Consider the following 70,323-nt stretch of genomic DNA (forward strand, 5'->3'; position numbering starts at 1 on the left):
TCTTTATATCTTATCCAGACATTAAACAATGCTTTCCTGACAATATGGTTTTTAAACGCTTTGTGTGCTTTAACCTTGTCATACCACAAATATGCATGCCAACCAAATACATTGTTAAAACCTTCCAAATCCAACACATCCGTGTTTTCAAGAAGCATCCATTCTCTCAGCCAAAAAAATGTGGCTGATTCATAATAAAGTTTAAGGTCTGGCAGGGCAAATCCACCTCTTTCTTTAGCATCAGTTAATATTTTAAGTTTTATACGAGGCTTCTTGCCCTGCCAGACAAATCTAGAGATATCTCTCTGCCACTTCTTGAAGCAGTCCATTTTGTCCAAAATTTGCAATGTTTGAAACAGAAACAACATTCTTGGCAATACATTCATTTTTATCACAGCAATTCGGCCTAACAGCGATAACTTCAAATTTGACCATATTTCTAAATCCTTTTTCACTTCAGTCCAACATTTTTCATAGTTATCCTTAAATAAATTCACATTCTTAGCAGTCATGTTAACCCCTAAATATTTCACTTTCTTGACCAGTGTTAATCCTGTCTCCTTCTGAAACTTGTCACTCTCAATCTCAGTTAAATTTTTCTCTATAGTATTTCACCATTTATCAATTGAGGGCCCTTGGAATGTAGGACAGGACTCTGCCCCAGGGAGCTCACATTCAGGTTTGACAGCGTGGGGAGAGAACAGCAGAGGGAAACTTGGAAGCGGCAGGGGTAGGAAGACAGGGAGGTTCAACAAGGGCAGGGATTGGGAGCCCACTGCCTGCCAATGGGAAGCAGAGTCAGACCACATTCCGGAAGACCTCAGGTTCCCCATCCCCGAACAAGAGCTTCGCTCAGAATATGGGCTTTGAAGCAGAACAGGTGTACAAAAGGGGGCAGGAGCGAAGAAGGATATGTTGACTATTGAAGTGACCCAAAGTCCTACAACCAGAAAAGTTGAGGCCACAGGCAGACGTTTCTCAGGAGAAAGATGATTCTGCGCCCCTTGAAATGTCCCCTGAATCAGTCTGGGCAAATACACACAACCAAGTTTCATAGGCTTGAGAATAGTTTAACAAACCATTGCAGAATTCTGGGGACTTGAAGGTCTATAATGTCTGCTGAAAGTTCTGTTGGAAATTCCTAGTGCTCCCTCACAGAACTCCATTTCCCAAGGTTCCTTAAGACTGGGAATGACAAAAGTCAGAGCCTTCTGGGTTTGGCCATCGAGTCCAGGATCCTCTTCTCCCAATGGCCAACTATGTACCCCAATGGGCAAGCAGGATTGGAGCCCCAGAGCCTCTCCCTTGACGCCGTTTCCTGCAAGAGAGATTCAGAAGCATCACTGCCTCTGATGGTGGAGGGAGAGCAGAGCCAGCCGGACTAGGAGCCATTAGAGCTTCTCCTCCATGAATCTGTCTAGTCCGTCTTTCAGGCCACCCAGGTTGACATCTGATGTCTTTCCACAGGGAGGGAGCCACTGCCAAGAAGGCCCTTTGCCTGGTACCCTGTAACTGAATCACCGGAGGAGGACCTCAGTGTCTGGGCCAAGCGATGGGGTGGAGATGCTCCTTTGGGGCTTCCCTATCCAGGGCTGCCTTCAGGTGTCTTTTAAAAGTTGTATAGTTGCTTGTCTCTGTGGCAGCAACCAGATGTCCAACAGAAGCCCCCCCAGCCCCCCTCCTGTGCTTTGCTCTCCCCTCCCCCAGTCACAGACGCTCAGTGGCTCAGAGCATATCCCCTCAACAAATAACAAATGTTGGAAATGTAAAGAAAAAGAGGGCGCGTTTTACCACATGTGGTGGGAATGTAAAAAAGTGAAAGACTTCTGGGAAATGATTTACAATGAAATTTTAAAAATGTTGAAATATACATTTCCAAAAAAAAAACCCCAGGCTCTTTTACTTGATATGGTAGGTTTAGAAATACATAAGAATGATATTTAAAAAAACCAAAAAAAATATAATAAACTGTTTTTGCTGGACTTCCGGTTGGCCGCCCATTTATGGCAGTCAAGAGCTCTTTCCACGGAAAGAACCCCTGCGCTTTGAAGTTGGGGAGACAGCGAGAGCGTCGTGGTTCCCTGGAAACAACCTCAAATCAAACCCTGCTCCCCAGTAAGCTCCTTCAAAGCAGCCAAGCTCCGAGACTGGCAATCGTGAGCGGCCAATTCCTTCATAAAAAAGACTGAATAATTCAGAAAAGACTGAATAATTCAGAACTGTAAGTACTTTCAAAACTAATTCGGAAAAGATTGGGAAGAAAAGGGCGACCTAAAAATGAAGGTCAGTCCCCTTTGTTGGAAAAGTTGAAAATTGGTGCACAAAGGCCGAAGCCTTAAAGGAAAGAAAAAAATTTAAAACCCTGTAAGCAATTTTGCCCCCCCCCCACCCCACTTCAGGGGAAGAGGGGATATTTGTGCCTTGGATATAACTTTAGGAAGTCTGTGAATTCGATCGAGACCTCCCCATTTGGCAGCGGACCACCCGGGAGGGAAGACTAGTCTCCATTGTGACGTCACAATGGAAGAGGAAACATTCTTAGCTACAAACTTTCCTGTGCTGCCTGTCTACATTCTGAATTGGATAAAAAGTGTCCCCCTTCCTCAGAATAAGGGGAGAATTGGAAAATTTTCTCTTTGCCAGTTCTGTCTTTGGTATTCAAAGGACCAGGTGCACAGCCTGGGAGTCATTTTGGACTCACAGCTGTCCATGGAGGCGCAGGTTAATTCTGTGTCCAGGGCGGCTGTCTACCAGCTCCATCTGGTACGCAGGATGAGACCCTCCCTGACTGTCTGTCCAGAGTGGTGCATGCTCTGGTTATCTCCCGCTTGGACTACCACAATGCACTCTATGTGGGGCTACCTTTGAAGGTGATAGGGAAACTGCAACTAATCCAGAATGTGGCAGCTAGACTGGTGACTGGCAATGGCTGCTAAGACCACCGAGCACAATTCAAAGTTTTGGTGTTGATCCTGAAAGCCCTAAAAGGCCTCAACCCTGTATACCCAAAGGAGGGTCTCCACCCCCACTGTTTAGCCCAGACCCTGAGGTCCAGATCCTGGGGCCCATATTTTGAAGGAAGCTCTTGCTCAGGGATGGGGAACCTGAGGTCTTCCGGATGTGGTCTGACTCTGCTTCCCAGTGGCAGGCAGTGGGCTCCCAATCCCTGCCCTTGTTTAACCTCCCTGTCTTCCTAACTTTGCCGCTTCCAACTCTCCCTCTGCTGTTCTCTCCCACACTGTCAAACCTGAATGTGAGCTCCCTGGGGCAGAGCCAAGGGCCCTCAATTGATACATGGTGAAATAATAATCATCATCTGTAAGTGCAATTAATTATCCTTAATTGACTCAATTATCCTCAAGAGACAAGCCATTGAAATTCTGGCCCCCATAACCAGCAACTCAGCTTCACTAGCACGGACTGCAGAGGGTGAACATGAAACCCCTAGGGGTTGTTTGGATAAGTATATATAATATACAGCCCCAATGCAAACACTGCCAATCTCCCAGCGCCACCCACCCTTCACATTCCACCAAATTTAATTTTACGTACAACCAGCTCATTAAGAAATATGCGCAATCCATTTCTCTTCTTTTGCGTCTCAGAAGCCGTCAAGATGCTGCACAATGTGGTCCCTCCTCTCCCTTTCGCTGCTCTTATTTCCACCTTCAGGCTCCAAGGAGGTGGGCTGATGTAATCTCCACAAAATCCTGGTCTCCTCTCCTTCCTCCCCCCTGAACTCAGAAATCATCCTGCTTAGCAGACAGTCGATCCAGTTGTCACCCCTCTTTTCTTCTTTACTGCTTTTATTTCTCATGAGGAAGTCCCAAGGGGTGTCAAAATCCCTCAAAAGTCCCTCAAGGTTGTTGCTCTCCATCTTCTTTCAGGCAAAGTCCTGACTTCTAAAACTAATCCATCGCAAAGAGGCAAATTTAAAGTCCGCTCCTCCCGAAATCTTTGCATTCCTTGCTTCAGGGAAAGGGAGATGACGCAGATCCCGAAAAAGCCCCATAACTTAAAAGATTCCCTCCCCTCCTTGCCCCGTTCAAGCAAAGCAGAAATCAGCCTCTTTCCACACAGATGCTTTTCTCCTGCAGCAGAAATCAGGATCTCTTCCACGGGGCGGGAGCCTCTTCGCTTGCCAATTCTGTCTCCATTCAAAGCTGTTCCCCGCCCTCCCCACGGGAGTTGGCCAGGGCTGTTCGGGGACAGTTTGAAATCCTTTGCTGAAGGAGCCAGGCAGCTTTCTGGGCCAGCGAATGGCCGGAGGGCGCAAGGAAGGCGCTTGCTCTGCGCCCGAGGACACCTGGCTGGCAGTCAGAAGGACAAAAGCCACAGGGGGAGGGGCTGCTTCCAAGCCTGGGACTGGGGGAGAACCTCGCCTCTGCTTCTCCTGGGAGACAGGGATGTCCATCCCGGCTCACAAACCCCCCAAAATAAATTAACGGACAAGCGCGGGTCGTGCCCTTTCGGTACCCTCGGAAGGTTAGGGGAGACCTGCCCCTTTCCCCCCATAGACCTCCGCCTGAGACCCCCAAAGGGCGACTTGCCGGGTTCGCTGCCCCTCTGGCATTTTATTTTGGATCGCTTTGTTTGATGTTTCAATGAAGGCGGTAAATTCTTTTAATGTTATTATGGGTGTGAAATATGTAGGCGGGGGTGTTTATTGGGTTGTCTTTGTTTTTATTTGATTATGTGTTTTGTGTTTTTATATCGTAATTCCATCCTGTGAACCCCCAAATTTAATGAACAAATAAATGGATAAATCGAAATGAATGGCCCCCTCTCTCTGCCGATTAAGAGGCAGCTCCGTCCCTGACACCCATCTGGAAAGAGGCAGGGAGGGGCATTGCGGGGGGAGAGTGGCCCTTGGGGGTCTCCCTGGGTGGCCCCTGTTGGTACCCCCACCCCTTATTCAGAGGGATGGAATCCAGAGCAGGGGAAGGGTCCGCAACACCCTCTGAGTCTCTCACCCCCAACTTCTCCAGAGAAGGAATCACAGAGAGGGCAACTGGCCAGAACTGGGTGGGGAGATGACTGGGGGGGGGGCAAGTGGGGCATGGGGGGTCAGTCTGGCAGGAGCTTTGAGGATGAAGGATTTGGGGAAACAGCGGGGGGGGGTCCCTGGCTCCGAAAAGCACTCCAGCTTCGGGGAGGGGGGCAAAGTGCCACAGAGTCCTGAACCCCCCCAGCCCCCACTTTCCCAGCCCCCCAACTAACAGGAGGTGTTTCTACCCCCCACACCCAGGCCAGTCCCCTCCCTCCGTCCCAGAGAAGGAGACACAGGAAGCCAGGTCAGATGCAGAGGGAGGATTTATTATAGGGTCAAGCGTCACATGGGGGCTGGAAGGGGAGACCAGCAGGGGGCGGCCGCTTCTCCCTGGGGGTGTCTCAGTGGGACCGGCAGGCCAGCGCATGAGCCACCACCCCGACCAGCTTGTGGAAGGCGTGGTGGCAAGCAGGGCTGAATTTCTGTCTAAAGGGGGGGGTAGCTGGATGATGATGAGGATGTCGCCCAGGAGCTGGAAGAGAAAAGAGAGGGTGACTCCTTCTGCCAGGGGGCCTATGTGTGGGTCGCCCTCTCCCCACAACAGATCTCACAGCAGATTCAACAGATTGAGGCTGAATCCTGACAAGACAGAAGCACTGTTTAGGGTGGACTGGGGGCAAGCGGGTGGGGGGGGGGACTCCCTGGTCCTGAATGGGGCAACTCTGCCCCTGAAGGACCAGGTGCGCACCCTGGGAGTCATTTTGGACTCACAGCTGTCCATGGAGGCACAGGTCATTTCTGTTTCCAGGGCAGCTGTCTCCCAGCTCCATCTGGTCCACAGGATGAGACCCTACCTGCCTGCGGACTGTCTCGCCAGAGTGGTGCATGCTCTGGTTATCTCCCGCTTGGACTACTGCAATGCCCCCCATGTGGGGCTGCCTTTGAAAGCGACGCGGAAACTGCAACTAATCCAGAATGCGGCAGCTAGACTGGTGACTGGGAGTGGCTGCTAAGATCGCTGAGCACAATTCAAAGTTTTGGTGTTGACCTTGAAAGCCCTAAAAGGCCTCAGCCCTGTATACCCAAAGGAGGGTCTCCACCCCCATTGTTCAGCCCGGACTCTGAGGTCCAGCTCCCTTTTGGCGGTTCCCTCACTGTGAGAGGTGAGGTTACAGAGAACCAGGAAGAGGGCTTTCTCGGTTGTGGCCCCGCCCTCCTACCAGATGCCAAGGAAATAAACAAGTAACTGAAATCTGAAGGCAACCCTGTATCAGGAAATTTTTAATGTCTAATGTTGTATGTCCTGTGAGCCACCCAGAGTGACACCCACACCCACACCCACACACACACCCACACACACACACACACACACACGGCACCCCCAGTCCCCACTGCCAGGCAGCCCCTTGGGGCGGGGGAGCAGCCTCACCCTGAAGTTGAGGGGGTCCACGTGGAGATTGTCGCAGAGCAATTCACGCATCTCGGAAAAAGCCTCCTTGACCTCGTGCAAAGAGGGCTGGAGAGGTTCCTAATGAGAGGGCAGGGCTGGAGAGGTTCCAGAAGTTAGCGAAGAGCATCTGGCACCAGGGGTAGACCACCAGCAGTCTGCAGAGAAGGAACAAAGGAAGGAAGGAAGGAAGGAGAAGGGGAGAGGCATGGATGGTTATTATCCAGGTGGAAAGAGGAGCTCCTGCCCAACCTGCTTAGAGAGGCGACCACCCCTGGACTTACCCACCAAGGGAATCCCCACCCAAGGCTGGCTGTGGGCTGGGAGCTTCTCTCGTCTGCTGGAGAAAACCTTCTGGGCTGAGCTGGAGCTTCTTCCAGGGCTGGAGCCTTTTATACCCTGGGGCAAAGCTCCTCCTCCCAGATTTACAGAAGCCGTCCTGGTTTCTGATTTGATCTAAGAATGTCCTGCTTTTCCTGAAGACATGCCTATTTTCCCCTGAGAAATCCTGGAGGGTATGGAGTAATTCCACGCCTGTGCCAAGGAGACAAGCAAGTATAAAGGCTTTAGAAGACATCTGAAGGCAGACCCAAAGGAGCGTCTCCACCCCCATCGCTCAGCCTGGACACTGAGGTCCTCCTCCGGTGAATCAGTTAGAGTGTATGAGGCAAAGGGCCTTCTTGGCAGTGGCTCCCTCCCTGTGGAAAGACATCAGATGTCAACCTGGGTGGCCTGAAAGACGGACTAAGTAGATTCATGGAGGAGAAGCTCTAATGGCTCCTAGTCTGGCTGGCTCTGCTCTCCCTCCACCATCAGAGGCAGTGATGCTTCTGAATCCCACTTGCAGGATCAAGGGAGAGGCTCTGGGGCTCCAATCCTGTTTGCCCATTGGGGTCCATAGTTGGCCATTGGGAGAAGAGGATCCTGGACTCAATGGGTCTCCTTTGGCCTGACCCAGAAGGCTCTGACTTTTCTCATTCCCAATCTTAAGGAACCTTGGGAAATGGAGTTCTGTGAGGGAGCACTAGGAATTTCCAAGAGAACTTTCAGCAGACATTCTAGACCTTCTAGTCCCCAGAATTCTGCAATTGTTTGTTAAATTTTCTCGAGCCTATAAAACTTGCTTGTGTGTATTAGCCCAGACTGATTCAGGTGACCTTTCAAAGGGCGCAGAATCATCTTTCTCCTGAGAAACGCCTGCCTGTGGCCTCAACTTTTCTGGTTGTATGACTTTGGGTCACTTTAGAAGTCTTCAATTCTTTTGTCATTCCTGCTCCCTTTTGTACACCTGTTCTGCTTCAAAGCCCATATTCTGAGCGAAGCTCTTGCTCACGGATGGGGAACCTGAGGTCTTCCGGAATGTGGTCTGACTCTGCTTCCCATTGGCAGGCAGTGGGCTCCCAATCCTTGCCCTTGTTGAACCTCCCTGTCTTCCTACCCCTGCCGCTTCCAACTCTCCCTCTGCTGTTCTCTCCCCACGCTGTCAAACCTGAATGTGAACTCCCTGGGGCAGAGTCCTGTCCTACATTCCAAGGGCCCTCAATTGATACATGGTGAAGTAATCATCATCATCTGTAAGTGCACTTAATTATCCTCAATGGGCTCAATTATCCTCAAGCGATTGCAACTCTGTTTGCAATGCTTTCTTGGGCCGTGGTACAGATCAGGGCATGTGGCCAGGATTGCCCAGGGCCACCCCTGTCATTGGGAGTGAGGTGGCTGCTTCAGGGGCAGATGCTGGGCTGGAGGACACAGGGGTGAGGCATCGTAGGACAAACACAGCCTGCCACCCCCAAGCTGGCTTGCTGCCTTCAGGTGCAGGAGAGAACATTGTCCCATCTCCAGCACTGAAGAAAGAGATTCAGCTTCCAGCTGAGTCACGGGAGCTGCAGTTTGTTAAGTATTGTGGCTCTTTGAGGGGGTAAACTACACTTCCCAGCAGTCTTTGGGGGAAATCATGTGCTTTCACTGTACGTTGAGTACAGAGCCTTAGAAGATTTGGGTTTCCCCATCCTTGCTGAGGGTGGGGACAAAACCCATCACCCTCATGCCCTGGCTGACCACCATCAGTGACAGAGCACTGGGCTAAATGGATCTTGGTCCAATCTGACAGGGCAGTTTCAAATTTCCCAGTAACTCGCCTTAAAGCCCTGCCAGAGGTATCTATAATTCTGTGTTGGGAGTTACCTGTGAGTAAGACCCATCAAATTCAAGAAGACATCCCTCTAGCTAGACATGCCGAGAACTGCAATCTTACTTGTTGCCCTTAAATCCCATTTGTATTGGCCATGATTAACTTGATTTTGAGGAGTTCTAAGCTCAACAAACTTAGTTTGGATTCCACTGTATGTTCTTATCTGTCAAATGGGAGTAATAGGGACTTCCTTTGAAGGACTGTGCTAGAATATTCATTGCTAACCATCAGGCAGCATTTCTGGGCTTCTCAGAGGTGCCTAATACATTTCCCCGTTATGTTCCTGATGAGCTTTGCAAGTTGCAGCTCCCACTGAAGATTCATCCTTGCTGCCAACCTTGGGGCGTGTAGTCGTGTAAAAGTGTCAGGGGTCTCTTAACAGAAATCTAAACTCAACAAAGCTACGGCACCCGAGGTTATTTACCGTATTTTTCGCACCATAGGACGCACTTTTTCCCTCCTAAAAAGCAAGGGAAAATGTGTGTGCGTCCTATGGAGCGAATGCAGGCTTTCGCTGAAGCCTGGAAAGTGAGAGGGGTGGGTGCGCACCGACCCCTCTCGCTCTCCAGGCTTCAGGAAGCTATCCGCTAGCCGTGGGAGACCCAGCTCTCCCACGGCTAGCGGAGCGCTGCATTAATCCCGAAGCTTGCGGCGTGCGGAGCTCAGCGCGCCCCAAGCTTCTGGGTGCCGGCAAGGTCTCCGCTAGCCGTCTAGACCTTGCCGGCACCCAGAAGCTTGGGGCGCGCTGAGCTCCGCAGCCCCAAGCTTCGGAATTAGCGCTCCGCTAGCTGTGTCTAGGCTGCGGATAGCAGCCTGCCTCCCGGAGCGTCGGGCGCCCTGAAAGCAGAGCGCCCGGCGCTTCGGGAACTCATCCGCAGCCTAGGCAACCCTGCGGGAGATCCCGCAGGGATGTCTAGGCTGCGGATAGCAGCCTGCTTCCCGGAGCGTCGGGCGCCCTGAAAGCAGAGCGCCCAGCGCTTCGGGAACTCATCCGCAGCCTAGGCAACCCTGCGGGAGATCCCGCAGGGATGTCTAGGCTGCGGATAGCAGCCTGCTTCCCGGAGCGTCGGGCGCCCTGAAAGCAGAGCGCCCGGCGCTTCGGGAACACATCCGCAGGGTGGGGAGCCCTGCAGGAGTTCCCTGCAAGGCTCCCCAAGCTGCGGATAGCAGCCTGCCGCCCGGCGGGTGGGGCGCCCTGAATCAGAGTGCCCCTCGCGCCGGGCAGACATCCGCAGGGTGGGGAGCCCTGCAGGAGTTCCCTGCAAGGCTCCCCAAGCTGCGGATAGCAGCCTGCCGCCCGGCGGGCGGGGCGCCCTGAATCAGAGCGCCCCTCGCGCCGGGCAGACATCCGCAGGGTGGGGAGCCCTGCAGGAGTTCCCCGCAAGGCTCTCCAAGCTGCGGATAGCAGCCTGCCGCCCGGCGGGTGGAGCGCCCTGAATCAGAGCGCCCCTCGCGCCGGGCAGACATCCGCAGGGTGGGGAGCCCTGCAGGAGTTCCCTGCAAGGCTCCCCAAGCTGCGGATAGCAGCCTGCCGCCCGGCGGGTGGGGCGCCCTGAATCAGAGCGCCCCTCGCGCCGGGCAGACATCCGCAGGGTGGGGAGCCCTGCAGGAGTTCCCTGCAAGGCTCTCCAAGCTGCGGATAGCAGCCTGCCGCCCGGCGGGTGGGGCGACCTGAAGCAGAGCGCCCGGCGCTTCGGGAACTCATCCGCAGCCTAGGCAACCCTGCGGGAGATCCCGCAGGGATGTCTAGGCTGCGGATAGCAGCCTGCTTCCCGGAGCGTCGGGCGCCCTGAAAGCAGAGCGCCCAGCGCTTCGGGAACTCATCCGCAGCCTAGGCAACCCTGCGGGAGATCCCGCAGGGATGTCTAGGCTGCGGATAGCAGCCTGCTTCCCGGAGCGTCGGGCGCCCTGAAAGCAGAGCGCCCGGCGCTTCGGGAACACATCCGCAGGGTGGGGAGCCCTGCAGGAGTTCCCTGCAAGGCTCCCCAAGCTGCGGATAGCAGCCTGCCGCCCGGCGGGTGGGGCGCCCTGAATCAGAGTGCCCCTCGCGCCGGGCAGACATCCGCAGGGTGGGGAGCCCTGCAGGAGTTCCCTGCAAGGCTCCCCAAGCTGCGGATAGCAGCCTGCCGCCCGGCGGGCGGGGCGCCCTGAATCAGAGCGCCCCTCGCGCCGGGCAGACATCCGCAGGGTGGGGAGCCCTGCAGGAGTTCCCCGCAAGGCTCTCCAAGCTGCGGATAGCAGCCTGCCGCCCGGCGGGTGGAGCGCCCTGAATCAGAGCGCCCCTCGCGCCGGGCAGACATCCGCAGGGTGGGGAGCCCTGCAGGAGTTCCCTGCAAGGCTCCCCAAGCTGCGGATAGCAGCCTGCCGCCCGGCGGGTGGGGCGCCCTGAATCAGAGCGCCCCTCGCGCCGGGCAGACATCCGCAGGGTGGGGAGCCCTGCAGGAGTTCCCTGCAAGGCTCTCCAAGCTGCGGATAGCAGCCTGCCGCCCGGCGGGTGGGGCGACCTGAAGCAGAGCGCCCCTCGCGCCAGGTAGACATCAGCCAGCCCCACAAGCTCGGGGGACAGCAGGGAGGCGCAGCGCCACTATCCCGCTGTTCCTCGACCTGGTTCGGTTTCCCTGACCTGCTTTTGGGGGGGGGGGAAATAAAGGGAATTTTTTTTCCCTTTATTTCCCCCCAAAAAAACTAGGTGCGCCCTATGGTCCGGTGCATCCAATCGTGCGAAAAATACGGTAGTGCAAGGAGCAGAAGTGATTTAAGTTTCTGGTGTTGATATACCCATAATTCCTTAGCAAAAGCAAATTAATACATTAGTGGAATAACTGGTGCATTGCACAGCAGAAAAGACCCTCAACGCTGATATGAAAAGCACTTGTGTTGGGTTTCTATGTCCTGTTGCTGCCTGGTTATTTGACTGACCAGTTCCCAGATGCAGGGCTGGGGAAAGTTCTGAACGAAACAAAACGAGAAACACTTTCATTTCAATCAGCTGTCTTCCTCTTTTGGCAGAGGGAATTGCTAGCCTGATGGACGGCCCTCTTGTCATCAGAGAAATGGTGGAGGGTATGTGATCCTGGCTGCTGAAGATGGCTGGAAGGTCGTTTGTCCCGTCAGCTGGATGAGCTGATCTGCAGAGCCAAGAGGGGCTCTCTGGGCCATCTATAACTGAGGATCTGGGCTTGAGTTCCCCACCTGAAGCGGTAGGTAAGCCGGAGCAGTTGCTCTTTTGCTCAGCCTGTTAGATATGTCAGCAGTTGGTCTACTAGCATTTAGGAAAAGATCCTGCAATTACTGAGACCCAGCATAGGTTTCTCCAAAATAAGTCCGCCAGACCAATCTGATTTCTTTTTTTCTTTTTTCTGGACGGAGGTACAAACTTGGTGGATCAGGGGAATGCTGTGGACATAGTGTATCTTGAATTCAGTGAGGCTTTTGACAAAATCCCCCATGATATTCTAGCGAGGAAGCTGTTAAATGGAGGTTGAACAAGGTAACTATTTGGTGGATTTGTAGCTGGTTGACTGGCCAAACCCAAAGAGGACTCCTTAATGGTTCCTCATCAACCAGGGGAGAAGTGATAAGTGATGTGCGCAGTGTGCTGTCCTGGGTCTGTCGTTGTTTGACGTCTTTATAAACGATTTGGATGAAGGAATTGAGGGCGTGCTCATCCAATTTGCAGTTGACACCAATCTGGGAATGGTAGCTAATGCCGCAGAAGACACTATCAGGATTCAAAATGACCTTAGCAGTCAACCAAAAACTCTTTCAGATCAAAATGCAATTTTGTTTTTTGTTTTTTAAATTATATTTTATTGATTTTCCATACATTCATGCCACATTACAACTTCTATTTTCCATTTTTGACTTCCTTTGGCCTCTCTGCCAATCATCCGAATTCTAACTTCTTTAATTACACATTTCCAAATTTTGCTATTGCCTTTATGCCTACCCCCCACTTCTATTTTGCCTTTTTACAATATTTCTTGTGTTGTTACAGAGCTTCTTTAAATGCCACTAGCGTTATCACTTATACATTCCCAGTACTCAACTAATTTTCCCCAGTCCTCGATGAACTTTTGATCTCGTAGATATCTGATCTTCCCAGTCAATTTATCAAGTTCTGCATAGTCCATCAGCTTCATTCTCCACTCCTCCAACGTTGGTATTTGTTCTTGTTTCCATTTCTGGGCCAGTAATATTCTTGCCGCTGTTACTGCATATTGGAAAAGTTCAAAATGCAATTTTGTGTGAAATTATAGGAATAGACTATTCATTGGAGATTGAATGATAATTTATTAGATGATCAAGAAATATATGAAAAGGCACAAAAATCTTTAAAAGCCTATTTTATGCATGTTTGGAATGAAGAAATAAAAATCAATGAAATATGGGACACAAGCAAAGCTGTAATGATAGGATTCTTTATAAAACAAAATAGTATTCAGGGGAAAACAAAGAGAAGAAAAAAGTAGAATTGTTGAAACAGATAATGAAAAACTAAAAACCCTAACCAAAAACCAGAATATGTTAAGATAAATATTAAGATGTTGCAAAGTCAATTTTCTATGATAATTAATCAAGAGGTGGAGTGGAAAATAACATGGCAAATAAAGAAAAGGAAATCCGAAAATACGATAAATAAAATTAAAATAATAGAAAATCCGAAAGAGATTAAGAAAAGCTTGATTAATTTTTATAGACAATTGTATAAAAAAGCTGGGAAAGAAAAACGTAGTCAAAATAGAGGACTTTTTGAAAAAGCAAAATGTGCAACAGATCCCGAAAGACAAAAAAGACATATTGAATGTACTAATAGATGATGAAATTCAGCAAGTAATAAAGGATTTAAAATTTGGGAAGGCTCCAGGACTGGATGGATTTTCGGCAAAATATTATAAAAAGCTAAATCAAAGCCTGATTGCACCCCTGAAAGAAGTAATGAACAATATTCTAAAGAAGGGAGAAACCCCTGGAACTTGGAAAGAAGCTTATATAACATTGATCCCAAAACCAGATGCAGATCTTTTACAAGTTAAAAACTATAGACCAATCTCATTATTAAACAATGACTTTAAAATGTTTGTGAGTATTTTGGCAAATAGACTGAGAAATGTATTGATGGACACAATTCATGGAGACCAAGCTGGCTTTCTTCCTGGCCGACAAATGAAAGACAATATCAGAAATATAGTTGATTTTATAGAATACCTGAGGGCTAGGTATTCTATAATCCCCTTCATGGATCACTGCCCCTTCATGGATCACTGCCTTGCCATGGCGAAGGGGCTTGAATAACTCAGAGAAGCTATGAACTATGCCGAGCAGGGCACCCAAGATGAACAGGTCATAGTGGAGAGTTTTGACCCACCGTGATCCACCTGGAGGAGGAACCGGCAAGCCACTCCAGTATCCCTGCCAAGAAAACTCCATGGACAAAGACAACAGGCATATAAAAGTTATGACGCTGGAAGATGAGCCCCTCAGGTCAGAAGGCGTCCAACATGCTACTGAGGAAGAGCGGAGGACAAGTACAAGTAGATTCAGAGCTGACGAAGCGGCTGGGCTTAGTTGCGGATATGTCTGGAAGTGAAAGGAAAGTCCAATGCTGTAAAGAAAAATATTGCATAGGAACCTGGAATGTAAGAACCATGAACCTGGGTAAGTTGGATGTGGTCAAAAATGAGATGGCAAGAATAATTATTGACATCCTGGGCATCAGTGAACTAAAATGGACGGGAATGGGCGAATTCATTTCGGATGACCATCATATCTACTACTGTGGGCAAAAAACCCGTAAAAGAAATGGAGTGGCCCTCATAGTCAACAAAAGAGTGGCGAAAGCTGTACTGGGATGCAATCTCAAAAATGATAGAATGATCTCGATATGAATCCAAGGCAGACCTTTTAACATCACAGTAATCTAAGTTTATGCACCAACCACTGGTGTTGAAGAAACTGAAATTGAGCAAATCTATGAAGACTTACAACACCTTATAGAAGTGACACCAAAGAAGGATTTTCTTCTCATTATAGGGGATTGGAATGCTAAAGTAGGGAATCAAGAGATAAAAGGAACAACTGGCAAGTTTGGCCTTGGAGTTCAAAACGAAGCAGGGCAAAGGCTAATAGAGTTCTGCCAAGAGAACAAGCTGGTCATCACAAACACTCTTTTCCCACAACACAAGAGACGACTCTACACATGGACATCACCAGATGGGCAGCATCGAAATCAGATTGATTATATTCTCTGCAGCCAAAGATGGAGAAGCTCTATACAGTCAGCAAAAACAAGACCTGGAGCTGACTGTGGCTCAGATCATCAGCTTCTTACAGCAAAATTCAAGCTTAAACTGAAGAAAGTAGGAAAAACCACTGGGCCAGTAAGATACAATCTAAATCATATCCCTTATGAATACACAGTGGAAGTGAGGAACAGGTTTAAGGATTTAGATTTGGTGGACAGAGTGCCTGAAGAACTATGGATGGAGGCTCGTAACATTGTACAGGAGGCAGCAACGAAAACCATCCCAATGAAAAGGAAATGCAAGAAAGCAAAGTGGCTGTCCAACGAGGCCTTACAAATAGCGGGGGATTTTTGGGGGTCCCCGCTTCGCCGTAGCGGTCGGACCCGAACCCGTGAAGAGCCTCCCTGAGCGGAGCTCAGCGAGAGGCGGCCATTAGCGCTGGCGCCAACCGGCGCAGAAGCCTGAGAGCAAGGAGGCTCGGTGGGCACCTAAAGCGCCCCTTTTTATCGCAAGGGAGCCTTTTTAAAGGCTCCGGAGTGGCAGCGGGGGAGCGCTGGGCTGAGAGCCGCTACCCAGCCCGTGAAGTGAAGCCGCGTCGCCATTGACGGAGAGCGCCGACTTCTTCCTGACATTTGGATTACAAATTGGACTACCGTGAGTAAGATTGAGCAACAAATTTACAAGGAAATAATCGTAAATTGGCTGAAAGCGGAGAAGGTTTAAAATAAGGAAGTCTGCCTTCTCCGGACTGCATGTAAATAAAGCATCGAAATAGGAAGCTGCAATTGTCAGAAAGGCTTTAAAAGTGAAGGACCCAGGCATCGGACCCAGCTCCCCCCTTAGCAAGCAGGGGCAGGGGGGGAAGATTTATGAACTGTTTTGCCTGCACGAGAGAGGCTTGGAAGGGAAAGTTCTGCCGCTTTAAACCCTTGGGGAGGACTGCCTGGGAGTGAGCTACCGGGACTGAGAGCTGTCATTTGAGACTTGCTACAAAGTAGGTGTTCTGCTGGATTACAACTAAAGACTTGATTTGACAGAAGTTTGGAATTTTGGAAAGATACTTTGGAAAGATACAACTTAGCTACTTAGAAGAATATAGGACATTTGGTTGCTACCTTTGTTTGCTTGGGAAGGGAACTTTGTTACTTTGCACTGGAAATTTTGAACTGCTCCATCTAGAGGCTAAAGGGAAATAACTACTACTATTTACTGTAAGAAACAGACTTGTGGAATTTTCCACCTGAAAGTGATTCCCGTGGGAAAGACCTTGGGATATGAGTGGCCCAATAGAGGAGAGAACAACAAGGGCCAAAAGCAAAGCTGAACAAAAAAGAAGAGGTTCAATTGTACCACCTGCAGCTCCTTCCATGGATACAGTAACAATAACCAAAGCATTAGTCAAAATAAATGAAACCCTAGAAGTGCTAACAAAGCAGAGCACTGAAAACTCCAAACAGCTGAATCAATTGTCAACAAAATTGGATTTGAATACAGAGACTATAAATAAATTAGTTCAAGAGAACGAGATAACTAGAAAGATTGCAGAGGAGGCAAAAGTTTCGGCAGAGGAAGCAAAACTTTCTGCAGGAAATACACAGGAACAGATAGTACCAGTCTGTAAAAAGCTGGAAGAACATGAGGCTGCTCTGTCTCTACTGGAACTACAGAGAAAAAATAAAAATTTAAGACTGAGATCGATTCCAGAAAATGAAAAGGATAATTTGATAGAATATTTGACAAAAGAATTTCTGGAATTTTGGCAGGACAGCTTGAAACAGGAGGAATTTAAGATAACAACTGCTTTCAGACTGGGAAGGAGACAGAACAGAAAGAGCCCAAGAGATTGCCTTATAACTCTGAGATCTCAGGAGGAGAGAGATAAGATATTGAATTTGCATTTCCATACAGCCCTTGAAATTGGAGACTCACGTGTGCAGATTTTTAAAGATATTCCTAAAAATATTTTGGAAGCGAGGACCCACTATAAGGACTTGGTCACCCTATTGAGAAAGAACAACATACTATTTAGATGGGAGTTCCCACAAGGTCTGTCTTTTAACTACAAAGGAAAGAAAATTAAGATAAAGACAGTGCAAGATAAAGAACAGTTCCTGACAAGAAACGAGGAGGACCTTCTTAAGGAAACGGCGGAACCTACGGACCTAGAAAACCTACCAGACATTTTGAATTTATCTTTTGGAGCTAGAAAATCAACAGAAGATCTCCTTGGAGCCGTTGGAGGGGCAACTGAATAAATAACAAGATGTCTTTGAAATTCTTAAGTTGGAATTGTAATGGCTTAAACCTTCCTAGGAAGAGACGAGAAGTCTTCCACATTCTGAAAAAAGAACAATTGGACTTGATTTGTTTACAGGAAACCCATGTGACTAGGTTACATCGAAAATTACTTATCAACAAAAGATTAGGACAAGAATTTATCTCATCGGATAAAGTGAAGAAAAGAGGAGTGGTGATTTATGCAAAGGAGAAGTTGGCCCCGAAATTAATATTCAAAGATGAACAAGGAAGGTATATAGCAATTGAAATTCGAGTACAAGGAGAAAAATTATTGATAATAGGAGTCTATGCACCAAACGAAGGGAAGTCGGAATTTTTTAAGAAACTGCATGAGACATTAACAGACTTTCTGGATTACAATGTAATTTTAATGGGAGATATGAATGGAGTGGTCTCTACAAATATGGACAAAGCACAAAAACAGGTGATCTCCAAGGACGGGAGATTACCTAAGACATTTTTTGAAATGACTGACAATATAAATCTGATTGACATTTGGAGAACAAGGAACCCTCTAGAGAGAGAGGGAACCTTCTTCTCTGAAGCAAAAATGACATGGACAAGAATCGACCAAATATGGATAACTAGTGGGATGGCATCAAAGGTCAAGAAAGTGGAAATCTGCCCAAAGACTTGCTCCGACCATAACGCTGTAAAGATGGAAATGAACTCAACAACAGCTGGTTCCTTTAGATGGAGGATGAATGACTCCCTATTTAGAGATGAAGAGGTATATAAAAAGGCCCAGAAGGCAGTTAAAGACTACTTTGAGATAAATCTGAGAACAGAAGTGGAAAAAAGAGTGGTTTGGGACGCAAGTAAAGCTGTCATGAGAGGATTTTTAATACAACAGAATGCCGTAAAAAGGAAGAGACAGAATGAGAGAAAGGACGAGATTATGGATAAGATAAAAGAAGGAGAAAAAAGACTGAGATCTAAACCAAAGTCTCATGAAATCCTGAGGGAAATCAAGTTTTATCAGAGACAATATATGGAATTGATGAATCAAGAGATTGAATGGAAAATAAAACAAATGAGACAAAAGACATTCGAATCGGCAGACAAATGTGGGAAACTTTTGGCATGGCAGCTGAAGAAGAGACAAAAGCAGAATACGGTTACCAACTTAGAAGTTGAGGGAAAAAACATTTATAAACCTAATGAGATTAGAAACTGTTTTCAGAGCTATTTCAGGAGACTTTATGCACAAGGGCCAATGAACGACAAAGAAATTGAAGAATTTCTTAAAAAATATGGATTACAAAAAATTTCGGAACAAGATAAAGTGATTTTGAATCAGAAGATAACTGATCAAGAAATTGAGGGAGCCATTCAAAATATGCAATTGGGAAAATCTCCAGGACCGGATGGACTGACCTCCAGATACTACAAAGCTTTGAAAGAATGGCTTATGCAACCGTTGAAGGAGGTCTGTAACGAAATTTTGGAGGGGAAAAAGGCACCTGATTCGTGGAAAGAAGCATATATTACGCTTATACCAAAGACAGAGACGGAGAAGAACCAGGTCAAGAACTACCGCCCTATATCATTACTCAATGTGGATTACAAAATCTTTGCAGATATTTTGGCAAAAAGACTGAAAAGAGTTTTGGTGGGGGAGATTCATAAAGACCAAGCGGGCTTTCTTCCAGGAAGACATTTGTCAGACAATGTGAGAAATATAATAGACATTATGGAGTTATTGGAAGTTAATATTAATACTAAGGCAGTATTAATATTTGTGGATGCGGAGAAAGCCTTTGACAACATTTCTTGGAGTTTTATGAAAAAGAATCTCCAAGGGATGGGGGTAGGCCAAGGTTTTGAAAATGGTATAAGTGCAATTTATTCTGAGCAAAAAGCAAAACTGATTGTAAATAATGTGGTCACTGAAGAATTTGCTATTGAAAAAGGGACACGACAGGGATGCCCAATATCCCCACTACTTTTCATATCTGTCCTGGAGGTTCTATTAAATATGATTAGAGAGGACCAGCTGGTTAAAGGGATTCAGGTCGGAGCTAAACAGTACAAACTGAGAGCATTTGCAGATGACTTAGTTTTAACCTTACAAGAGCCAGACACTAGTACGAAAAGAGTTTTAGAACTAATACAAATATTTGGTCAAGTAGCAGGTTTTAAGTTGAACAAACAGAAAACGAAAGTACTGGACAAAAATCTAACAGCTGTTGAAAGGGAAAAGTTCCAGAGTGAAACTGGTTTAATGATAGCAAAGAAGGTGAAATACCTGGGGATTAATTTGACATCTAAGAATGTGAATCTTTTTAAAGATAACTATGAGAAATGCTGGACAGAAATTAAGAAAGACCTAGAAGTATGGTCAAATTTGAGACTTTCCTTGTTAGGCCGTATTGCTGTTATTAAGATGAATGTCTTGCCTAGAATGTTGTTTTTGTTTCAAACATTGCAGATTTTAGACAAAATGGATTGTTTCAAGAAGTGGCAAAAAGACATATCTAGATTTGTCTGGCAGGGCAAAAAGCCCAGAATAAAGTTTAAGATATTAACTGATGCAAAAGAAAGAGGGGGGTTTGCCCTGCCGGACTTAAAGCTGTACTATGAATCAGCGGCGTTTTGCTGGCTGAAAAGTTGGCTGCTTCTTGAAGACACAGACATTTTGGATTTGGAAGGGTTTAACAACAGATTTGGTTGGCATGCATACATATGGTATGACAAGGTAAAAATCCATCAAGGTTTTAAGAACCATATTGTTAGGAAAGCATTGTATAAGGTTTGGACTCGATACAAAGATTTGCTGGAAAACAAAACCCCCAGGTGGTTGTCACCAATGGAAGCTAAGGAAGTGAAAAAACTTAATATGGAATCCAAATGGCCAAAGTATTGGGAAATTATAGAACATGAGGAGGGGAAAGTGAGATTACAGAGTTATGAGAAGTTGAAGTCTAAAGTAAGAGACTGGCTACATTACCACCAGATAAATGAAGTTTTTAAACAGGACAGGAAAATTGGCTTCCAGGTGGAGAGGTCAAAATTAGAAACAGAGCTTTTGGAACCCAATACTAAGAATTTGTCAAGAATGTATAACTTGCTGTTGAAATGGAATACACAGGATGAGATGGTTAAATCAGCTATGATTAAATGGGCACAAGACATTGGCCATGACATTATGCTTGCTGACTGGGAACAGTTATGGTCTACCGGTATAAAGTTCACGGCATGTAATGCCTTAAGAGAGAACATCATGAAAATGATCTATAGGTGGTACATGACCCCAGTCAAGCTAGCAAAAATTTATCACATGCCCGATAATAAATGTTGGAAATGTAAGGAAACTGAAGGTACTTTCTATCACCTTTGGTGGACGTGCCCAAGGATCAAGGTTTTCTGGGAAATGATTTATAATGAAATGAAAAAGGTGCTTAAATGCACGTTCGTGAAGAAACCAGAAGCCTTCCTCCTGGGTATGGTAGGCCAATTGGTGTCAAGGAAAGACAGGACGTTTTTTATGTACGCTACAACAGCAGCAAGAGTATTATTAGCAAAGTATTGGAAGACACAAGAACTACCCACACTGGAAGAATGGCAGACTAAGGTAATAGACTATATGGGACTGGCTGAGATGACCGGCAGAATCCGCGACCAAGGGAAAGAGACGGTGGAAGAAGATTGGAAGAAGTTTAAAATCTATCTTAAGAACTGTTGTAAAATTAATGAATGCTAAAATGTTTTGGGTAATGCAAAACAGAATTGCAGCGATTAGCAATTGGATATGAGAAATAAGATTTAAAGAAAGTCTTATATGGAAATTAGGGGATGCTGAAAAGATTGATAACAGGGATGCAGAAAGGGGAGGTATGGGGAAGTCACCGAAAGAAGGTCAAGGAAAAATGTTAAGAAAGTATACGTGTTTATATGTTTGTTTGTTTATGTATTGTCTTGTATTGTCTTTTATTATGTGTTTAAAACCTAATAAAAATTTTATAAAAAAAAAAAAAAATACAAATAGCGGGGGAGAGAAGGCAAGCAAAATGCGAGGGAGATAGTGAAAGATACAGGAAATTGAATGCAGATTTCCAAAGAATAGCAAGGAGAGACAAGAAGGCCTTCTTAAACAAGGAATGGAAAGAAATAGAGGAAAACAACAGAATGGGAAGAACCAGAGATCTGTTCAAGAAAATTGGAGATATGAAAGGAACATTTCGTACAAAGATTGCCATAATAAAGGACAAAAGTGGTAAGCACCTAACAGAAGCAGAAGACATCAAGAAGAGGTGGCAAGAAAACACAGAGGAATTATACCAGAAAGATATGGATGACTCGTACACCCCAGGTAGTGTGGTTGCTGACCTTGAGCCAGACATCCTGGAGAGTGAAGTCAAATGGGCCTTAGAAAGCAGTGCAAATAACAAGGCCAGTGGAAGTGCTGCTATTCCAGCTGAACTATTTAAAATTTTAAAAGATGATGCTGTTAAGGTGCTACACTCAATATGCCAGGAAGTTTGGAAAACTCAGCAGTGGCCAGAGGATTGGAGAAGATCAGTCTACATCCCAATCCCAAAGAAGGGCAGTGCCAAAGAATGCTCCAACTACCTCACAATTGCACTCATTTCACACGCTAGCAAGGTTATGCTTAAAATTCTACAAGGAAGGCTCAAGCAGTATGTGGACCGAGAACTCCCAGAAGTGCAAGCTGGATTTAGAAGAGGCAGAGGAACCAGAGACCAAATTGCAAACATGCGCTGGATTATGGAGAAAGCTAGAGAGTTCCAGAAAGACATCTACTTCTGCTTCATTGACTATGCAAAAGCCTTTGACTGTGTCGACCACAGCAAACTATGGCAAGTTCTTAAAGAAATGGGAGTGCCTGATCACCTCATCTGTCTCCTGAGAAATCTCTATGTGGGACAAGAAGCTACAGTTAGAACTGAATATGGAACAACTGATTGGTTCAAAATTGGGAAAGGAGTACGGCAAGGCTGTATATTGCCTCCCTGCTTATTTAATTAATCTGCAGTATTCATCATGCGAAAGGCTGGGCTGGATGAATCCCTAGCCGGAATTAAGATTGCCGGAAGAAATATCAACAACCTCAGATATGCAGATGACACAACCTTGATGGCAGAAAGCGAGGAGGAATTAAAGAACCTTTTAATGAGGGTGAAAGAGGAGAGCGCAAAATATGGTCTGAAGCTCAATATCAAAAAAATGAAGATCATGGCCACTGGACCCATCACCTCCTGGCAAATAGAAGGGGAAGAAATGGAGGCAGTGAGAGATTTTACTTTCTTGGGCTCCATGATCACTGCAGATGGTGACAGCAGCCACGAAATTAAAAGACTCCTGCTTCTTGGGAGAAAAGCAATGACAAACCTAGACAGCATCTTAAAAAGTAGAGACATCACTTTGCCAACAAAGGTCCGTATAGTAAAAGCTATGGATTTCCCAGTAGTGATGAGATTAGAGAACTGGGCCAAAACAAACAAGATGAATTTTAACAGGGAGAAATGTAAAGTATTGCACTTGGGCAAAAAAAATGAGAGGCACAAATACAAGATGGGTGACACCTGGCTTGAGAGCACTACATGTGAAAAGGATCTAGGAGTCTTGGTTGACCACAAACTTGACATGAGCCAACAGTGTGACGCGGCAGCTAAAAAAGCCAATGCAATTCTGGGCTGCATCAATAGGAGTATAGCATCTAGATCAAGGGAAGTAATAGTGCCACTGTATTCTGCTCTGGTCAGACCTCACCTGGAGTACTGTGTCCAGTTCTGGGCACCACAGTTCAAGAAGGACATTGACAAACTGGAACGTGTCCAGAGGAGGGCAACCAAAATGGTCAAAGGCCTGGAAACGATGCCTTATGAGGAACGGCTAAGGGAGCTGGGCATGTTTAGCCTGGAGAAGAGGAGGTTAAGGGGTGATATGATAGCCATGTTCAAATATATAAAAGGATGTCACATAGAGGAGGGAGAAAGGTTGTTTTCTGCTGCTCCAGAGAAGCGGACACGGAGCAATGGATCCAAACTACAAGAAAGAAGATTCCACCTAAACATTAGGAAGAACTTCCTGACAGTAAGAGCTGTTCGACAATGGAATTTGCTGCCAAGGAGTGTGGTGGAGTCTCCTTCTTTGGAGGTCTTTAAGCAGAGGCTTGACAACCATATGTCAGGAGTGCTCTGATGGTGTTTCCTGCTTGGCAGGGGGTTGGACTCGATGGCCCTTGTGGTCTCTTCCAACTCTATGATTCTATGATTCTATGATTCTATGATTCTATGATGTATGGAAGTAAGAGCTAGACCATAAAGAAAGCTGATCGCCAAAGAATTGATGCTTTTGAATTCTGGTGCTGGAGGAGACTCTTGAGAGTCCCATGGACTGCAGAAAGATCAAACTTTTCTGTTCTTAAGGCAATCAGCCCTGAGTGCTCACTGGAAGGACAGATCGTGAAGCTGAGGCTCCAAGACTTTGGCCACCTCATGAGAAGAGAAGACTCCCTGGAAAAGACCCTGATGTTGGGAAAGATGGAGGGCACAAGGAGAAGGGGACGACAGAGGACGAGATGGTTGGACAGTGTTCTCAAAGCTACCAGCATGAGTTTGACCAAACTGGGGGAGGCAGTGGAAGACAGAAGTGCCTGGCGTGCTCTGGTCCAGGGGGTCACGAAGAGTCGGACACGACTAAATGACTAAACAACAACAACAACGAGGGCCAGGAATGATAAGCAAGCTGCATTAATATTTGTTAATGCAGAAAAGGCCTTCGATAATATTTCTTGGGAATTTATGATAAAAAAATTGGAATGAATGGACATAGGACCACACTTCTTAAAAGGTATAAACACAATATTTTCAGATCAAAAGGCAAAACTGATTGTTAACAATGTAATAACAGAAAATATTGAAATTTCAAAGGGGACAAGACAGGGATGTCCTTTATCTCCATTATTGTTCATCCCGGTTCTGGAGGTACTTCTTAAAAATATGAGAGAGGTGGAAAAAATTAAGGGAATCACAGTCGGTCGAAAAGAATATAAAGTAAAGGCCTTTGCGGATGATTTGGTGATAATAGTGGAAGAACCATTAACTGGTGTTAAAGAAGCACTAGAAAGAATGGAACAATTTGGACAAGTAGCAGCTTTCAACCTAAATAAAAGGAAAACAAAAATATGAACCAAGACTTGACAGATACATTGCAACAACAGAGTGGGATAGAGATAGGAATTTAGTTGACATCAAAGAACATTAACCTGTTCAAAGACAACTATACTCTGTTATGGAATGGTATTAAAAGAGTCTTAGAAATATGGGGAAGAATGAAACTATCCTTGATGTGTAGGATATCAGCTATTTAAATGAGTGTGCTACCGAAAATGTTGTTTTCATTTCAATCAATCCAAATAATCAATGGTATTGGAATATTTGTTGTTGTTGTTGTTTAGTCGTTTAGTCGTGTCCTTCGTGACACCCTGGACCAGAGCACGCCAGGCACTTCTGTCTTCCACTGCCTTCCGCAGTTTGGTCAAACTCATGCTGGTAGTTTCGAGAACACTGTCCCACCATCTCGTCCTCTGTCGTCCCCATCTCCTTGTGCCCTCCATCTTTCCCAACATCAGGGTATATTGGAATATTTAGAGAATGGCAAAAAACAATTGCAAGATATATCTGGCAAGGGAAGAAACCAAGAATAATTCATTTTTATTAAATTTTCCACTTTAACAATCCAATCAAATCACATTAAATATTCCAAATTATACATATACGTATCAAATAATCCGAATATTCTGCCAAATTATAATTTTTTAATAGGACTTCCCATGCTTCAAGTTCAAAGGGTTCTGATCATCTCATACTTCTACTGCTTTTCCTAGTCACTTCCGATGGTTCCTCTAATTCTTTTGTTAATCTTCCTTTTTTCACAGCCTCTGAGTTGTTCCCACAAACGAGTTAAAACAAGCAATGATGTGTTTCTGTGTGGATTTTATGTCTATGATTCCCCTGTATAAGTTCGCAGCATCTCCTCACACGCTGGTGTATCTGCCGAATCAATCCAAATTTCTTTTCGCTGCTGGCAGCCGCCATCTTCCCTCACTTCCGATGAAATCAAGTCTAAGCGTCTGCTCAGTAATTTTCCCAGACGGTTGCATCAAACATTCGCCTTTGCCAAATCAAACTGATTGATTTGTTGCATTATCATCAAGTCAATGAAATGTTTAAAGAAGATTAAAGAAAAAATGGAATTGGATATACTAAATCGAGATTTGAATTGGAATTGTTAAACAATAAGTTTAAAATATGAGCTAAAATGTACAAATTACTATTGGAATGGCATTTAAAAATGAAGAAGTTAAATCAGTAATGATACATTGGGCTAAGATATAGGGCATAATATACCAATAGACGATTGGGGAAGATTATGGAAAGAGGGAATAAACTTTACAGCCTGCAGTGCATTAAAAGAAAATATAATGGAAATGATGTACAGATGGTATAGAACACCGGGAAAATTACCCAAAATGTACTAAACAAATAATAAATGTTGGAAATGTAAAGGAAAAAAGGGCACGTTTTACCACATATGGTGGGAATGTAAAAAAGTGAAAGACTTCTGGGAAATGATTTATAATGAAATTTTAAAAATGTTGAAATATACATTTCCAAAAAAACCAGAAGCTCTTTTATTTGGTATGGTAGGTTTAGAAATACATAAGAATGATTAAAAAAACCCTGTTTTTATATGCAACTAGTGCAGCAAGAATATTGCTAGCCCAAAGATGGAAGCAAGAAGAAATACCAACAAAAGAGGAGTGGCAAATAAAATTGATGGACTATGCTGAGCTGGCAAGACTTACAGGAAAACTTCGAAACCAGCAGGACCATGTTGGCTGTTTGCAGTTTAGTAGCGCAGAGAGCTTGCTGGGGAGACCATGCATAAAAAATAAAGGACTCAAAAATAACTTAAACTAGGTTTTAATAAGAAAAACAAAAACTCCTTTTACACTAAGTACATTAACAACCAAACCAGACCCAACCACCAACCCATCCCCCAGGGTAATGGGAGAGCTAGGTGCTGCTCCTTATATACTACACCCAAATGCTGACACACCTTAATCAAATACAACTCAGCAGCACCTGCTATGCTTCACAGCTGTAAAGCTGGGTCTCGTTATCTTACTCTGGCCCTTGCTCTGGCCCCTTAAAGACATACACATTGGGTGGAACAATGATGAACCTTTACATTTAAATAAACCATTCAACAGACCAGACTTTTGAAAAGGACTGGAAGAAATTTATGTTGTATTTGAAAGATAATTGTAATAATTTAACATCACTTGTAGGGTTGCAAGAAGTTTGTAAGGTGGACTATTCAAATTATTGTGAAAAGGACTAAGATTAGCTGGTATAAGATTGGACTCACAACAATAAGCATAGTAATAAAATGCATAACCAGAAAGGAATTTAGAAAACCATTGGAAGGGTTTGAATGAAGTCCTAGGTTGTGACAACCACAGATTTGTTACGTTGTGTTGGAGATGTTGTGTTGGAAAAATCTGTGTAAAATTTAATAAAAATTATATGAAAACAAATAGACAAAATGACCTTAACAGATTGGAGAACTGGGCGCAAGCTAACCAGATGAATTTCAACAGGAAGCAATGTAATGTAAGGTTGTGGACTTAGGCAGGATGAACCAGATGCACAAATATAGGATGGGAGAGACCTGGCTTACTAGCAGTGCATTTGAAAAAGATCTAGGGGTCTTGGTGGACCACAAGCTCAACATGAGTCCACACTGTGATGCAACAGCAAAAAAAGCAAATTCTATTCTGGGTTGCATCCACAGATGTCTAGTGTCCAGATCAAGGGAAGTCATAGTCCCACTCTATTCTGCCTTAATCAAACAACACCTGGAACACTGCGTCCACTTCTGGGCACCACAATTTAAGAAGAATGTTGACATGCTGGAAGGTGTGCAGAGGAGGGAGACCAGGATGACCAAGGGTCTGGAATCAAGCAATATGAGGAGCGGTTGAAGGAGCTGGGTATGTTCAGCCCGGGAAAGAAGAGACTGAGAGGAGATATGAGAGCCATCTTCAAATATCTCAAGGGCTGTCCCATGGAGGAGGAAACAACCTTGTTTTCTCCTGCTCTGGAGGGGAGGACTCGAACCAATGGCTTCATGTTGCAAGAAAGGAGATTCCGATTAAATGTTCAGAAATGCTTTCTGACAGCAAGAGCTGTTTGGCAGTGGAACGGTCTCCCTTGGGAGAAGGTGGACTCTCCTTCCTTGGAGGTTTTGAAGCAGAGGTTGGATGGCCACCAGTAATGGATGCTTTAGCTGAGATAACTGCATCGCAGAGGGCTGGACTAGATGACCCTTGGAGTCCCTTAAAGCTCTGTAATTCAGTTTCTGGATCTCTTGTGTTATGTACTGAGTTGAATGGGATACAAAATGCAGCAGTCCGATTGGTCCTAGAACAAGAGAATTCAGAATGCAGCAGTCTGATTGGTCCTGGAACAATAGGATCCAGAATGCAGCAGTCTGATTGGTCCGCAGGAGCCACCCAATCCAACTCCAGGTGGAAGTGAATCCGCAACCTGATTGGCCTACAGGAGAATCCTGGAATTAGCCAATCACGTGCAGCCCATTGTGTAAATAATGTATATAAAGCGGACACTTTGGGGAAACTTTCATTCCTCACTATTATGAGCTGAATAAAGAGCATGAAATCCATACTCGACTCCGAGTATATTTCATCTTGGCTCTTGCAAACCCAGCCTGCTCTGCTAGTAACTGGGCACGTGGGCCTCATTGCAAGGACGGCTGTCGTAACTTGTGTGTTGCACGAACACTTTAGGCAGCATGGCGTTGGCACCAGGCTGGGGAGTGGGCTGAAATAGTCGATTGGGCAGCGGTCCCTCTTAATGGATGCCACGTGGCTGTTGCATCAAAGTGCCGGCTGCCCTGACATACCTCCTGTTACGGGAACATCCCCCAGGCTCACTTGGATTTTCAAACAAAGACACCAGTCAAGAGTATTGGAGCAAAACAGCAGCCAGGTGGCCTGATCTTTATTGTTGCAAAAAGACTTCCAACTATCACATGGAAGAAGCAGGAAGAAGCACTGGACAAAGCAAGGCTCCTCTTCTTCCCTGGGGGGTGGCGAGACCAGCAGGACCGGCAGGCCAGCGCATGTGCCACCACCCCAACCAGCTTGTGGAAGGCATGGTGGTAAGCAGGGGTGAATTCCTTCCCAAAGTCGGAGGCCAGGAGGGTGATGAGGACTTCGCCAAGGAGCTGGAAGAGAAAAGAGAGGGTGACTCCTTTTGCCAGGGGGCCCATGTGTGGGTCGCCCTCTCCCCACAACAGATCCCACAACGGATTCAACAGACTGAGGTTGAATCCTGAAAAGACAGAAGTACTGTTTTGGGGGGACAGGAGGCAGGCAAGTGTGGGGGACTCCCTGGTCCTGAATGGGGTAACTGTGCCCCTGAAGGACCAGGTGCGGACCCTGGGAGTCATTTTGGACTCACAGCTGTCCATGGAAGTGCAGATCAATTCTGTATCCAGGGCAGCTGTTTATCAGCTCCATCTGGTCCACAGGATGAGACCCCACCCGCCCTCAGCTTGTCTCGCCAGAGTGGTGCATGCTCTGGCTATCTCCCGCTTGGACTACTGTAATGCACTCTATGTGGGGCTACCTTTGAAGGCGACCCTTTTGGCGGTTCCCTCACTGTGAGAGGTGAGGTTACAGGGAACCAGGCAGAGGGCCTTCTTGGTTGTGGCGCCCGCCCTGTGGAATGCCCTCCCACCAGATGTCAAGGAAATAAACAAGTAACTGAAATCTGAATGAAACCCTGTAGCAGGAAATGTCTAATGTTTTACCATGTTTTATTTCCTGTAAGCCACCCAGAGTGACACACACACACACACGGCACCCCCAGTCCCACCCCTGCCAGGCGGGGGAGCAGCCTCACCCTGAAGTTGAGGGGGTCCACGTGGAGCTTGTCGCAGAGCAGTTCACGCATCTCGGAAAAAGCCTCCTTGACCTCGTGCAAAGAGGGCTGGAGAGGTTCCTAATGAGAGGGCAGGGCTGGAGAGGTCCCCAAAGTTAGGGAACAAATGCTGGATCCAGGGGAAGACAATTTCCAAGCTGGAGAGAAGGAAGGAAGGAAGGATAAAAAGAGAGGCATGGATGGTTATTATCCAGGTGGAAAGAGGAGTTCCTGCCCAACCTGCTTAGAGAGGCGACCACCCCTGGACTTACCAGGTTAAGGTATCCCCACCCAAGGCGGCCACGTCGACTGTCATCATGACGGTTGCCATGATGGCTGGCTGAGGGCTGGGAGCTTCTCTCGGCTGCTGGAGAAAACCTTCTGGGCTGAGCTGGAGCTCCTTCCAGGGCTGAAGTCTTTTATACCTTGCGCCAAAGCTCCTCCTCCTGGATTTGCAGAAGTTGTCCTGGTTTCTGATTTGATCAAAGAATGCTGTGATTTTCCTTAAGACATCCCTGTTTTCCTCTGAGAAATCCTGGAGGGTATGGAGTATTGCCACCCCTGTGCCAAGGAAATAAGCAAGTAGAAAGGCTGTAGAAGACATCTGAAGGCAGACCCAAAGGAGCGTCTCCACCCCCATCGCTCGGCCCGGACACTGGGGTCCTCCTCCGGTGATTCAGTTAGAGTGTATGAGACAAAGGGCCTTCTTGGAAAGCCCTCCCATCAGATGTCAACCTGGGTGGCCTGAAAGACGGACTAGACACATTCATGGAGGAGAGCTCAGCTCTCCCTCCACCATCAGAGGCAGTGATGCTTCTGAATCCCATGTGTGTATTTGCCTTGACTGATTCAGGGGACATTTCAAGGGACGCAGAATCATCTTTCTCCTGAGAAACACCTGCCTGAGACCTTACCTGTTCTGGCTGTAGGACTTTGGGTCACTTTAGAATTCTTCAGTTCTTTCTGCACTCCTGCCCCCTTTTGTACACCTGTTCTGCTTCAAAGCTCATATTCTGAGCGAAGCTCTTGCTCAGGGATGGGGAACCTGAGGTCTTCCGGAATGTGGTCTGACTCTGCTTCCCATTGGCAGGCAGTGGGCTCCCAATCCTTGCCCTTGTTGAACCTCCCTGTCTTCCTACCCCTGCCGCTTCCAACTCTCCCTCTGCTGTTCTCTCCCCACGCTGTCAAACCTGAATGTGAACTCCCTGGGACAGAGTGCTGTCCTACATTCCAAGGGCCCTCAATTGATACATGGTGAAGTAATAATCATCATGTGTAAGTGCACTTAATTATCCTCAATGGGCTCAGTTATCCTCAATATACAAGCGATTGCAACTCTGTTTGCAATGCTTTCTTGGGCCCTGGTACAGATCAGGGCATGTGGCCAGGATTGCCCAGGGCCACCCCTGTTATTGGGAGTGAGGTGGCTGCTTCAGGGGCAGATGCTGGGCTGGAGGACACAGTGGTGAGGCATCGTAGGACAAACACAGCCTGCCACCCCCAAGCTGGCTTGCTGCCTTCAGGTGCAGAAGAGAACATTGTCCCATTTCCAGCACTGAAGACAAAGATTCAGCTTCCAGCTGAATCACGGGAGCTGCAGTTTGTTAAGTATTGTGGCTCTTTGAGGGGGTAAACTACGGTTCCCAGCAGTCTTTGGGGGAAATCGTGTGCTTTCACTGTAGGTTGAGTACAGCGCCTTAGAAGATTTGGGTTTCCCCATCCTTGCTGAGGGTGGGGACAAAACCCATCACCCTCATGCCCTGGCTGACCACCATCAGTGACAGAGCACTGGGCTAACTGGATCTTGGTCCAATCTGACAGGGCAGTTTCAAATTTCCCAGGAACTCGCCTTAAAGCCCTGATAGAGGTATCTACTTCTCTGTGATGGGAGTTACCTGTGAGTAAGACCCATAAAATTCAAGAAGACATCGCTCTAGCTAGACACGCCGAGAACTGCGCTGTTACTTATTGCCCTTAAATCCCATTTGTATTGGCCATGATTAACATGATTAACTTGATGGAAATCCCTGTCTCCCAGACGAAGAAGAGGCGTGGTTCTCCCCCAGTCCCAGGCTTGGAAGCAGCCGCTCCCCTTGTGGCTTTTGTCCTTCTGACTGCCAGCCAGGTGTCCTTGGGCGCAGAGCAAGCGCCTTCCTTGCGCCCTCAGGCCATTCGCTGGCCCAGAAAGGTGCCTGGCTCCTTCAGCAAAGGATTTCAACCCTCGCTGGGTCCAGGAATGAGAAGGGACTCGCTCCAGCATCATACAGGCTAAGCCACCCACCCCAAACTCAAAAGAATATTTCAGAATAAGATCTTACGGTACATTCACAGCAGCAGAAGGCGACCTTTCCGTGGACTTTGGGCACAGTGGCTACCAGGCTCCTTTCAGCCAGCCCATGGCACACTGTCAAATGCCACATGGGGGGAAAGTGGGACCCCATCTTCTGGGGCCGCACTCCTGCGTGAATCACCTGACCCACACAAGGTCCCTGGTCCCCCAATGTGCTTTTTTCGAGGGGAGATCGCATTCCAAAATCGCATGAGAGCAGGGGCCCCCAAATGACTGCCATGCTCACGCAGGGAAAAATGAGATGTCCCATTTGTTCTGGCACAGTTGAGGGGATATGCTCTGAGCCACTGAGTGCCTGTGACTGGGGGAGGGGAAAGCAAAGCACGGGAGGGGGAGGGGGCCTGGGGGGCATCCGTTGGACATCTGGTTGGCCATTGGGAGCAACTGGAGCCCAGCTCTCCTCATTTGTTTATTTCCTTCATTCACATGTATTTATAAAAACATTTCATATTTATTTATAAAACATTTCATATTTATTTATAAAAATATTTGTACACCACTGTGTCATACAAAAGTATACCCAAGAGATTTACATCAGGAAAGACATAATACCTGTTTAACCTTTGAAAAAGTGAACAACAGACATCAATTAACCATTTGCAAAAGGATGCATTCTTAATTGCCTGCTCAGTCCGGGAAGAATAGAAACGTTTACGGCAGGCAACTAAAGCTTTGCATGGAAGGCGCCCCCTGAATCTCCAGTGGCAGAGAGTTCCACTGGCCTGAGGACACGAAAGGTTCAGTTTCTCTCTGTTGTCAAACGAGTCTCGCCAACAACCAGCGATGCTCCTGCAGACTGAGTTATGCTCCTTTAATTCCAATGCTCGCTGGGCGAAAGTATATTTTTGCTGTGTCAGAATCGCTGCTGCTTGGGTGATCTGCAGCAGAGTCATTTTCATCTCTTCCTGAGCAACAGGTCGGCCTCTTGCAGCTGGAGCTATCAGGGGGAGCCAGGCCTGACTCAGCAGGAGGCTGGGCAGATGTGTAAAGTCATCCCTGCATATAGAGCTCATGCAGCATGCAGCAAACCGGGGGGGGGGGGGGGAGAGAGCCCATAGGTGGTGAAGAAGAAGAAGAAGAAGAAGAAGAAGAAGAAGAAGAAGAAGAAGAAGAAGAAGAAGAAGAAGTGCAGGAGGAGTTTGGATTTGATATCCCGCCTTTCACTCCCCTTCAGGAGTCTCAAAGCGGCTAATGTTCTCCTTTCCTTCCCTCCCCCACAACAAACACTCTGTGAGGGGAGTGGGGCTGAGAGACTTCAAAGAAGTGTGACTGGCCCAAGGTCACCCAGCAGCTGCATGTGGAGGAGCGGAGACGCGAACCCTGTTCCCCAGATTACGAGACTACGGCTCTTAACCACTACACCACACTGGCTCTCAAGAGAAGAGAAGGGGCTGCAGGATCAGGACCCTGAAGCAGGGACCGTGCACCACAGCCTTCCAAAACAAACAAATTTTTTTTCCTTCCAGTAGCACCTTAAAGACCAACTAAGTTAGTTCTTGGTATGAGCTTTCGTGTGCATGCACACTTCTTCAGATACAACATGCACACGAAAGCTCTTACCAAGAACTAACTTAGTTGGTCTTTAAGGTGCTACTGGAAGGGGAAAAAAAATTTTGTTTTGACTATGGCAGACCAACACGGCTACCTATCTGTAATCACAGCCTTCCAGAAAGGGATGCCTGAGCAGCTCCTGTTCCAGCCCTGTGAAGAAAGCAAGGGGAGCTCTGAGTGGAGAGGAGAGGCAGCTACAAGGCGCCATGATAGGACTGCATCATCATCATCATCATCATCATCATCCCAATTGGTAGGCCACCCTATACCCGCAGGTCTCAGGCGGTTCACAGGATAAAATCACAACGTAAAAACACGAAATGCCTATTGAAAACAGAAGCAGCCCAATATGTGCCATGGGCTTGGGGAGTGTTGAAGGAGAGGCAGCTGTTGTTGGGTGCAGGATAAAGGGGCAAGGAGACTTGCGTTCGAACCCCTGTCAAAAAGCTCACCTCTGTTTGTCCTGGCCCCCCTCCCAGGGTCTTTGTGAGGATTAATTGGGACAAGAAGACCCATATCCCAAACTCCTTCGCAGATTACTAGGACACAACGAGGATCGATAAACGAGAGGCTACTCCTAGTTCTAAGCATGACATTCAAGGCAGGCCCTCCAAGCGTCCCTATTCCCCAGTTTCTGATTTGATCCCGGAATGTCCCACTTTCCCTTAGGATATCCCTGTTTTCATCGGGGTAATGGTGGAGGGTATGGAGTCATGCAACCCCCGAGCCAAGGAAATAAGTAACTATACGACCTTTAGAAGACATCTGAAGGCAGCCCTGGAAAGGGAAGTTTTTGAATGTTTTATTGTGTTTTTGTATATGTTGGAAGCCGCCGAGAGTGGCTGCGGCAACCCAGTCAGATGGGCAGGGCATGATTTATATTCTCTTATGGAATAGGATGTTCCTATTTTCACCAGACGGAGAGGTATGTCAGGGCAGCCGGCACTTTGATGCAACAGCCACGTGGCATCCATTAAGAGGGACCGCTGCCCAATCGACTGTTTCAGCCCACTCCCCAGCCTGGTGCCAACGCCATGCAGCCCACAGTGTTTGCACAACACACAAGTTATGACAGCCGTCCTTGGCCTGAGTCTCACGTGACGAGTTACTAGCAGAGCAGGTTGGCCTTGAAAGAGCCAAAAGATCCAGAAACTTAATCATAGACCTGTAACGGACTCCCGGGGTCATCTAGTCCAGCCCCGTGCAATGCAGGAATCTCAGCTGAAGCATCCCTGGCAGTTGGCTATCCAAACTCTGCTTCAAAAGCTCCAAGGAAGGAGAGTCCACCTCCGCTTGTCGGAGTCTGTTGCACTGCTGAACTGTTCTTACTGTCAGAGAGCTTTTCCGAATGATCAGCCGGAATCTCACTTCTTGCATCTTGAAGCCTTTGGTTCGAGTCCTGCCCTCCAGAGCAGGAGAAAACAAGCACACTCCCTCCTCCATGGGACAACCCTTGAGATATTTGAAGATTGCTCTCATATCTCCTCTCAGTCTCCTCTTTCCCAGGCTTAACATACTCAGCTCCTTCAACCGCTCCTCATATGGCTTGCCTTCCAGACCCTTGATCATCCTGGTCTCCCTCCTCTGCACACCTTCCAGCTTGTCCACATCCTTCTTAAACTGTGGTGCCCAGAAGTGGACACTGTGTTCCAGGTGTGGTCTGACCAAGGCTGAAGAGAGCAGGACTATGACTTCACTGGATCTCGACACTAGACTTCTGTGGAAGCAGACTAGAATAGCATTCCCTTTTTTTGCTGCTGCATCACAGTGTTGAGCTTGTGGTCCACCAAGACCCCTTGATCCTTTTCACATGTACTGCTAGTAAGCCAGCCCCCGCCCCACATTACATTGATTTTTATTTCTCCATTCCAATTATGCATAAAATAGTCTATTCAAGTCTTTTGTGCTTTTTCATATATTTCTTGATCATCTAATAAATTATCATTCAATCTCCAACAAATAGTCTATTCCTATAATTTCACACAAAATTGCATTTTGATCTGAAAGAGTGTTGGTCATTTTGAATCCTGATTGTGTCTTCTGCAGCATTAGCTACCATTCCCAGTTTGGTGCCAACTGCAAATTGGATGAGCACCCCTCAATTCCTTCATCCAAGTCATTTATAAAGACGTCAAACAACGACAGACCCAGGACAGCACACTGCACACATCACTTATCACTTCTCCCCAGGTTGATGAGGAACCATTAAGGAGTCCTCTTTGGGTTCGGTCAGTCAGCCATCTACCAATCCACCAAATTGTTACCTGGTTCAACCTCCATTTAACAGCTTCCTCGCTAGAATATCATGGGGGATTTTGTCAAAAGCCTCACTGAATTCAAGATACACTATGTCCACAGCATTCCCCTGATCCACCAAGTTTGTACCTCCGTCCAGAAAAAAGAAAAAAGAAATCAGATTGGTCTGGCTGACTTATTTTGGGGAAACCTATGCTGGGTCTCAGTAATCGCAGCATCTTTTCCTAAATGCTAGTAGACCGACTGCTGACGTATCTACCAGGCTGAGCAAAAGAGCAACTGCTCTGGCTTACCTTCCGCTTCAGCTGGGGAACTCAAGCCCAGATCCTCAGTTATAGACGGCCCAGAGAGCCCCTCTTGGCTCTGCAGATCAGCTCATCCAGCTGACGGGACAAACGACCTTCCAGCCATCTTCAGCAGCCAGGATCACATACCCTCCAGCATTTCTCTGATGATAAGAGGGCCGTCCATCAGGCTAGCAATTCCCTCTGCCAAGAGAGCAAGGCAGCTGATGGACGGGCAGCTTTCAGGCCCTGATCATGCACAAGACCTTTGGTACTGTTTTCTCACAGGAAAGTGTTTCTGGTTTTGTTTTGTTCAGAACTTTCCCCAGCCCTGCATCTGGGAACTGGTCAGTGGCGCTGCAACTTGCAAAGCTCATCAGGAGCATAACGGGGAAATGTATTAGGCACCTCTGAGAAGCCCAGAAATGCTGCCTGATGGCTAGCAATGAATAATCTAGCACAGTCCTTCAAAGGAAGTCCCTATTATTCCCATTTGACAGATAAGAACATACAGTGGAATGCAAACTAAGTTTGTTGAGCTTAGAACTCATCAAAATCAAGTTAATCATGGCCAATACAAATGGGATTTAAGGGCAACAAGTAACAGCGCAGTTCTCGGCGTGTCTAGCTAGAGGGGTGTCTTCTTGAATTTGATGGGTCTTACTCACAGATATTGGGATACAGGTGGCGCTGTGGGTTAAATCACAGAGCCTAGGACTTGCTGATCAGAAGGTCAGAGGTTCGAATCCCCGCGACGGGGTGAGCTCCTGTTGCTTGGTCCTTGCTCCTGCCAACCCAGCAGTTCGAAAGCACGTAAAAGTGCAAGTAGATAAATAGGTACCGCTTTGGCAGGAAGGTAAACAGCGTTTCCGTGCACTGCTCTGGTTCGCCAGAAGCGGCTTAGTCATGCTGGCCACATGACCGGAAGCTATATGCCGGCTCTCTCAGCCAATAAAGCAAGATGAGCGCCGCAACCCCAGAGTCGTCAACGACTAGACCTAATGGTCAGGGGTCCCTTTACCTTTACATTTTTACTCACAGGTAACTCCCAACACAGAATTATAGATACCTCTGGCAGGGCTTTAAGGCGAGTTCCTGGGAAATTTGAAACTGCCCTGTCAGATTGGACCAAGATCCATTTAGCCCAGTGCTCTGTCACTGATGGTGGTCAGCCAGGGCATGAGGGTGATGGGTTTTGTCCCCACCCTCAGCAAGAATGGGGAAACCCAAATCTTCTAAGGCTCTGTACTCAACGTACAGTGAAAGCACATGATTTCCCCTAAAGACTGCTGGGAAGTGTAGTTTACCCCCTCAAAGAGCCACAATACTTAACAAACTGCAGCTCCCGTGACTCAGCTGGAAGCTGAATCTTTGTCTTCAGTGCTGGAGATGGGACAATGTTCTCTCCTGCACCTGAAGGCAGCAAGCCAGCTTGGGGGTGGCAGGCTGTGTTTGTCCTACGATGCCTCACCACTGTGTCCTCCAGCCCAGCATCTGCCCCTGAAGCAGCCACCTCACTCCCAATGACAGGGGTGGCCCTGGGCAATCCTGGCCACATGCCCTGATCTGTACCAGGGCCCAAGAAAGTATTGCAAACAGAGTTGCAATCGCTTGAGGATAATTGAGCCCATTGAGGATAATTAAGTGCACTTACAGATGATGATTATTACTTCACCATGTATCAATTGAGGGCCCTTGGAATGTAGGACAGGACTCTGCCCCAGGGAGTTCACATTCAGGTTTGACAGCGTGGGGAGAGAACAGCAGAGGGAGAGTTGGAAGCGGCAGGGCTAGGAAGACAGGGAGGTTCAACAAGGGCAGGGATTGGGAGCCCACTGCCTGCCAATGGGAAGCAGAGTCAGACCACATCCGGAAGACCTCAGGTTCCCCATCCCTGAGCAAGAGCTTCGCTCAGAATATGAGCTTTGAAGCAGAACAGGTGTACAAAAGGGGGCAGGAATGACGAAAGAATTGAAGACTTCTAAAGTGACCCAAAGTCATACAACCAGAAAAGTTGAGGCCACAGGCAGGCGTTTCTCAGGAGAAAGATGATTCTGCGCCCTTTGAAAGGTCACCTGAATCAGTCTGGGCTAATACACACAATCAAGTTTTATAGGCTTGAGAAAATTTAACAAACAATTGCAGAATTCTGGGGACTTGAAGGTCTAGAATGTCTGCTGAAAGTTCTCTTGGAAATTCCTAGTGCTCCCTCACAGAACTCCATTTCCCAAGGTTCCTTAAGACTGGGAATGAGAAAAGTCAGATCCTTCTGGGTCAGGCCAAAGGAGACCCATCGAGTCCAGGATCCTCTTCTCCCAATGGCCAACTATGGACCCCAATGGGCAAGCAGGATTGGAGCCCCAGAGCCTCTCCCTTGATGCCGTTTCCTGCAAGTGGGATTCAGAAGCATCGCTGCCTCTGATGGTGGAGGGAGAGAAGAGCCAGCCGGACTAGGAGCCATTAGAGCTTCTCCTCCATGAATCTGTCTAGTCCGTCTTTCAGGCAACCCAGGTTGACATCTGACGTCTTTCCACAGGGAGGGAGCCACTGCCAAGAAGGCCCTTTGCCTGGTACACTGTAGCTGAATCACCGGAGGAGGACCTCAGTGTCCAGGCTGAGCGATGGGGGTGGAGACGCTCCTTTGGGGCTGCCTTCAGATGACTTCTAAAGCCTTTATACTTGCTTGTCTCCTTGGCACAGGCGTGGCATTACTCCATACCCTCCAGGATTTCTCAGGGGAAAATAGGCAGGACAAGCAGGACATTCTTAGATCAAATCAGAAACCAGGTCGGCTTCTGTAAATCTGGGAGGAGGAGCTTTGGCGCAGGTATAAAAGGCTCCAGCCCTGGAAGGAGCTCCAGCTCAGCCCAGAAGGTTTTCTCCAGCAGCCGAGAGAAGCTCCCAGCCCACAGCCAGCCATCATGACCGATATGCAGCTCATCATCACTCTTTGGATGAGAATGGATGTGGCCGTCATTGGTGCGGAAGCCCTTGGCAGGTAAGGCCAGGGGTGGTTGCCTCTCTAAGCAGGTTGGGCAGGAGCTCCTCTTTCCACCTGGATAATAACCATCCATGCCTCTCCCTTTTTCCTTCCTCCCTTCCTTTGTTCCTTCTCTGCAGCCTGCTGGTGGTCTACCCCTGGTGCCAGAGGCTCTCCGCTAAATTCGGGAACCTCTCCAGCCCTGCCCTCTCATTAGGAACCTCTCCAGCCCTCTTTGCACGAGGTCCAGGAGGCTTTTTCCGAGATGCGTGAACTGCTCTGCGACAAGCTCCACGTGGACCCCCTCAACTTCAGGGTGAGGCTGCTCCCCCGCCCCAAGGGGCTGTCTGGGGGGGGGACTGGGGGGGTGCCGTGTGTGTGTGTGTGTGTCACTCTGCGTGGCTCACAGGACATAAAACATTAGACATTAAAAATTTCCTGATACAGGGTTGCCTTCAGATTTCAGTTAGTTGTTTATTTCCTTGACATCTGGTGGGAGGGCATTCCACAGGGCGGGCGCCACAACCAAGAAGGCCCTCTGCCTGCTTCCCTGTAACCTCACCTCTCACAGTGAGGGAACCGCCAAAAGGGAGCTGGACCTCAGAGTCTGGGCTGAACAATGGGGGTGGAGACCCTCCTTTGGGTATACAGGGCTGAGGCCTTTTAGGGCTTTCAAGGTCAACACCAAAACTTTGAATTGTGCTTGGCGATCTTAACAGCCACTCCCAGTCACCGGTCTAGCTGCCACATTCTGGATTAGTTGCAGTTTCCAGGTCACCTTCAAAGGTGCATTTCAGTAGTCCTAGCAGGAGATAACCAGAGCATGGACCACTCTGGCCAGACAGTCCACTGACGCGCTCCCAAAGTAAAGGAAGGATTGAACTCTGATTAATAAGAATACACACAGAGGCTTGAACCAGCAAGACTCTGGGAAGGGTGTGTATAATAATCTCTCTGTGTGCGTTTGCCTCCAGCCCCTGGCCCAGGTCGTTTTATTCACAAAAGAACTTTTTACAGAGTGTTCGCAAGAACCAATCAGATTTCTTCTGACCATTTCAACAAACCCACGTGGGGACAAAGTTAAACTACAAACAGTAGTTAGGCATGCATACTTTTCGGTAAATGAATGAAAACTACAAAGGAGCACATTCAGCAACCCCGGAGGTAATAAACAATCAATACACATGATAAGAAGGATGGCCAGGAGGACAGCGATCATTATCACCTTTGTGTGAGACCTGTCTCATAGAATCATAGAGTTGGAAGACACCACAAGGGCCATCGAGTCCAACCCCCTGCCAAGCAGGAAACACCATCAGAGCACTCCTGACATATGGTTGTCAAGCCTCTGCTTAAAGACCTCCAAAGAAGGAGACTCCACCACACTCCTTGGCAGCAAATTCCACTGTTGAACAACTCTTACTGTCAGGAAGTTCTTCCTAATGTTTAGGTGGAATCTTCTTTCTTGTAGTTTGAAACCATTGCTCCGTGTCCGCTTCTCTGGAGCAGCAGAAAACAACCTTTCTCCCTCCTCTATGTGACATCCTTTTATATATTTGAACATGGCTATCATATCACCCCTTAACCTCCTCTTCTCCAGGCTAAACACGCCTAGCTCCCTTAGCCGTTCCTCATAAGGCATCGTTTCGAGGCCTTTGACCATTTTGGTTGCCCTCCTCTGGACACGTTCCAGTTTGTCAGTGTCCTTCTTGAACTGTGGTGCCCAGAACTGGACACAGTACTCCAGGTGAGGTCTGACCAGAGCAGAATACAGTGGCACTATTACTTCCCTTGATCTAGATGCTATACTCCTATTGATGCAGCCCAGAATTGCATTGGCTTTTTTAGCTGCCGCGTCACACTGTTGGCTCATGTCAAGTTTGTGGTCAACCAAGACTCCTAGATCCTTTTCACATGTAGTGCTCTCAAGCCAAGTGTCACCGATCTTGTATTTGTGCCTCTCATTTTTTTTGCCCAAGTGCAATACTTTACATTTCTCCCTGTTAAAATTCATCTTGTTTGTTTTGGCCCAGTTCTCTAATCTAATCAGTTCTCTAATCTAATATTCAGAATGGAATCAGGAAGAAAGGGGAAATCGTCTTTTATTCCATTCTATTGTGGAGGGTTAGAAACTATAGAAAGTGGACTTCCGGTCGGCGCCAGCGCTCAATGGCGGTCTCCCGCTGAGCTCCGCTCAGGGAGACTGCTCCGCGAGTTCGGGTCTGACCGCTACGGCGAAGCGGGGACCCCTAAAATCTCAGGCGCGGAAGCCTGAGAGCACGGAGACTCGGTGGGCACCTTAAGCGCCCCCCCTCACTGCAAAGGAGCCTTTTTAAGTCTCCTGGCCCTAAGATTAACATATAAGAAAAGCTACTTCAAAGAAGCTTGCCCACTATCTTTATGGCCCAGGATGCCTGCCTGGCAAAGCAACTGGGCTGTGTACGTGACTTGACAAGCAAGAGAAATGGGCAGTAGAGGAAATGGCCAGAGATGCAGAGGGTTGTGGGATTTGGTCAGAAATTATTGTCAATGAATCAAACCCAGTCAACACAATGCATTCATCGTGGACACAATGGCTTGATGCATATTTTATAATTCCTCATAGTAATCTCACCTGACCCCCCACTCTGGATATTTGCACTCCTACAGTAGGCAGGGAGGGCCTCATCCTGCATACCAGATGGAGCTGGTAGACAGCTGCCCTGACACTGAATTGACCTGCGCTTCTATGGACAGCTGTGAGTCCAAAATGACTCCCAGGGTGTGCACCTGGTACTTCAGGGGCACAGTTACCCCATTCAGGACCAGGGAGTTCCCCATACCCGCCTGCCCCCACTCCACCCTAAACAGTGATTCTGTCTTGTCAGGATTCAGCCTCAATCTGTGGAATGCGTTGTGGGATCTGTTGTGGGGAGAGGGTGACCCACACATGGGCCCCCTGGCAGAAGAAGTCACCCCCTCTTTTCTCTTCCAGCTCCTGGGCGAGGTCCTCATCATCATCGTGCTACCCCCTCCCTAGGACAGGAATTCACCCCTGCTTACCACCATGCCTTCCACAAGCTGGTTGGGGTGGTGGCTCATGCGCTGGCCCACCGGTCCCACTGAGACATCCCCAGGGAGAAGTGGCCAGCACCTACTGGTCTCACCACCCCTTCTTGCCCCCATGTGACGCTTGACCCTCTAATAAATCCTCCATCTGCAATCTGACCTGGTTTCCTGTGTCCTCAAAGCTCCTGGCAGACTGACCCCCCCATGCCCCAAGCCCCCCCCGTCTCGTTGGTTATGTCCCCACCCATTTCTGGTCTGTTGCCCTCTCCGTTCTTCCTATTGTTGAGAAATTGGGGGGAGAGACTCAGAGGGGGATGCGGACCCTTCCCCTGCTCTGGATTCCATCCCCTAGAATAAGGGGTGGGGGTACCAACAGGGGCCACCCAGGGAGACCCCCAAGGGCCACTCTCCCCCCGCAATGCCCCTCCTTGCCTCTTTCCAGACGGGTGTCGGGGACGGAGCTGCCTCCGAATTGGCAGAGAGAGGGGGGAATTCATTTCGTTTTATCCATTAATTAGTTTATTAAATTTGGGGGTTCACAGGATGCAATTACGATATAAAAACACAAAACACATAAACAAAACAAAGACAACCCAATGACATATTTCACACCCATAATAACATCAAAGGAGTTTTGCACCTACATTTAAACATCAAACAAACCGATCCAAAGTAAAACACCAGGGGGGCAGCGAACCCGGAAGTCACCCTTTGGGAGTCCCAGGCAGAGATCAATGGGGGGTAAGGGGTAGGTCTCCCCTAATCTTCCGAGGGTATCGAATAGACATGATCTGCAGCCATCCAATAATGTCTTTTTGGGGTTTGTGAGCCGGGATGGAAATCCCTGTCTCCCAGGCGAAGCAGAGGCGAGGTTCTCCCCCAGTCCCAGGCTTGGAAGCAGCCGCTCCCCCTGTGGCTTTTGTCCTTCTGACTGCCAGCCAGGTGTCCTCGGGCGCAGAGCAAGCGCCTTCCTTGCGCCCTCCGGCCATTCGCTGGCCCAGAAAGCTGCCTGGCTCCTTCAGCAAAGGATTTCAAAGTGTCCCCGAACAGCCCTGGCCAACTCCCGTGGGGAGGGCGGGGAACAGCTTTGAATGGGGACACAATTGGCAAGCGAAGAGGCTCCCGCCCCGTGGAAGAGATCCTGATTTCTGCTGCAGGAGAAAAGCATCTGCGTGGAAAGACGCTGATTTCTGCTTTGCTTGAACGGGGCAAGGAGGGGAGGGAATCTTTTAAGTTATGGGGCTTTTTCAGGATCTGCGTCATCTCCCTTCCCGGGAAGTGTTATGGTAAAAATCTGGGTGCGAGGCTGCTCAGCCACCCAGCTCGTCGGACTAAGTCCGTGGGTCCCTGCGGAGGAAAATGAGCTCAGCCGGAAACAGGAGCAAGCTGCAGAAGATCCACGTTTATTGCGCAACAGGTTCAAGGCGAGATTCAACAGCGAGAAAGGGGTGACCTAAACTTTTGAAACTTCCCTCCATGTCCCAGAATACAGTGCAAAATACATCCCAGTTACATCATGAATACATTAAAGAGAGGTTGGGTTACACAGGATTAACATATGGAGGAGGGAGGGGGGAATATGCAGAGCTGGAGATATGCGCAGATAAGCACATCCTGATGAGAAGACAATGGTCCATGTACTGGCATTTCCTGGAGGAAAGGCTTGGCAGAGTGATTTGACAGGATTAGGGTCTTGACACCTTGCTTGAGGGATTATGGAGGACAGGGGAGGTGTGATGGAGTCCTAGAGAAATTGAGCAAATTGGCACGTTGATTTTCTATGAATTTTATAGATTTTAGTCACTTTTGACATTGACAGTTGGAAATAAATTGATATATTGTAGCGAAGAAGAAGGTGAAGAAGACATGCCCCCCCATTCCGTATCAGGAAGCAAGGAATGCAAAGATTTCGGGAGGAGCGGACTTTAAATTTGCCTCTTTGCGATGGATTAGTTATAGAAGTAAGGACTTTGCCTGAAAGAAGATGGAGAGCAACAACCTTGAGGGACTTCTGAGGGATTTTGACAGCCCCCCGGAACTTCCTTATGAGAAATAAAAGCAGAAAAGAAGAAAAGAGGGGTGACAACTGGATCGATTGTCTGCTAAGCAGGAAGATTTCTGAGTTTACGGGGGAGGAAGGAGAGGAGACCAGGATTTTGTGGAGATTACATCAGCCCACCTCCTTGGAGCCTGAAGGTGGAAGCAGGGCCCAAGAAAGCATTGCAAACAGAGTTTCAGTCGCTTGTCTCTTGCGGATAATTGAGCCCATTGAGGATAATTAAGGGTACTTTCAGATTATTATTATTATTATTATTATTATTATTATTATTATTATTTTACCATTTAACAATTGAGGGCCCTTGGAATGTAGGACAGGAATCTGCCCCAGGGAGCTTACATTCAGGTTTCACAGCGTAAGGAGAGAACAACAGAGGGAAAGTTGGAAGTTCTGTTGGAAATTCCTAGTGCTCCTTCACATAACTCCATTTCCCAAGGTTCCTTAAGACTGGGAATGAGAAAAGCCAGAGCCTTCTGGGTCAGGCCAAAGGAGACCCATCGAGTCCAGGATCCTCTTCTCCCAATGGCCAACTATGGACCCCAATGGGCAAGCAGGATTGGAGCCCCAGAGCCTCTCCCTTGACGCCGTTTCCTGCAAGTGGGATTCAGAAGCATCGCTGCCTCTGATGGTGGAGGGAGAGCAGAGCCAGCCAGACTAGGAGCCATTGATAGCTTCTCCTCCATGAATCTGCCTAGTCCGTCTTTCAGGCCACCCAGGTTGACATCTGATGTCTTTCCACAGGGCGGGAGCCATTGCCAAGAAGGCCTGATGCCTGGTACCCTGTAACTGAATCACCGGAGGAGGACCTCAGTGTCTGGGCCAAGCGATGGGGTGGAGGCGCTCCTTCGTGGCTTCCCTACCCAGGGCTGCCTTCAGGTGTCTTTTAAAAGTTGTATAGTTGATTGTCTCCTTGGCTCAGGGGCGACATTACTCCATCCGTGCCTCTCCCTTTCTCCTTCCTTCCTTCCTTCCTTCCTTCCTTCCTTCCTTCCCTCCAGCCTGTTGATCGTCTACCCCTTCACCATTTCCGCCATCATTGGACCTGCCGCATTCTGGATTACTTGTAGTTTCCGAGTCACCTTCAAAGGTAGCCCCAGACAGAGCGCATGGTGGTAGTCCCAGCGGGAGAAATGAGAGCATGCACCACTCTGGAGAGACAGTTTGTGGGTAGGGAGGGTCTCATCCTGCATTGCAGATGGAGCCGGTAGACAGCCGCCCTGGACACAGAATTGACCTGCACTTCCATGGACAGCTGTGAGTCCAAAATGACTCCTAGGCTGTGCACCTGGTCCTTCAGAGGCACAGTTGCCCCATTCAGGACCAGGGAGTCCTCCACACCTGTCTACCCCTGTCCCCCAAGAATGCTACTTCTGTCGTGTCAGGATTCAGCCTCAATCTGTTGAATCCGTTGTGGGATCTGTTGTGGGGAGAGGGCGACCCACACACGGGCCCCCTGGCAGAAGGAGTCACCCCCTCGTTTCTCTTCCAGCTCCTGGGCGAGGTCCTCATCACCCTCCTGGCCGCGCGCTTTGGGAAGGAATTCACCCCTGCTTACCACCATGCCTTCCACAAGCTGGTCAAGGTGGTGGCTCATGCGCTGGCCCACCGGTACCACTGAGGCACCCCCAGGGAGAAGCGGCCGCCTCCTGCTGGTCTCGCCACCCCCCAGGGAAGAAGAGGAGCCTTCCTTTGTCCAGTGCTTCTTCCTGCTTCTTCCATGTGGTAGTTTGAAGTCTTGTTGCAACAATAAAGATCAGGCCAAGTGGCTGCTGTTTTGCTCCAATACTCTTGACTGGTGTCTTTGTTTGACAATCCAAGGGAGCCTGGGGGATGTTCCCGTAACAGGAGGTATGTCAGGGCAGCCGGCACTTTGATGCAACAGCCACGTGGCATCCATTAAGAGGGACCGCTGCCCAATCGACTGTTTCAGCCCACTCCCCAGCCTGGTGCCAACGCCATGCCGCCTAAAGAGTTTGCACAACACACAAGTTACGACAGCCGTCCTTGCAATGAGGCCCACGTGCCCAGTTACTAGCAGAGCAGGCTGGGTTTGCAAGAGCCAAGATGAAATATACTCGGAGTCAAGTGTGGATTTCATGCTCTTTATTCAGCTCATAATAGTGAGGAACGAAAGTTTCCCCAAAGTATCCACTTTATATACATTATTTACACAATGGGTTGCATGTGATTGGCTAATTCCAGGATTCTCCTGTAGGCCAATCAGGTTGCGGATTCACTTCCACCTGGAGTTGGATTGGGTGGCTCCTGCGGACCAATCAAACTGCTGCATTCTGGATCCTATTGTTCTAGGACCAATCAGACTGCTGCATTTTGGATCCTATTCAACTCAGTACATAACACAAGAGATCCAGAAACTGAATCACAGAGCTGTAAGCAACTCCAAGGGTCATCTAGTCCAGCCCTCAGCGACGCAGTTATCTCCTCTGCTTCAAAACCTCCAAGGATGGAGAGTCCACCTTCTCCCATGGGAGACCGTTCCACTGCCAAACAGCTCTTGCTGTCAGAACACATTTCTGAACATTTAATCGGAATCTCCTTTCTTGCAACATGAAGCCATTGGTTCGAGTCCTCCCCTCCAGAGAAGGAGAAAACAAGGTTGTTCCCTCTTTCATGGGACAACCCTTGAGATATTTGAAGATGGCTCTCATATCTCCTCTCAGTCTCTTCTTGCCACTCCTCTTTTGTTGGTATTTCTTCTTGCTTCCATCTTTGGGCTAGTAATATTCTTGCTGTAATAGTCACATATAAAAACAGGGTTTTTTAAAAATCATTCTTATGTATTTCTAAACCTACCAAAAGACCTTCTATTTTTTTTGGGGGGGGGGGATGTATATTTCAACATTTTTAAAATTTCATTATAAATCATTTCCCAGAAGTCTTTCACTTTTTTACATTCCCACCACATGTGGTAAAATGTGCCCTCTTTTTCTTTACGTTTCCAATATTTATTATTTGTTTTGTACATTTTGGCTAGTTTTACCGGTGTTCTATAGCATCTGTACATCATTTCTGTTATATTTTCTTTTAATGCACTGCAGGCTGTAAAGTTTATTCCCTCTTTCCATAACCTCCCCCAATTGTCTATTGGTATATTATGCCCTATATCTTAGCCCAATGTTTCATTACTGATTTAACTTCTTCGTCTTTTACATACCATTTCAATAGTAATTTGTACATTTTAGATCATATTTTAAACTTATTGTTTAACAATTCCAATTCAAACCTCGATTTAGTATATCCAAATCCTTTTTTCTTTAATCTTCTTTAAACATTTCATTGACTTGACGATAATGCAACCAATCATTCACAAAAAATTTAACCTGTTCATACGGCTTTAATTTCCATTGGTTTCATATTTATCTTTTCCACACTCATAGCCTCTAAAGGTGAGAGCCACCATGGTGTTTTACATTCCAATAGTTTTTTATATCTCTCCCATACTTCATACAGTGACTTATGAAATATGTGGTTTCCAAATCCTTTGTGAACTTTGAATTTATCATACCATAGATATGCATGCCATCCAAATCTGTAATCAAAACCTTCAAAATCTAAAAGATCTATATTCTCTAAAAACAGTCCAATCCCTCAACCAACAGAGGCAGGAAGCCTCATTGTACAATTTCAAATCTGGCAAGGAGAAGCCGCCTCTTTCTTTAACATCTGTTAAAAGTTTAAATTTAATTCTTGGTTTCGGACTTCCGCTTGAGGTGCCACACGCAGTTCTCGGCGTGTCTAGCTAGAGGGATGTTACGGAAATTGCAGGGGGGGCACATCTTTAAAGTTAAATATTACAAACATTATGCCTCAATATATCCTTCCAACTTGACAGCTCAGGGAAGTCACCTAGCTTTAAAAATCATATAAAATCATCTCCTTTCCCAGTTCCCCCCATTCCAAAGCTATTTTCCCCTTGCAAAAGGACTCCAGGAAGCTCTCAAAGGTGGCAACTGCTGGGCTCAATGTTAGCCAAAGGAAGCCAAATCTCATCACCTGACTCGCCTCAGGCTCCAGACATGCAAAGGAACTTCTATTGTACTTTTGGGTGGTGGGCACTTAAGACATATTTGTCTATGCTAATCTTATACCTGAGTCTTGCCCTGCCATGTCTGCTTATGCTAATCTTGTACCAAGGACTTGTCTGAACATGTTTGCCAAGGTTAACCCCTCCCCTTCGAAATGTATTCTGGGATATGGTGGGAAAGTTTTAAAAGTCTTTGTCACCCCATCCTCGGGGTTCAAAATTCCTCTTTGAACCTATTGCGCAATAAACTTTGGTCTACAGCTATTTGCTCCGGTTGGTGGCTGGACTCCTTCCTTTATTCCGCAGGGCTCTGCCCGACCAGCTGGGGGACTGAGCAGCCTCGCACCTAGATTTTTCCCTAACAGGGATGTCTTCAGATTGGACCAAGCTCCATTTAGCCCAGTGCTCTGTCACTGATGGTGGTCAGCCAGGGCATGAGGGTGATGGGTTTTGTCCCCACCCTCAGCAAGGATGGGGAAACCCAAATAAAATATACTCAGAGTCGCAAAGTGATTTCATGCTCTTTATTCAGCTCATAGTGGTGAGGAGGAATGAATGAATGTCCCCTCAAAGTATCTGCTTTATATACATTATTTACACAATGGGCTGCACATGATTGGCTAATTCCGGAATTCTACTGTAAGCCAATCCGGTTGTGGATTCACTTCTATCTGGAGCATGATTGGGTGGTTCCTGCCAACCAATCATACTGCTGTATTGTTCTAGGACCAATCAGACGGCTGCCTTTTGGATCCTATTGTTCTAGGACCAATCAGACTGCTGCAGTTTGGATCCTATTCAACTCAGTACATAACACCCCTCCCCTCTAAGTCCCAGTCCTGCCCGGGAGGTCACATTCATAGTCCTCAAGGTACGCCAGCGGCCTACGTGTGCGTTGCGGCCTGGGGTGTTCCCTGGTCCGGGGTTCAGGTTCTGGCTCGTGTTCCAAGGATGCTGGCTGTGATGGGGCTGTATGGTCTGGCGCAACCGGCTCGCTCAGTCGTGGTTCTGGTTCCGGTGTCCTTTCGGCCTCACGGGTCCTCTCTGTATTTACTGATTCAGCCTCTCCTGCTTGCCCCTGCTGCTCTATGGGCCTCACTGCCCCACTGTTCCCTTGGGACTCCTCTGACCTGTCCTCCTCCTCCTGGTTTTCTCCCGGGAATCGTCGCCGTATCTGGTCGCAGTGGCGGCGCCAGCATTTCCCCCCATCTGTTAGCACCTCGTACGACACAGGGCCAGTGACCCTGGTGACTGTGGCGGGTACCCATGCAGGGCCTGCCCCAAAATTCTTTGTGTACACTGGGTCCTGGGCCTCGAAGGTTCGGGGGTTCCTGCCTTCCCCCACCACTACCTCATCCTGAGCTCTATCGGGGTGAAGGCGGTCCAATCTGATTGCAAGGCGCCGACCCATTAGTAGTTCAGCGGGGCTCTGGCCAATCGTTGAGCTGGGGGTGCTGTGCTGTGCTAGAAGGAATATGGCAAGGCGGTACTCCCAATCCCCTTGCGTCATGCGGCGAAGGGTGTCCTTGGTGGTCCGCACCATGCGTTCTGCTTGGCCATTGGTGGCCGGGTGGAATGGCGCCGAACGGATGTGGCGGATGGCGTTCTGCGCTGTGAAGGTTTGGAATACTCCTGACGTAAATGCAGTCCCGTTGTCTGAGACGAGAGTGTCAGGGAGCCCGTGGGTTGCAAACAGCCTGCGTAGTACCCGGATGGCTGCGGACGTAGAAGTGGCCGGTACCAGTGCGACTTCCAGCCATTTGGTGTAGGAGTCCACCACTATGAAGAATGTTTTCCCCTGAAAGGGGCCAGCGAAGTCCACATGCAGGCGTGACCATGGTGCTCAGGCGGACTCCCAGGACTGGACTGGGGCCCTTGGGGGATCTGGGCGGGATTCTTGGCAGGCCTGGCAGTGTTTGACCCAGGCCTCTATCTCTCCGTCGAACCCGGCCACCACACATAACTCCTGGCAAGGGCCTTCATTCTTACTACCCCTGGGTGTGTCTCGTGTAGGGCTGTGAGGACCCTTTTGCGGAGGGGCTGGGGAACAACGACCCTGCTTCCCCATAACAGGCACCCCTTGTGGGCTGACAGTTCATGTTTGCGGGTTGTGTAGCCGGCGAATTCTGGCCCGGGGCTGCTGCTGGGCCATCCCCTCCACACCCAGTCCAGGACCCGGGAGATGACCCTATCTTTCTTGGAATGGTGTGCAACTTCTTGTGCCTGAATGGGGCAGTCGGGAAGCAGCTCCAGGCTCATAACCTCTTGTGCAGGTGCTGGGTCGGGGCCTGTTTCCAGTAGTGGTAGCCTGCTGAGGGCGTCCGCATGGCCCATCGCCTTCCCAGGGTGGTGAATCAGTGCATACTGGTAGCTGGCAAGGAAAACTGACCACCTGAGGACGCGAGGAGACAGCACTTGGGGGGTCTGCTTTTTGGGGGCAAACAAGCCAAGCAACGGCTTGTGGTCAGTCACCACGGTGAAGGGCCGCCCATACAAGAAATCATGGAATTTTTTTACTCCCTTCACGATTGCCAGACCCTCCTTGTCGATTTGCTAGTAGTTCCGCTCGGTTGCATTGAGTGTCTGGGAAAAGTATGCTACCAGTACCTCTCTTCCATCCAGGAGTTGGTGTCCCAGGACAGCGCCAATGCCATAGGGCGAGGCGTCGCATGCTAGCACCACCGGCAGCCTCTCGTCGAAGTGTGCCAAGACCGAGTTTGAGACAAGCAAGTCCTTGACTGCCTGGAATGCGGCCTCCTGGCGCTGGCCCCACACCCAAGGGGCCCGCTTGTCCAGGAGTCTGTGTAGGGGCTCCGCTACCGCCACCTTGTGGGGAAGGAAGGAATGGTAAAAGCTCAATAGTGCCAAGAAGGCCTGAAGTTCAGTCTTCTTCTTGGGCGCTGGGGCATCACAAATGACCCCTTCTGCGTCCACCATAAATCCCAGAAAGTCCACCTGAGGCACTCCTAGTAGACATTTTTCCCGCTTCACCTTGAGACCCGCCGTCTGGAAATAGTGCAGAACGGTGCGGAGGCGGTCCTCAAACTCCTCTGGTGTGGGCCCGGCAATCAACACATCATCGAAGAAGGGGGTGACACCAGGAATCCCTTTAAGGAGAGAGTCCATTAGATTCTGGAATATGCCTGGTGCCACGCTGACACCGAATTGCAGCCGCTTTACCCTGAACGCTCCTCTGTGCGTCACAATCGTCTGTGCCTCTGCTGTGGCCTCATCTACTGGCATCTGTTGATATGCTTGGGCCAAGTCCAGCTTGCCAAAAATTTTCGACCCAGCCAGGGTGGCAAGGACATGGCTGACCACTGGCACTGGGTATGCATGGGCCGTGAAGGCCTTGTTTATGGTACATTTGTAGTCTGCGCAGATGCGGACCGAACCATTAGGCTTGACGGGTGTGACGATTGGGGTTTCCCAGGGGGCATTAGGCACCGGCTCCAGCACTCCTTGCTCCACGAGCCGGTCCAATTCCTCGTCTATACAGGGTTTCAGGGCCAACGGGACCCGGCGGGCCTTGAGCCTGACCGGTCGTACTGCGGGGTCAAGCTGTAGAGCAATGGGGGGGGCCCGTATACTGTCCCAATTTCCCATCGAAAACCCCCGAAAATTCCTTGCATATGGCGTCCACCTCCACTTGTAAGGTAGTGTGGTTCACCCCGGTGACGGCTAGCCCCAGTGGTCCAAACCATGCCAATCCCAGTAAGCTAATGTAGGGGCCCTTGACCACAAGCAAGTCCAGTTGCCGCGTCCGCCCTCGGTATTGCACCCTGAAGGTCCCCACCCCCATTGTGGGGACCTTACGTTTCTGGAAGTCCCGGAGGGTGAATGGGGCCGGCCTGAGTTTGGGACCCCCAGTAGGACACAGTTTCCTTAAGGTCCTTGCCGAGATTATGGATAGAGTTGAACCCGTGTCAAGCTCCATGCGGCATGGGGCCCCCTCTATCTGTACCTCTACATAAATTTTCTCTACGTTGGGGTGGTGCAACTGGTATACCTGGAAGTCCGTGAGCTCCGTCGAGTTGCCTTGGTGCGTTGGGCCTCGGGACCTGGGGCTCTTGGATTGGTTATCTGATGCCTGGCGTCAGGTGGGCCGAGCCCAACACACCCGGGCGATGTGTCCCAATTTTCTGCAGTGCCTGCACTCTGCATTGTGGAAACGGCAGGTCCTCCTCTCGTGACTTTCTCCACAGCTTGCGCAGTTCCCTCCTTCTCGTCGAGGCAGCTGTGGTATGTGGGCTGCTTGAGTGCGCTGCTGTACTCGGTGCACCTCCTCCCGGTTGGATCCTGAGTCGTCGGTGGACCCTCGGTTGGGATGGCTGGCTCGGCCGTGCCTCTTGCGTCGACCTTTCGGCAGCTTCCGTTGCCAGGGCCTCCTCCAGAGCGACCTGGAACGTTAGGTTCTTCTTAGCGTAGAGGCGTCGTTGCAGCTTCTCATCCTTCAGGCCACCGACGAGGCGGTCACGAAGCATGTTCTCCAGCTCTGAGAAGTTGCAGAACCAGGCAGCTTGGCGGAGAGAGGTCACAAACCCAGTTATGGTTTCCCCAGGGGCTTGCCGCTTTGCGTAGAAGGCATTTCGACGAGCCACCACTGAGGGCTGTGGCGAAAAGTGCCCCTTCAGCTGTTCCATTATTGTTTTGTATGGAACAGTAGCAACGTCTTCAGGCGCAAGGAGAGCCTGGGCGATTTCAAACGTCTCCTCTCTGCAGACGCTGAAGAATATTGCCCTCTTCTTGGCGTCTTCTTCATCGGTGACCCCTTTGGCTTCTAGGAGGAAGGTGAAACGGGAGGCGTACGCTTCCCAGTCTCCAGATGCTGGGTTGAACGGCGAGAAGCTGCTGTCGATTGCCATTCTGAGTTCCTTGTGTCCCGGAGCTGAAGCCTGGATACACGGTGCGAGGCAGCGGTGCGGCAGGTGGCGGTGCTGCGGTGCTGTGTGTGGCAGTCAGCTCAGCGGGATCCCAACTTCGTCGCCAGTGAAATATACTCAGAGTCGCAAAGTGATTTCATGCTCTTTATTCAGCTCATAGTGGTGAGGAGGAATGAATGAATGTCCCCTCAAAGTATCTGCTTTATATACATTGTTTACACAATGGGCTGCACATGATTGGCTAATTCTGGAATTCTACTGTAAGCCAATCAGGTTGTGGATTCACTTCTATCTGGAGCATGATTGGGTGGTTCCTGCCAACCAATCATACTGCTGTATTGTTCTAGGACCAATCAGACTGCTGCAGTTTGGATCCTATTCAACTCAGTTCATAACACCAAATCTTCTAAAGCTCTGTACTCAACATACAGTGAAAGCACATGATTTCCCCCAAAGACTGCTGGGAAGGGTAGTTTACGCCCTCAAAGAGCCACAATACTTAACAAACTGCAGCTCCCGTGATTCAGCTGGAAGCTGAATCTTTTGTCTTCAGTGCTGGAGATGGGACAATGTTCTCTCCTGCACCTGAAGGCAGCAAGCCAGCTTGGGGGTGGCAGGCTGTGTTTGTCCTACGATGCCTCACCCCTGTGTCCTCCAGCCCAGCATCTGCCCCTGAAGCAGCCACCTCACTCCCAATGACAGGGGTGGCCCTGGGCAATCCTGGCCACATGCCCTGATCTGTACCAGGGCCCAAGAAAGTATTGCAAACAGAGTTGCAATCGCTTGAGGATAATTGAGCCCATTGAGGATAATTAAGTGCACTTACAGATGATGATTATTACTTCACCATGTATCAATTGAGGGCCCTTGGAATGCAGGACAGGACTCTGTCCCAGGGAGTTCACATTCAGGTTTGACAGCGTGGGGAGAGAACAGCAGAGGGAGAGTTGGAAGCGGCAGGGCTAGGAAGACAGGGAGGTTCAACAAGGGCAAGGATTGGGAGCCCACTGCCTGCCAATGGGAAGCAGAGTCAGACCACATTCCGGAAGACCTCAGGTTCCCCATCCCTGAGCAAGAGCTTCGCTCAGAATATGAGCTTTGAAGCAGAACAGGTGTACAAAAGGGGGCAGGAGTGCAGAAAGAACTGAAGAATTCTAAAGTGACCCAAAGTCCTACAGCCAGAACAGGTAAGGTCCCAGGCAGGTGTTTCTCAGGAGAAAGATGATTCTGCGCCCTTTGAAAGGTCACCTGAATCAGTCTGGGCTAATACGCACAATCAAGTTTTATAGGCTTGAGAAAATTTAACAAACAATTGCAGAATTCTGGGGACTTGAAGGTCTAGAATGTCTGCTGAAAGTTCTCTTGGAAATTCCTAGTGCTCCCTCACAGAACTCCATTCCCCAAGGTTCCTTAAGATTGGGAATGAGAAAAGTCAGAGCCTTCTGGGTCAGGCCAAAGGAGACCAATTGAGTCCAGGATCCTCTTCTCACAATGGCCAACTATGGACCCCAATGGGCAAGCAGGATTGGAGCCCCAGAGCCTCTCGCTTGACGCCGTTTCCTGCAAGTGGGATTCAGAAGCATCGCTGCCTCTGATGGTGGAGGGAGAGCAAAGCCAGCCAGACTAGGAGCCATTAGAGCTTCTCCTCCATGAATCTACTTAGTCCGTCTTTCAGGCCACCCAGGTTGACATCTGATGTCTTTCCACAGGGAGGGAGCCACTGCCAAGAAGGCCCTTTGCCTCATACACTCTAACTGAATCACCGGAGGAGGACCTCAGTGTCTGGGCTGAGCGATGGGGGTGGAGACGCTCCTTTGGGGCTGCCTTCAGATGACTTCTAAAGCCTTTATACTTGCTTGTCTCCTTGGCACAGGCGTGGCATTACTCCATACCCTCCAGGATTTCTCAGGGGAAAATAGGCATGTCTTCAGGAAAAGCAGGACATTCTTAGATCAAATCAGAAACCAGGTCGGCTTCTGTAAATCTGGGAGGAGGAGCTTTGGCGCAGGTATAAAAGGCTCCAGCCCTGGAAGAAGCTCCAGCTCAGCCCAGAAGGTTTTCTCCAGCAGCCAAGAGAAGCTCCCAGCCAGCCATCATGGTGCACTGGACCGCCGAAGAGAAGCAGCTCATCAACGCTGCCTGGAGCAAAGTGGACGTGGTCGCCTTGGGTGGGGAGAACCTTAGCTGGTAAGGCCAGGGGTGGTTGCCTCTCTGGGCAGGCTCTCCTCTTTCCACCTGGAGAATGACCATCCATGCCTCTCTTTTTATCCTTCCCTCCTTCCTTCCTTCCTTCCTTCCTTCCTTCCTTCCTTCCTTCCTTCCTTCCTTCTCTCCAGCTTGTTGACTGTCTTCCCCTGGACCCAGCATTTGTTATCTAACTTCGGGAACCTCTCCAGCCCGTCCCTCTCATTAGGAACCACTCCAGCCCTCTTTGCACGAGGTCCAGGAGGCTTTTTCCGAGATGCGTGAACTGCTCTGCGACAAGCTCCACGTGAACCCCCTCAACTTCAGGGTGAGGCTGCTCCCCCGCCCCAAGGGGCTGCCTGGCGGGGGGACTGGGGGGGGTGCCGTGTGTGTGTGTGTGTGTGTGTGTGTGTGTGTCACTCTGGGTGGCTCACAGGACATAAAACATTAGACATTAAAAATTTCCTGATACAGGGTTGCCTTCAGATTTCAGTTAGTTGTTTATTTCCTTGACATCTGGTGGGAGGGCATTCCACAGGGCGGGCGCCACAACCAAGAAGGCCCTCTGCCTGCTTCCCTGTAACCTCACCTCTCACAGTGAGGGAACCGCCAAAAGGGAGCTGGACCTCAGAGTCTGGGCTGAACAATGGGGGTGGAGACCCTCCTTTGGGTATACAGGGCTGAGGCCTTTTAGGGCTTTCAAGGTCAACACCAAAACTTTGAATTGTGCTCAGCGATCTTAACAGCCACTGCCAGTCACCAGTCTAGATGCCGCATTCTGGATTAGTTGCAGTTTCTGCGTCACCTTCAAAGGTAGCCCCACATGGGGGGCATTGCAGTAGTCCAAGCGGGAGATAACTAGAGCATGCACCACTCTGGTGAGACAGTCTGCGGGCAGGTAGGGTCTCACCTGTGGACCAGATGGAGCTGGGAGACAGCTGCCCTGACACAGACATGACCTGTGCCTCCATGGACAGCTGTGAGTCCAAAATGACTCCCAGGCTGCGCACCTGGTCCTTCAGGGGCACAGTTACCCCATTCAGGACCAGGGAGTCTCCCCCCCACCCGCTTGCCCCCAGTCCACCCTAAACAGTGCTTCTGTCTTGTCAGGATTCAGCCTCAATCTGTTGAATATGTTGTGGGATCTGTGGTGGGGAGAGGGTCACCCACACATGGGCCCCCTGGCAGAAGGAGTCACCCTCTCTTTTCTCTTCCAGCTCCTGGGCAAGAGACTCATCATCTTCCTGCTACCCCCCCTTTAGACAGAAATTCACCCCTGCTTGCCACCATGCCTTCCACAAGCTGGTCGGGGTGGTGATTCATGCGCTGGCCTGCCGGTCCCACTGAGACACCCCCAGGGAGAAGCGGCCGCCCCCTGCTGGTCTCCCCTTCCAGCCCCCATGTGACGCTTGACCCTCTAATAAATCCTCCCTCTGCATCTGACCTGGTTTCCTGTGTCTCTTTCTCTGCGAGGGAGGGAGGGGACTGGCCTGGGCGTGGGGGGTAGAAACACCTCCTGTTAGTTAGGGGGCTGGGAAAGGGGGGGGGGCTTCTCTGTCACTCAAGAGGAACCATTGAGCACCACTGGGGGGGGGGTTCAGGACTCTGTGGCACTTTGCCCCCTCCCTGAAGCTGGAGTGCTTTTCGGAGCCAGGGACCCCCGCTGTTTCCCCAAATCCTTCATCCTCAAAGCTCCTGCCAGACTGACTCCCCCATGCCCCAATTGCCCCCCCCCGGTCATCTCCCCACCCAGTTCTGGCCAGTTGCCCTCTCTGTGATTCCTTCTGTGTAGAGATTGGGGGGAGAGACTCAGAGGGGGATGCGGACCCTTCCCCTGCTCTGGATTCCATCCCTCTGAATAAGGGGTGGGGGTACCAACAGGGGCCACCCAGGGAGACCCCCAAGGGCCACTCTCCCCCCGCAATGCCCCTCCCTGCCTCTTTCCAGACGGGTGTCGGGGACGGAGCTGCCTCTTAATCGGTAGAGAGAGGGGGCCATTCATTTCGATTTATCCATTTATTTGTTTATTAAATTTGGAGGTTCACAGGATGCAATTACGATATAAAAACACAAAACACATAATCAAATAAAAACAAATACAAACCAATAAACACCCCCGCTAACATATTTCACACCCATAATAACATCAAAGGAGTTTATCACCTTCATTGGAATGTCAAACAAAGCGATGCAAAATAAAATGCCAGGGGGGCAGCGAACCCGGCAAGTCGCCCTTTGGGGGTCCCAGGCGGAGGTCTATGGGGGGAAAGGGGCAGTTCTCCCCTAACCTTCCGAGGGTACCGAAAAGGCACGACCCGCGCTCGCCCGGTAATTTATTTTGGGGGGTTTGTGAGCCGGGATGGACATCCCTGTCTCCCAGGCGAAGCAGAGGCGAGGTTCTCCCCCAGTCCCAGGCTTGGAAGCAGCCGCTCCCCCTGTGGCTTTTGTCCTTCTGACTGCCAGCCAGGTGTCCTCGGGCGCAGAGCAAGCGCCTTCCTTGCGCCCTCCGGCCATTCGCTGGCCCAGAAAGCTGCCTGGCTCCTTCAGCAAAGGATTTCAAACTGTCCCCGAACAGCCCTGGCCAACTCCCGTGGGGAGGGCGGGGAACAGCTTTGAATGGGGACACAATTGGCAAGCGAAGAGGCTCCCGCCCCGTGGAAGAGATCCTGATTTCTGCTGCAGGAGAAAAGCATCTGCGTGGAAAGACGCTGATTTCTGCTTTGCTTGAACGGGGCAAGGAGGGGAGGGAATCTTTTAAGTTATGGGGCTTTTTCGGGATCTGCGTCATCTCCCTTTCCCTGAAGCAAGGAATGCAAAGATTTCGGGAGGAGCGGACTTTAAATTTGCCTCTTTGCGATGGATTAGTTTTAGAAGTCAGGACTTTGCCTGAAAGAAGATGGAGAGCAACAACCTTGAGGGACTTTTGAGGGATTTTGACACACACACCCCTTGGGACTTCCTCATGAGATACAAACAACCCCTAGGGGTTTCATGTTCACCCTCTGCAGTCCGCGCTAGTGAGGCTGAGTTGCTGGTTATGGGGGCCGGAGGTCGGACAGCCATGTTCAATGCCAGGTAAGCATTGCAAATAGAGTTTCAATCACTTGTCTCTTGAGGATAATTGAGCCCATTGAGGATAATTAATTGCACTTTCAGATTATTATTATTATTATGGGTTTAACAATTGAGGGGCCTTGGAGTGTAGGACAGGACTCTGCCCCAGGGAGCTTACATTCAGGTTTCACAGCATAGGGAGAGAAAAGCAGAGGGAGAGTCGGAAGCGACAGGCCCCTGCAGCAGTTTATTTTCTCTGGTAAAATTCCAAAACAAGCAAACTTCAAACCTAAGAAAACGTCAACAACTGTGGTCGGCCCTCACGCATGTTCACTTCAACAGCCTGAAGGTGGAAATAAGAGCAGCGAAAGGGACAGGAGGGACCACATTGTGTAGCATCTTGACAGCTTCTGAGACTTTCAGACAGAAAAGAAGAGAAATGGATTGCGCATATTTCTTAATGAGCTGGTTGTATCCAAAATTGAGGATTAAATTTGGTGAAATGTGAAGGGTGGGTGGCGCTAGAAGATTGGCAGTGTTAGGGGGGAGTGTATATTATATATTTATACAAAAAAAAACCTAGGTGTTTCATCTTCTGTCAGGAGCTCGTTCTACACTCGAGTAGGACCCTGGCAGAGACACATGCCCGACTGGCATGTTCTCTCCCTCCTGGTCGATCGTTCGGGAGCTTCAAAAGCTTTCTTCAGCCCAAACATCACAGTGACCGATGCCAACTGACAATCGGCACACTTAGGGCTCTGCAGAGTCTTCACAGCTTGTGTAACAGAGCTCAGCAACTCAGCATTTTGGCTAATCTACTTTATTTACATATAAACAGACAGGGAGCACTGCACCATGGCTCCCTCTCTCTCTAGCATCAGACAGCAAAGAGAAAAAGAACAATAGTCCCACTTCACAGAACACAGTAACAAAAACATCCTGTTTTCGTCACTTCCCACTCTGTGGAGTCAAAACATACACCGTCATGTGATAGACAAAATCCCATGACTGCAACCATGGAGCAGGAATTCTAACAGTCCACACTAGTGAGGCTGAGTTGTTGGTTACTGGGGCCAGAGGTCAAACAGCCATGTTCAAGGCAAAATAAAACCTAAAGTAGGTATTCAAAGCAAGGTAATTAAAAGGGAACTAAAATATTGCTACGTGCCACCCCAGTCTCCAAGCGGTGCATGACTCCGAGGGTTTCTGCTCTGCTGTGTTTTATTGACCTCCCTTAGGAATGTTTCGTTAAAGATAATTGTTTAAGATCATTGTTTTGCTAAATGTCCTCTGTATACTTGACATTCCTTTGCAATGTCTTATTCTAAAATATTGTTTTGAGTTTCGGGCGGCTGGCTTAGCTCGTGTGATGCTGGAGAGAGTCCCTTCTAATTCCCATGTTTCCTGTGTGGGTATGATTAGTTTATTACAACTTCAGCCATTATTTATCAAAGGAATCTTCTGTCCATGGTTTGTAAGCCAAACCAGGGAGGCTTGAATTTCTGCAAAAACCCCAAGTTTATGGAGGCTGGAATAAAATTGGACGAAAGGGTGTAAAAAAAAATTACGGTAATCCTTTGCTGAAGGAGCCAGGCAGCTTTCTGGGCCAGCGAATGGCCTGAGGGCGCAAGGAAGGCGCTTGCTCTGCACCCGAGGACACCTGGCTGGCAGTCAGAAGGACAAAAGCCACAGGGGGATTTTTAAAAGGGACCCCAGTCTCCTCTGACCTTCATTCCAAGGAATATGAATTCTTGGTAAGCGCCTGAAACTCATGGCGTCCTGCACATTTTGGAGATTGGGGTGGCAGTTAGCAATATTTTAAGGTAAATGGACCCCTGACCATTAGGTCCAGTCGTGGCCGACTCTGGGGTTGCGGTGCTCATCTCGCTTTACTGGCCGAGGGAGCCGGCGTACATCTTCCGGGTCATGTGGCCAGCATGACGAAGCCGCTTCTGGCGAACCAGAGCAGCGCACGGAAACGCTGTTTAACTTCCCGCCGGAGCGGTACCTATTTATCTACTTGCACTAGTGTGAACTGCTAGGTGGGCAGGAGCAGGGACCGGACAACGGGAGCTCACCCCATCGCGGGGATTCGAACCGCCAACTTTCTGATTGGCAAGTCCTAGGCTCTGTGGTTTAACCCACGGCGCCACCTGTGTCCCTTAGCAATATTTTAGTTCCCTCTAAATTATGTTGCTTTGAATGCATCCCTTAGATTTTATTTTGCCAATTATTTTCATCGATTTCCCATAATTTTTAACAAGTTGTCACCAAATGAATACAAATTCAATACAGATTTAAAAGCTGCCTTCTCTCCCACCCCCAAATGCCCCCTCTGTTTTCCCGACTGCTTCACTCCTTCACTTCACGTCCACTTTCCTCCAGGCAGCGTTGATGAGCTGCTTCTCTTCGGCCGTCCAGTGCACCATGATGGATGCCTGTGGGCTGGGACAGGGTTACCCGACGTCCCCATTTCCCAGGGACAGTCCCCGGGTTTGCAAATAAGTCCCCGGACAAATTCCATCCCCGGAATGTCCCCGGATTTCATCTAATGTCCCTGGGAAACGCAGCAGCGGCAGTCTCAGCAGCCCGGAGCAGTTGGCTCTGGCTGGCTTCAGGAGCTGCTGGGAAGTCCCCATATGATGGTGGTGCAGGGGCTCCAAGATGCAGCTTCTGGGCTGCCTCCACCTTCCCTGACCCCAGCAACTAAGCTGTGAAGGGAGGCTTCATGCTGCCTATCAGAGCAGCCTCCCAACTCCTACTTGCGTGCAAGCAGGAGCAGGGCGGGGATCTCTCAGCTGCGAAGGGAGGCTTCACGTTGCCTATCAGAGCTTGCGTGCAAGCAGGAGGGGACAGGGATCTCTCAGTTAGGCAACGGGAAGCCTCCCTTCCCAGGTGACGGATCCCCGCCCCTTCCTGTTTGCACACAAGTAGGAATGGGATTGGGGCTGTCCGATGGGAAGAGAGGCAACGCGCTGACCGAGCCTCACAGCCACCGCCGCTCTCAGCCCTCCTTCTCCGCCTTCCATGCCTGACCCACCACACACCGCTTCACCACCACCACTGAGCTGGGCTGAACTGGAGCTCCTTCCAGGGCTGGAGCCTTTTATATCCTGGGCCAAAGCTCCTCCTCCTCCTCTGGGGCCCAGCTTGGTGGGGCTGAGGAGCAGGAGGGGGGAAGAGGCTGGCCGTGGGGTGTGGCGCCCTGGGCCGAGCAGGAGGCCCCAGATAGCTGCTTCTCTCTAGAAGACATCAGGCCCCAGCTGCTCTCTTTATCATCTCCTCGCAAGCAGCAGGACCAGGACTGAGCACACAGCCCAGGAGACTCCCCGGAAGCTCACAGTCCGAGAGCCATTTTGCAGGGGCAAAACAAACCCCACAGATCTCATGTGGCATTTAGACCCATTGCACAGATGAAGGCGCAATGGGAGCCACAAGGGAAATGTCCGGGATGACTCAAACCCAGAGCTTCCCTCAATGAGCCTCCAAAAAGGGGGTGTCTACGATTGGCAGGACGCCGGGGGAAGAGGGGCTGGAGTCTGGCTTGAAAGAGGGGGGCAGTGATCTGTGGGGAACTGGGCCAGTCGGGAGGCAAGCGTCGGAGGCAGGGGACGCTTCAGAGCTGAAGGAAGAGGAGGATGAGGCAGGCCAGGCCAGGGAAGGGCCAAGGACTTCCCCACCTTCTCCTGAACCTCCGTCTCCCAGAACCAGGAGGGGACTGAAGAGGGAAGGGCAAAACAAGGATTATTGGGGGGTAATTATCCTTGCAATTTTCACCCAGAGACAGGAGGGAAAGGGATTCCTTTTCCGTTCGTCTCAATACCTGGCTCTCGTTCTGGCATGGATTGTGGGAGGCAGGGAGGCGCTGAGTGCAAAAGCACTTTGCCTGCCAAAAAACCTCCTGTGCCACCATTAAGAAGCAGAGGTTCTCTTGTTAATTAGAGCTTAATTGGACTAAAGTACAGGTGCGTGCTAGAAAAGATGAGATCATAAACTGCCAAACAGAACCAGCGGCAAGGTTGTTAAGGTTGGAACTTGAATCATTGGAAATTAATAAAAATGATTAAACAAAAGGAATAAGAGGGAAGATTGCCCTGAAGCCGCCCCCACTGGTGCTCAATGGTTCCTCTTGAGTGACAGAGGACAGAGAAGCCCCCCCCCTTTCCTAGCCCACCGCCAGCCAGCTAACAGGAGGCGTCTTCCCCCCCAGGCCTGTCCCCCCCCCATCCCAGAGAAGGAGACACAGGAAACCAGCTCAGATTGCAGAGGGAGGATTTATTAGAGGGTCAAGCGTCACATGGGGGCAGGAAGGGGTGTCCCCCACCCCACCCGGTGGGTGGCGAGACCAGCAGGAGGCGGCTGCTTCTCCCTGGGGGTGCCTCAGTGGTACCGGTGGGCCAGCGCATGAGCCACCACCTTGACCAGCTTGTGGAAGGCATGGTGGTAAGCAGGGGTGAATTCCTTCCCAAAGCGCGCGGCCAGGAGGGTGATGAGGACCTCGCCCAGGAGCTGGAAGAGAAAAGAGGGGGTGACTCCTTCCGCCAGGGGGTCCGTGTGCGGAACGCCCTCTCCCCACAACCCCCACCCCATGCAGCCACAGCTGGCGGCTGTGGGGTCAAGCCCAAAGGCCAGCTGGGATGGATGAAGGGGTTTGGGGTCCCCTGGAAGGAGGCCGGTCCAGGAGGCAACAGACAGAACCTCACACCGTCCCAGGCTGGCATTGCCATGCCAGGAGAGGTTTGGTGCCAAGAAGCAAACTGGCCCCTGCCAGGGACCTCCTGGGCTCGGCCTCTGCTAGCCGGACAGATCCTTGCTTGACCAGGGACAAGTCAGAAGGAGGAAGGGCAAAGGCCCACAGGCTCCATTTGAAGGGCCAGAAGGCAAGAGAGTCCATCGAGTTGCCCTTCTTTCCGAGGTAAAGGGGTCGGCTTGCTCAGGGCGTGGCTGAAGGTGCCCACGGATGAGGGGAGCTCACTCTGACTCGCCAGGAGATGACGCCACGAGGATTGTGAAAGATAGCCAGGAACTCTCCCCTACTTGGGTATGTGGGTTTAGTTAAAATTCATTGATTTATATCTCTATATCGCTGCTCCATAAAAAATGCATCACATAAAAATATATGGTAAAATCACACAAAGTTTAAAACAAGTTACACGCATGAGAAAAGAGAAGGCTGGAACTTGCTTTCTGGTGTGCAAGAGGGCAGGATCCGAACCAGTGGATTAAAACAAGCAAGGAGATTCCCATTAGATATTAAGAGGAACTTTCTGAAGATTAGGAGCTTTTACGGACTCCCTTGGAAGACTCTCCTTCACTGGAGGTTGTTGAGCAGAGGGCGAGGAGCCGTCTGTCATGAGATTCCCTCAGGGGGTTGGACTAGATGTCCCTCGGGGTCCCTTCCAACAGAACAGTTCTATGATTTGTGTGTGGGGATTGTGACCCTGCAGAGGGGACCTCAGGCACCCATCCCCCCGCCCTCCCCCAGGCAGCCCTTGGGGGCAGGCAGGCTCACCCCGAAGTTGACGGGGTCCACGTGGAGCTTGTCGCAGTGCAGCTCACTCAGTTTGGCAAAGGTCTCCTTGATCGTGTCGAGGTTCTTGATGGCCTCTCCGAAGGAGGCCAGGACCTTGTGGCCATGCTGCTTGACTTTGGGGTTGGCAAGGATGGCGCAAGGGCTGGAGATGTCCCCAAAGTGAGTGAATAATCTCTGGGTCCAGGGGAAGACAATCAGCAAGCTGGAGAGAAGGAAGGAAGGAGAAAGAAGAAGAAGAAGAAGGGGAGGAAGTTTGGATTTGATATCCCTCTTTATCACTACCCAAAGGAGTCTCACAGCGGCTAACGTTCTCCTTTCCCTTCCTCCCCCACAACAAACACTCTGTGAGATGAGTGGGGCTGAGAGACTTCAGAGAAGTGTGACTGGCCCAAGGTCACCCAGCAGCTGCAGGTGGAGGAGCGGGGAATCGAACCCGGTTCACCAGATTACGAGTCCACCACTCTTAACCACTACACCACACCGGGAGAGGCATGGATGGTCATTCTCCAGGTGGAAAGAGGAGAGCCTGCCCAGAGAGGCAACCACCCCTGGCCTTACCAGCTAAGGGTCTCCCCACCCAAGGCAACCACGTCCACTTTGCTCCAGCAAGTGTTGATGAGCTGCTTCTCTTCGGCGGTCCAGTGCACCATGATGGCTGGCTGTGAGCTTCTCTCGGCTGCTGGAGAAAACCTTCTGGGCTGAGCTGGAGCTCCTTCCAGGGCTGGAGCCTTTTATACCCTGGGCCAAAGCTCCTCCTCCTCCTCTGGGGCCCAGCTTGGTGGGGCTGAGGAGCAGGAGGGGGGAAGAGGCTGGCCGTGGGGTGTGGCGCCCTGGGCCGAGCAGGAGGCCCCAGATAGCTGCTTCTCTCTAGAAGACATCAGGCCCCAGCTGCTCTCTTTATCATCTCCTCGCAAGCAGCAGGACCAGGACTGAGCACACAGCCCAGGAGACTCCCCGGAAGCTCACAGTCCGAGAGCCATTTTGCATGGGCAAAACACACCCCACAGATCTCATGTGGCATTTAGACCCATTGCACAGATGAAGGCGCAATGGGAGCCACAAGGGAAATGTCTGGGATGACTCAAACCCAGAGCTTCCCTCAATGAGCCTCCAAAAAGGGGGTGTCTACGGTTGGCAGGACGCCGGGGGAAGAGGGGCTGGAGTCTGGCTTGAAAGAGGGGGGCAGTGATCTGTGGGGAACTGGGCCAGTCGGGAGGCAAGCGTCGGAGGCAGGGGACGCTTCAGAGCTGATGGAAGAGGAGGATGAGGCAGGCCAGGCCAGGGAAGGGCCAGGGACTTCCCCACCTTCTCCTGAACCTCCGTCTCCCAGAACCAGGAGGGGACTGAAGAGGGAAGGGCAGAGGGAGCTTCCGTGCAGGCGCAGTCTCTGGCTGTGAGGAGCATAAACGGAGGGAGGGAGAGCTGCCCCTGTTGTTGCAGCTGCTCATAGAGTGCAGACCTGGGAATAGCTGCATCCTAGCCAGTGTTATATTGGGCAAGAAAGAGCTAGCTCTCTGCCATGTGCCTTCCTTGGGCTGGGAAGAGCCCCTGAAGCCAGCCATGCCAGCTCCATGGGAGGAAACAGAGCTGGGAGTGGATGGCTTTCAAGCACCAAGAGACTAGACTCCAGAGCTGGAGAAGAAGGTCTGTGAATGTTCACAGTTAGCTCTCTGCCGTGTGTCTTTCCTTGACTGTGAAGGGCAGTCAAGGAGCGTCATGGAGCGTCATGGAGAGGCTGGTGCAGGGAGAGTATTTATTTATGATTCACCCTTCCCGGCAAGGTCCCAGGAGGGGCTGCAAGCTCAAAGCGCCTTCTCGGTAGTGGCCCCCGCCCTGTGGAACGCCCTCCCACCAGATGTCAAGGAAATAAACAACTGTCCGACTTTTAGAAGACATCTGAAGGCAGCCCTCTTTAGGGAAGTTTTGAATGTTTGGTGTTTTATTGCTTTATTATTCTTAATATTCTGTTGGGAGCCACCCAGAGTGGCTGGGGAAACCCAGCCAGGTGGGCGAGATATAAATAACTACTACTACTAAAAAACAAGAGTTTAAAGTAACTTGTCACATTTGTCTCTGTAGCCAGGCGATGCCTCCAGCTGCAGAGGCAGTCTACCTGTCTCCTTCCCTGGGGAACCTGGGTGGGGAGAGGGCTGCAGAAGAGGCGCCTGGTTGGCCCCTGCAGGGAAGAGGGTGCCAGACAGGATGAGGCCCTTCTGAGGTGGCCAGCATGCCCACATTGGCCACAGGATGGGCCAGAATTCTCCCAAGGGAAACCAGCCCCCAGAACCTGAGCCCAAGAGACCCTTTCCCCCCTCCTCAGAAGGATCTTTGCCTCCAACCGACTGCGGAGCCACAGCAGAGCCCTCCTGGCAGGAGCCACTGGCAGCCCCCTCTTCCTCCACGAATTTGTCCGATCTTCTTTCAGAGCCATCCAAGTTGGTGGCCATCTCTGCCTCCTGTGGCAGGGAGTTCCACAGATTAACTCCGTGCTGCATGAAGAAGGACTTTGTAATCCGTGCTGAATCTCTTCCTGACATGTCAGCAGTTCTAGTGTTAGCAGAGAGGAAGGAAAGCTTCTCTCTTCCACTTTCTCCAGGCCAGGCATCGGTTTATAAACCTCTGTCGTTTCGCCTTTTACTCTCCCCTTTTCTCTAAACTAAAAAGGCCCCCAAATGCCAGCCTTTCCCCACAGGGCAGCTGCCCCCTCCCCTGGATCATTTTAGAGTGCCCTCCTTCCCCCTTTTCTGCCAGGGGGGCTCAGGAGAGTCTCCCCTCCCCTGGGCCACCCAGAGACTTCTGGGCCCCTGAGCATCCAGCTGGTCCTCTCTGACCAGGCCCCACGGAGCCCCCCCCTGGGCCCCCCTGGGCAGAGCCCTCTGCTGCCTCTCCCCACAGACACCAGCCTTCCTCCTCCTTGGCGCCCAAGATCTCCGAGGTCCGCTGGGGGCAAGTGGCCGGCAGATGCTTGAAAAAGGGAGGCTGGTTGAGACAGAAGTTTCCCGGACTTGTGCAGTGACTCAACTGGACTTGGGGGGGGGTCCCAAGGTGGGGGAGCCCTGCTGCTGCCCCCAGGGCCTGGGGGGGCATCTCTGGCCATGTTCCCAGAAGCCACCAGGGCCAGTGTGGTGTAGTGGTTAAGAGCGGTAGACTCGTAATCTGGGCAACCGGGTTCGTGTCTCTGCTCCTCCACCTGCAGCTGCTGGCTGACCTTGGGCCAGTCACACTTCTCTGAAGTCTCTCAGCCCCACTCACCCCACAGAGTGTTTGTTGTGGGGAAGGAAGGGAAAGGAGATTGTGAGCCGCTTTGAGACTCCTGAAGGGGAGTGAAAGGTGGGATATCAAATCCAAACTCTTCTCTGCCTCCGCAGTCAGAGGCAGCGATGCTTCTGAATGCCAGGTGCTGGAACTGCAGGAGGAGAGACTTGCTCTGGGGCCCGGATCCTGCGTTTGCGCTTCCCCTTGGGAGAACAGGAGGCTGGACTCATTGGGCCCCCTTTGGCCTGACCCAGCCTGCTCTTCTTACGTTGAGAAAGAGAGAGAGGTTACAGGTAAGGTAGTCGAAACAAAATTAAAAAATTCCTTCCAGTAGCATCTTCCAGTGTTGGTCTCTGAAGGTGCTACTGGAAGGAATTTTTAAATTTTGTTTTGAGAGAGAGGTTGTCTGTTTGTCTGGACTCTTTAGGACGGGGCGGGTCCGGCTTGAGGAGCACATGAGGGCCCCCAGCCCTCCCCATGTGGCTCTCCAGACTGTTTTGGGCCAGCTCTGTGGGGCAGGTCCAGGTGGGGTGGAGGCCACTCTTCCCAAGTCCTGGCACCCGGCTGACGGGCCCCTGGAGGACCTGGAGAAGGACTTTGCCTGGGGCTGTGGGTGCAGCAGGAGGGTGTGTGAGTGGAGCAGCCCTGGGTGCCTCTGAGGAGACCTGTTTGTGGGAGATTTGGGGGATATCAGGCAGGAGGCGCCTCCTGGCAGGCGGCTGATAAAGGCGGACCCTCCTGATAGCTCCGTGGAGGAGACCTCAGCCTCTGGCGCCAGGAGCTTCTGAGGGGGAGGGCATTCGCTGCCTGAGCAAAAGGAACGGGTGGCACCAGCCAGGAGAGGTGGGGGCTCTGTGTGGGTTGTGGGGCATCCGCCTGAGGCATGAGAGCAGCAGCAGCAGCACCCAGTGGCAAGCAAAACAATTCTGGATTATGAAGAGCTTAAAAAGACATTCAGGAGTTCAATCTTTTAAAAAAAAACCAGGCATTTTTGCTGGGCTTGGTACTGAGTGACATCCCTAAGGATAAAAGGAATATATTCCCTTAGGCAACTGCAGCAGCCAGAATTGTAGTGGCAAAAAACTGGAAAACCGATAAAATACCAGAATTATTAGAATGGAGAGCCAAATTTCTTGAATTCGCGAAGATGGCAAAATTAACAGCATCAATTAGAGGCTGGTACTCTAAGGGGCAAGCGAACAGTGGGGCAGGCCTTTGCCTCTGCACCCCACTGCGAAACCCTCAGGGCAAAGCCAAGGTCCTCTAAGCGGCAGGCTTTGGAGAGGTTCGAGCAGCCCTGGAAGAAGACCCCCACCCTCAGCCCCCCCCCAGTGCCAAGTATGGAGGGAGAGCAGCTCCTTTACTTCACATTGCTGCCTGGCTGGTCATCCGCGAGGATCACATTCGCTTCATTTACTGTCACTTTGCAGCATTTCTGCCCCCCTCCCCACCCCCCACAGGCCCTCTGGGTGCATTTCAGCTCTTAGCTGGGATTCCTACATGGGACCCCTGCCAACTCTGCCATTCTACGCTCCCCAAAGCAAGCCCCACTGCCAGCCCCCCAAATGCACCCTCTCCCAGTCACATCACTGAATGTGCAGTCTGCCATCCTGTCCTTGCAGCGGTCAGTTACCCCCCCCCCCCATGGACCTAGGACAGACTGCCCCTGCACCTGGAGGTTCTATAAGGACGGAAGAAGAGGTGGCTGGATCAGGCCACTGAGTCCATCCCTTCTCCCGTTCTCACAGGGGCCAAGTGGTTGCCTGTGACGTAAGAGCAAAGCTCTTCCTGGAGTCCCGGTGTCTCCCTTTCTCATTTAGCAAAACAAAGGAGATGGTGTTGGACTTTCGGAGGAAGAGAGAACTAGCCCCGCTGGACATCAGGGAGGGCTGTGTGGAGTCTCTTCCTTTAAATTCCTAGGAGTTTATCTCATTGAAGACCTTACTTGGAAAATAAATACAACCCAGGTGGTTAAGAAAGCCCAAGAGAGACTCCATCTCCTCAGAGTCTTGCGAAAGAACAGTGTAAATCAACATTTGATGATCTCCTTCTACCGGTCCACAATGGAAAGTGTCCTTTCCTACTGCATCAGGGTGTGGTACGCTGGTTTGCATCAACTGATAGGAAGTGCCTACAGAGGGTGGTGAATACAGCACAAGATATTATGGGCTGTTCCGTGAATCCACTGGATGAAATAGTGGAAGAACGTTGCCTCAGAGTGAGGAAAATACTCAGGGATGATTCACACCCTGGCTGGCACTTTCTTGATCTCCTGCCCTCAGGCAGAAGATATAGAAGCCTGATTAGTCGCACCAACAGGGTAAAGAACGGCTTCTATCCATGGGCTGTTAGGCTGCTGAATGAAAAGATGAAAACAACAGGGCAACTGAATTTCGGGTTTGGGGAATTAAGACTAAGAGTGGGGGGTGCTCGTGTAATCTCACTGTACAGTGGTACCTTGGGTTACATATGTTTCAGGTTACATACGCTTCAGGTTACACACTCTGCTAACCCAGAAATAGTTTAAGAACTTTGCTTCAGGATAAGAACAGAAATCGTGCTCTGGTGGCGTGGCGGCAGCAGGAGGCCCCATTAGCTAAAGTGGTGCTTCAGGTTAAGAACAGTTTCAGCTTAAGTACGGACCTCAGGAACGGATTAAGTACTTAACCCGAGGTACCACTGTATACAAGTTGTACAAGTGACAATCAAGTATTTCAATTTCAATTTCTACATTCTTCAGTTGGGTTCTCCACACATCTTTAAAACAAAACAAAAAAAATTGTGACTTTAAAACAAAACAATTTTTTATTTTTTTGAAAGGCCTTTTAGAGCAGCCCTCCCTGCTCTAGAATTCTAGGATCAGGAGGCGCCTTCTTCCAACTTGGCACTCCGAAGTTCAGCTGAGTTAGACCTGCAGATAGAGACCCATCGAAGCCAAGGCAGCCCCCCAGCCTGCGGCTGTGCCCCCCTGAGCCCCCCTCCGGCCCCCGATCGCCCCCTGGGAGGGAACCCCGCCCCGCCCCCCGCGGCTCCGCTTTCCCTCCGCAGTCGCTCCGGAGTCCCCGTGTAAACGGAGTCACTCCGCCTCCGCCGCTTCCCTTCGGGGCGCCTGGAGAGAGAGAGAGAGAGAGAGGGAGGGGGGAAAACAACCCCCCTCTTCCTCCCCCCCCCAACCCACGAGGCGCCGGCCACGGCCGCGCGGAGGTCTCTGCCCCGAGGCGCCCGCCTTCGCCCCGCTTCCCTCGCCGCGCGGCAGCGGCAGCATCTCCCCACCCGGCCGCCAGAGGCGCTCTAAGCGCCTCCTCCTCCTCCGCCGCCGCCGCCCCTGTCGCGCTTAGGCATGCCGGGAAACGTAGTCTTCCTGCCCGGAGTCGGCGCGGCCGCTCTTCCGCCTCGCCTCCCCATTGGCCGAGCCGGCGTTCGAGGCGCGCTGATTGGCGGCGGCGTCGCAGGCGCCCAAGTTTGAACCGGGGAGGCGGCGGAGCGGAGCTCGCGGGGAACCAGCGGAGGAGAAAGAGGCAGGTAGGGGGGGGAGGGAGCCCCCCATCTGAGCCCCCAAATATATCCTCAGAGTCGCGGGGGGAGAAAGAAAGAAAATATCCCGCTCATAAAAAGTTTATTAAAAAACATCCCGGGGCCAATAATAATAATAATAATAATAATAATACCCTGTGGTTGCAGGATGGAGG

At 49.7% G+C, this 70,323-nt stretch overlaps 3 protein-coding genes across 3 annotated transcripts in view; 2 read left to right on the forward strand and 1 right to left on the reverse strand.

Moving 5' to 3' along the window:
- Nucleotides 1-11,679: 11,679 nt before the first annotated feature.
- LOC310761886 (hemoglobin subunit beta-2-like) lies at nt 11,680-41,718 on the forward strand. Its single transcript, XM_083612085.1, has 4 exons — nt 11,680-11,835; nt 38,130-38,591; nt 38,714-38,842; nt 41,519-41,718. The coding sequence occupies exons 2-4, from the start codon at nt 38,515-38,517 to the stop codon at nt 41,676-41,678; spliced, it is 366 nt and encodes a 121-aa protein (XP_083468211.1). The 5' UTR covers nt 11,680-11,835; nt 38,130-38,514; the 3' UTR covers nt 41,679-41,718.
- Nucleotides 41,719-62,101: 20,383 nt separating this feature from the next.
- On the reverse strand, nt 62,102-64,243 carry LOC310760948 (hemoglobin subunit beta-1-like). Its single transcript, XM_083610226.1, has 3 exons — nt 63,938-64,243; nt 63,359-63,581; nt 62,102-62,355 (listed from the first exon to the last, which is right to left on the reverse strand). The coding sequence occupies exons 1-3, from the start codon at nt 64,027-64,029 to the stop codon at nt 62,227-62,229; spliced, it is 444 nt and encodes a 147-aa protein (XP_083466352.1). The 5' UTR covers nt 64,030-64,243; the 3' UTR covers nt 62,102-62,226.
- Nucleotides 64,244-70,048: 5,805 nt separating this feature from the next.
- Nucleotides 70,049-70,323, forward strand: part of CDCA8 (cell division cycle associated 8) — a 16,274-nt gene continuing 15,999 nt past the window's right edge. Inside the window, exon 1 of the mRNA XM_083610138.1 lies at nt 70,049-70,156. The gene's annotated coding sequence lies outside the window, so the exon portion shown is untranslated. The remainder of the gene's footprint in view (nt 70,157-70,323) is intronic.

The sequence above is a fragment of the Podarcis filfolensis genome, assembly GCF_964270895.1.
Source record: "Podarcis filfolensis genome assembly, chromosome: 4".
Taxonomy (NCBI): domain Eukaryota; kingdom Metazoa; phylum Chordata; class Lepidosauria; order Squamata; family Lacertidae; genus Podarcis; species Podarcis filfolensis.

Excerpts from the sequence above, each read along its gene's own strand:
- LOC310761886 (XM_083612085.1), top strand. The coding sequence starts at position 38,515 with ATGACCGATATGCAGCTCATCATCACTCTTTGGATGAGAATGGATGTG. Across the intron at positions 38,592-38,713 it reads GGTGCGGAAGCCCTTGGCAG|CCTGCTGGTGGTCTACCCCT; the intron begins GTAAGGCCAGGG and ends CCTTCTCTGCAG. Across the intron at positions 38,843-41,518 it reads GGAGGCTTTTTCCGAGATGC|AAGAAGTCACCCCCTCTTTT; the intron begins GTGAACTGCTCT and ends GCCCCCTGGCAG.
- LOC310760948 (XM_083610226.1), bottom strand. The coding sequence starts at position 64,029 with ATGGTGCACTGGACCGCCGAAGAGAAGCAGCTCATCAACACTTGCTGG. Across the intron at positions 63,582-63,937 it reads GGTGGGGAGACCCTTAGCTG|CTTGCTGATTGTCTTCCCCT; the intron begins GTAAGGCCAGGG and ends CCTTCTCTCCAG. Across the intron at positions 62,356-63,358 it reads TGGACCCCGTCAACTTCGGG|CTCCTGGGCGAGGTCCTCAT; the intron begins GTGAGCCTGCCT and ends TTTCTCTTCCAG.